Genomic DNA, 72,089 nt, shown 5'->3' with positions numbered 1-72,089 from the left:
TGGCAGTGTCTGAACTGACTTCACGTGTGGCAAGTTCAAAAGGTTGCAGAACCTTGCACAACGTTGAAATCATTCTCCACTGCGCTTGAGACAGGTGCATTCCACCTCCTATATCGTGGTCAGTTGTATAGGCTTGAATGGCCTTTTGCTGCTCCTCCAACCTCTGAAGCATATAGAGGGTTGAATTCCACCTCGTTACCACCTCCTGCTTCAGATGATGGCAGGGCAGGTTCAGGCGTTTTTGGTGGTGCTCCAGTCTTCTGTACGTGCTGCCTGTACGCCGAAAGTGTCCCGCAATTTTTCTGGCCACCGCCAGCATCTCTTGCACGCCCCTGTCGTTTTTTAAAAAATTCTGCACCACCAAATTCAAGGTATGTGCAAAACATGGGACGTGCTGGAATTTGCCCAGATGTAATGCACGCACAATATTGCTGGCGTTGTCCGATGCCACAAATCCACAGGAGAGTCCAATTGGGGTAAGCCATTCCGCAATGATCTTCCTCAGTTGCCGTAAGAGGTTTTCAGCTGTGTGCGTATTCTGGAAACCGGTGATACAAAGCGTAGCCTGCCTAGGAACGAGTTGGCGTTTGCGAGATGCTGCTACTGGTGCCGCCGCTGCTGTTCTTGCGGCGGGAGTCCATACATCTACCCAGTGGGCTGTCACAGTCATATAGTCCTGACCCTGCCCTGCTCCACTTGTCCACATGTCCGTGGTTAAGTGGACATTGGGTACAGCTGCATTTTTTAGGACACTGGTGACTCTTTTTCTGAGGTCTGTGTACATTTTCGGTATCGCAACCCTAGAGAAATGGAACCTAGATGGTATTTGGTACCGGGGACACAGTACCTCCAACAAGTCTCTAGTTGGCTCTGCAGTAATGATGGATACCGGAACCACGTTTCTCACCACCCAGGTTGTCAAGGCCTCAGTTATCCGCTTTGCAGTAGGATGACTGCTGTGATATTTAATCTTCCTCGCAAATGACTGTTGGACAGTCAATTGCTTGGTGGAAGTAGTAAAAGTGGTCTTACGACTTCCCCTCTGGGATGACCATCGACTCCCAGCAGCAACAACAGCAGCGCCAGCAGCAGTAGGCGTTACACGCAAGGATGCATCGGAGGAATCCCAGGCAGGAGAGGAATCGTCAGAATTGCCAGTGACATGGCCTGCAGGACTATTGGCATTCCTGGGGAAGGAGGAAATTGACACTGAGGGAGTTGGTGGGGTGGTTTGCGTGAGCTTGGTTACAAGAGGAAGGGATTTACTGGTCAGTGGAGTGCTTCCGCTGTCACCCAAAGTTTTTGAACTTGTCACTGACTTATTATGAATGCGCTGCAGGTGACGTATAAGGGAGGATGTTCCGAGGTGGTTAACGTCCTTACCCCTACTTATTACAGCTTGACAAAGGGAACACACGGCTTGACACCTGTTGTCCGCATTTCTGGTGAAATACCTCCACACCGAAGAGCTGATTTTTTTGGTATTTTCACCTGGCATGTCAACGGCCATATTCCTCCCACGGACAACAGGTGTCTCCCCGGGTGCCTGACTTAAACAAACCACCTCACCATCAGAATCCTCCTGGTCAATTTCCTCCCCAGCGCCAGCAACACCCATATCCTCCGCATCCTGGTGGACTTCAACACTGACATCTTCAATCTCACTATCAGGAACTGGACTGCGGGTGCTCCTTCCAGCACTTGCAGGGGGCGTGCAAATGGTGGAAGGCGCATGCTCTTCACATCCAGTGTTGGGAAGGTCAGGCATCGCAACCGACACAATTGGACTCTCCTTGTGGATTTGGGATTTCGAAGAACGCACAGTTCTTTGCTGTGCTTTTGCCAGCTTGAGTCGTTTCATTTTTCTAGCGAGAGGCTGAGTGCTTCCATCCTCATGTGAAGCTGAACCACTAGCCATGAACATAGGCCAGGGCCTCAGCCGTTCCTTGCCACTCCGTGTGGTAAATGGCATATTGGCAAGTTTACGCTTCTCCTCCGACAATTTTATTTTAGGTTTTGGAGTCCTTTTTTTTCTGATATTTGGTGTTTTGGATTTGACATGCTCTGTACTATGACATTGGGCATCGGCCTTGGCAGACGACGTTGCTGGCATTTCATCGTCTCGGCCATGACTAGTGGCAGCAGCTTCAGCACGAGGTGGAAGTGGATCTTGATCTTTCCCTAATTTTGGAACCTCAACTTTTTTGTTCTCCATATTTTATAGGCAGAACTAAAAGGCACCTCAGGTAAACAATGGAGATGGATGGATTGGATACTAGTATACAATTATGGACGGACTGCCACGGTTAGGTGGTATAAAAAAACCACGGTTAGGTGGTATATATTGTAATACAATTATGGATGGACGGACTGCCTGCCGAGTGCCGACACAGAGGTAGCCACAGCCGTGAACTACCGCACTGTACACTGGTTGATAAAGAGATAGTAGTATACTCGTAACAACTAGTATGACTGACTATGACGGTATAAAGAATGAAAAAAAAAAACACGGTTAGGTGGTATATATTATAATACAATTATGGATGGACGGACTGCCTGCCGAGTTCCGACACAGAGGTAGCCACAGCCGTGAACTACCGCACTGTACACTGGTTGATAAAGAGATAGTAGTATACTCGTAACAACTAGTATGACTGACTATGACGGTATAAAGAATGAAAAAAAAACCACGGTTAGGTGGTATATATTATAATACAATTATGGATGGACGGACTGCCTGCCGACTGCCGACACAGAGGTAGCCACAGCCGTGAACTACCGCACTGTACACTGGTTGATAAAGAGATAGTAGTATACTCGTAACAACTAGTATGACTGACTATGACGGTATAAAGAATGAAAAAAAAACCACGGTTAGGTGGTATATATTATAATACAATTATGGATGGACGGACTGCCTGCCGAGTGCCGACACAGAGGTAGCCACAGCCGTGAACTACCGCACTGTACACTGGTTGATAAAGAGATAGTAGTATACTCGTAACAACTAGTATGACTGACTATGACGGTATAAAGAATGAAAAAAAAACCACGGTTAGGTGGTATATATTATAATACAATTATGGATGGACGGACTGCCTGCCGACTGCCGACACAGAGGTAGCCACAGCCGTGAACTACCGCACTGTACACTGGTTGATAAAGAGATAGTAGGTTACTCGTAACAACTAGTATGACTGACTATGACGGTATAAAGAATGAAAAAAAAACCACGGTTAGGTGGTATATATTATAATACAATTATGGATGGACGGACTGCCTGCCGACTGCCGACACAGAGGTAGCCACAGCCGTGAACTACCGCACTGTACACTGGTTGATAAAGAGATAGTAGTATACTCGTAACAACTAGTATGACACTATGACGGTATAAAGAATGAAAAAAAAACCACGGTTAGGTGGTATATATTATAATACAATTATGGATGGACGGACTGCCTGCCGACTGCCGACACAGAGGTAGCCACAGCCGTGAACTACCGCACTGTACACTGGTTGATAAAGAGATAGTAGTATACTCGTAACAACTAGTATGACACTATGACGGTATAAAGAATGAAAAAAAAACCACGGTTAGGTGGTATATATTATAATACAATTATGGATGGACGGACTGCCTGCCGAGTGCCGACACAGAGGTAGCCACAGCCGTGAACTACCGCACTGTACACTGGTTGATAAAGAGATAGTAGTATACTCGTAACAACTAGTATGACTGACTATGACGGTATAAAGAATGAAAAAAAAACCACGGTTAGGTGGTATATATTATAATACAATTATGGATGGACGGACTGCCTGCCGACTGCCGACACAGAGGTAGCCACAGCCGTGAACTACCGCACTGTACACTGGTTGATAAAGAGATAGTAGTATACTCGTAACAACTAGTATGACACTATGACGGTATAAAGAATGAAAAAAAAACCACGGTTAGGTGGTATATATTATAATACAATTATGGATGGACGGACTGCCTGCCGAGTGCCGACACAGAGGTAGCCACAGCCGTGAACTACCGCACTGTACACTGGTTGATAAAGAGATAGTAGTATACTCGTAACAACTAGTATGACTGACTATGACGGTATAAAGAATGAAAAAAAAACCACGGTTAGGTGGTATATATTATAATAAAACAATTATGGATGGACGGACTGCCTGCCGACTGCCGACACAGAGGTAGCCACAGCCGTGAACTACCGCACTGTACACTGGTTGATAAAGAGATAGTAGTATACTCGTAACAACTAGTATGACACTATGACGGTATAAAGAATGAAAAAAAAACCACGGTTAGGTGGTATATATTATAATAATACAATTATGGATGGACGGACTGCCTGCCGAGTTCCGACACAGAGGTAGCCACAGCCGTGAACTACCGCACTGTACACTGGTTGATAAAGAGATAGTAGTATACTCGTAACAACTAGTATGACTATGACGACGGTATAAAGAAAGAAAAAAAAATACCACGGTTAGGTGGTATATAATTATACAATTATGGATGGACGGACTGCCTGCCGAGTGCCGACTGCCGACACAGAGGTAGCCACAGCCGTGAACTACCGCACTGTACTGTGTCTGCTGCTAATATAGACTGGTTGATAAAGAGATAGTATACAACAATATACTACTATACTGGTGGTCAGGCACTGGTCACCACTAGTCACACTGGCAGTGGCACTCCTGCAGCAAAAGTGTGCACTGTTTAATTTTAAATTAATATAATATAATTGTACTCCTGGCTCCTGCTATAACAACCTGCAGTGCTCCCCAGTCTCCCCCACAATTATTATAAGCTTTTATACATTGATGTGCAGCACACTGGGCTGAGCTGAGTGCACACAGACTGAGTCACACTGTGTGACTGCTGTGTATCGTTTTTTTCAGGCAGAGAACGGATATAGCAGAGAACGGATATATTAAATAAAAGTTAACTTAACAACAACTGCACTGGTCACTGTGGTAAACTCTGTCTGCACAATCTCTCTCTCTCTCTCTCTCTTCTAATCTATTCTAATGGAGAGGACGCCAGCCACGTCCTCTCCCTATCAATCTCAATGCACGTGTGAAAATGGCGGCGACGCGCGGCTCCTTATATAGAATCCGAGTCTCGCGAGAATCCGACAGCGTCATGATGACGTTCGGGCGCGCTCGGGTTAACCGAGCAAGGCGGGAAGATCCGAGTCGCTCGGACCCGTGAAAAAAAAAGTGAAGTTCGTGCGGGTTCGGATTCAAAGAAACCGAACCCGCTCATCTCTAATATAAACAACCCTAAAAGGTGTTGTTTCTGTTATATGCGCTTTATATATAAAAATATCGCCAAAATATGCCCCCCTTCTCTGTTTTACCCTGTTTCTGTAGTGCAGTGCAGGGGAGAGTCCTGGGAGCCTTCCTCACAGCGGAGCTGAGCAGGAAAATGGTGCTGTGTGCTGAGGAGAATAGGCCCCGCCCCCTAAAACGGCGGGCTCTTCTCCCGGAGTTTGCGATATCTGGCAGGGGTTAAATACATCCATATAGCCCCAAGGGCTATATGTGATGTATTTTAGCCATAGAAAAAGGTATTATACATTGCTGCCCAGGGCGCCCCCTCAGCGCCCTGCACCCTCAGTGACCGCTGGTGTGAAGTGTGCCGACAACAATGGCGCACAGCTGCAGTGCTGTGCGCTACCTTATGAAGACTGAAAGTCTTCTGCCGCCTGTTTCCGGACCTCTGGACCTCTTCAACTTCGGCATCTGCAAGGGGGGTCGGCGGCACGGCTCCGGGACCGGACTCCATGGCTGGGCCTGTGTTCGATCCCTCTGGAGCTAATGGTGTCCAGTAGCCTAAGAAGCAAATCCATCCTGCACGCAGGTGAGTTCACTTCTCTCCCCTAAGTCCCTCGTAGCAGTGAGCCTGTTGCCAGCAGGACTCACTGAAAATAAGAAACCTAAAAACTTTTTCTAAGCAGCTCTTTATGAGAGCCACCTAGATTGCACCCTGCTCGGACGGGCACAAAAACCTAACTGAGGCTTGGAGGAGGGTCATAGGGGGAGGAGCCAGTACACACCATGTGATCCTAAAAGCTTACTTTTTTGTGCCCTGTCTCCTGCGGAGCCGCTATTCCCCATGGTCCTGACGGAGTCCCCAGCATCCACTAGGACGTTAGAGAAAATACATAGTAATATTTTGAGAGGCGACCTGGGGTACAAACGTGGATATCCCAGCTGTTGCCGTGGCCCCCAGGTCTGAAAGACCGACCCCAAATGTCCCCTTTTTTAAGGCAATACTTCCAAATGCCGTTTGGAATCCGCATCACCTGACCGCTTTACTGGCAGAAATGGACAACGCACTTATACTTGATGCCAGTCGGCAAATATTCCGCTGTGCATCACGCATATATAGAAATGCATCTTTTAAATGCTCTATAGGCAATAATATACTGTCCTTATCTAGGATATCAATATTTCCAGTCAGGGAATCCGACCACGCCAACCCAGCACTGCACATCCAGGCTGAGGCGATTGCTGGTCGCAGTATAACACCAGTATGTGTGTAAATACATTTTAGGATACCCTCCTGCTTTCTATCAGCAGGATCCTTAAGGGCAGCCATCTCAGGAGAGGGTAGAGCCCTTGTTCTTACAAGCGTGTGAGCGCCTTATCCCCCCTAGGGGGTGTCTCCCAACGCACCCTAACCTCTGGCGGGAAAAGGTATACTGCCAATAACTTTTTAGAAATTATCAGTTGTTATCGGGGGAAACCCACGCATCATCACACACCTCATTTTATTTCTCAGATTCAGGAAAACTACAGGTAGTTTTTCCTCACCAAACATAATACCCATTTTTGGTGGTACTCGTATTATCAGAAATGTGTAAACATTTTCCATTGCCTCAATCATGCAACGTGTGGCCCTATTGGAAAACACGGTTGTCTCTTCACCGTCGACACAGGAGTCAGTATCCGTGTCGGCGTCTGTATCTGCCATCTGAGGTAACGGGCGCTTTAGAGCCCCTGACGGCCTATGAGACGTCTGGACATGCACAAGCTGAGTAGCCGGCTGTCTCATGTCAACCACTGTCTTTTATACAGAGCTGACACTGTCACGTAATTTTCAACAGTACATCCACTCAGGTGTCGACCCCCTAGGGGGTGACATCACTATTACAGACAATCTGCTCCGTCTCCACATCATTTTTCTCCTCATACATGTCGACACAAACGTACCGACACACAGCACACACACAGGGAATGCTCTGATAGAGGACAGGACCCCACTAGCCATTTGGGGAGACAGAGGGAGAGTTTGCCAGCACACACCAGAGCGCTATATATATATATATATATATATATATATATATATATACAGGGATAACCTTATATAAGTGTTTTTCCCTTTATAGCTGCTGTATGTTTTAATACTGCGCCTAATTAGTGCCCCCCTCTCTTTTTTTAACCCTTTCTGTAGTGTAGTGACTGCAGGGGAGAGCCAGGGAGCTTCCCTCCAACTGAGCTGTGAGGGAAAATGGCGCCAGTGTGCTGAGGAGATAGGCTCTGCCCCCTTTTCGGCGGCCTTATCTTCCGTTTTTCTGTATGTTCTGGCAGGGGTTAAATGCATCCATATAGCCCAGGAGCTATATGTGATGTATTTTTTGCCATGTAAGGTATTTGTTTTATTGCGTCTCAGGGCGCCCCCCCCCAGCGCCCTGCACCCTCAGTGACCGGAGTGTGAAGTGTGCTGAGAGCAATGGCGCACAGCTGCGGTGCTGTGCGCTACCTTATTGAAGACAGGAACGTCTTCTGCCGCCGATTTTTCCGGACCTCTTCGCTCTTCTGGCTCTGTAAGGGGGCCGGCGGCGCGGCTCCGGGACCCATCCAGGCTGGACCTGTGATCGTCCCTCTGGAGCTAATGTCCAGTAGCCAAGAAGCCCAATCCACTCTGCAAGCAGGTGAGTTCGCTTCTTCTCCCCTTAGTCCCTCGATGCAGTGAGCCTGTTGCCAGCAGGTCTCACTGAAAATAACAAACCTAATCTAAAACTTTCACCAAGAAGCTCAGGAGAGCCACCTAGTGTGCACCCTTCTCGTTCGCCCCCCCCCCCAGTGCCCTGCACCCGTCAGTGACCGCAGTGTGAGGTGTGCATGAGGAGCAATGGCGCACAGCTGCAGTGCTGTGCGCTACCTTGATGAAGACAGGATGTCTTCTGCCGCCGATTTCAGGAACAACTTCTTGCTTCTGGCTCTGTAAGGGGGAAGGCGGCGCGGCTCTGGGACCGGACTCCGAGGCTGGGCCTGTGTTCGGTCCCTCTGGAGCTAATGGTGTCCAGTAGCCTAAGAAGCCCAAGCTGGCTGCAAGCAGGTAGGTTCGCTTCATCTCCCCTCAGTCCCTCGTAGCAGTGAGCCTGTTGCCAGCAGGTCTCACTGAAAATAAAAAAACCTATTTAAAACTTTCTTTCTAGCAGGCTCAGTAGAGCCTCCTAGTGTGCATCCAGCTCGGCCGGGCACAAAGATCTAACTGAGGTCTGGAGGAGGGTCATAGGGGAGGTGCCAGTGCACACCAGGTAGTCCTAAAGCTTTCTTATTTGTGCCCAGTCTCCTGCGGAGCCGCTATTCCCCATGGTCCTTACGGCGTTCCCAGCATCCACTAGGACGTCAGAGAAATATGTACTAGTGGCCCCACATGGGCAGCACCAGAGGTGTAAGGTCTAGCCATGGGCCATGGCTGCAGCACCCTCCCCCCAAGACTTTCCAGATAGTGGGCATGTCCAGCATCAAGGGGGAAGTTAAAAATAAATAAAATTACATATTATGAGCACATTATATGATACACCTTCAGAATTTAGGAAACTATATAATTCTTTAGGTAGATATATTTTCTTGCTTATTACACCAACCGTATCCCAATCACTATTCACTCAATCTTATATGTCAGCCAAGCAGGCAGACAGAGCATACACTAGATCATCTGCAATCACAGGCTAAGTGGCAAAGTAATTTTCATATATGCAAATTATTTTGTATCTTATTCATTATGTCTATAAAAAGGATCACGTCCTCAAACAAAACAGGCCCCACAGGTGCGTCGGCCTACCGGGAATCTTCCTTGCAAGCCCTATGGCCAATCCGCCTCTGCCCACAGGTGCACCATGCTCCAAGCAGGGGCCAGGGAAGATTTCTTCCAGTTGATGAGCCACCCGTGGGCTTGCAGAAACTGGATAGTCAGATGCAGATGGCGTAGGAGAGTTTCTGGGGAATTTGCCAGAATCAACAAGTTGTCCAGGTATGGTAGGATCCTGACCCCTTGACGGCGGAGCACAGCCGTCATGACCACCATAACCTTGGTGAAGACTTGCGGAGCCATGGTCAAACCAAAGGGTAACGCCCAAAATTGGTAATGGAGGTTGCCAACCGCAAACCTCAGGTATTGCTGATGCGACATTGCAATGGGAATATGCAGGTAAGCATCCTGTATGTCCAGGGAGACCATATAATCCCCAGGTTCCAATGCCAGAACAATAGAGCGAAGAGTTTCCATACGAAACTTGGGAGACCTTCACAAATTTGTTCAAGGACTTGAGGTTGAGAATGGGCCGGGAAGACCCATTCGGTTTCGGGACTAGGAACAGCGGTGAATAGTACCCCTTGCCTCTCTGAGCCAGAGGCACCTGTACTACCACTCCTGTGTCCAGTAGGGACAGTACCACCGAATGAAGAGTTTTTGCCTTTACCTGATCCGAAGGGATGTCTGTCAGGCAAAATCTATGAGAGGGACGATTTTTGAAGGATACGGTGTAACCTCAAGTGACGACTTCCCGTACCCAGGCATCGGAAGTGGTCTTCAACCATTCCTGGGTATACCCTAGAAGTCGCCCCCCCCACCCTGGGATCCCCCATGCGGCAGGCAATTTAGTTTTGGAAGCAGGCTGACGGGTAGCCCAGGCCAGTTTGTGCTTATTTGGTTTGGAAGTGCGTACCTGTTTCGAGTACGCCTGACCCTTTGCTTACCCTGAAGGACAAAGGAGTACTCTTAGCCTTCAGCACCGATGGGGCAGTACTAGGTAGACACGTTGTTTTAGCAGAAGCTAAGTCAGCCACTATCTTATTGAGGTCTTCTCCAAAAAGAACGTCTCCCTTAAACGGGAGTACCTCCAGGGTTTTCTTAGAAGACAGATCCACGGACCAGAACTGCAACCACAGAATCCGGCGAGCCAGTATGGACGTAGTAGAAACCTTGGCCGCCAGAATACCTGTATCCGAAGCCGCCTCCTTAATGTAATGACACGCTGTGACAATATACGACAAGCATTGTCTAGCATGATCAGAAGCGCTGGATGGCAACTCCGCCTCCAGCTCCTGAGCCCACGCTTCCACAGCTTCTGCAGACCATGTCGCTGCAATGGTGGGTCTATGTGCAGCACCACTTAGAGTGTAAATTGCCTTTAAACAACCCTCCACACGCTTATCCGTCAGCTCTCAGGGACGTGACAATAGTTACGGGCAGAGCTGAGGATACCACCAGCTGCGCCACCTGCGAATCCACTGGCGGGTGTGATTCCCAATTTTTACTTAGCTCCGCAGCGAGGGGGTAGCGAGCCAGCATCTTCTTGTGAGGCGTGGATTTCTTTAAAAAGCTATTTCCTGGGGCTGCAGCCCCCCTGTTGTATGCCTGCTTACTGCATGGCACCAACTACAAAACTGAGCTCCTGTGCACAAAGGTGGGGTTATAGAGGAGGCGGCGCTATGCATTCTGGGAAGAAGGTCAAAGCTTTGAGCCTGTTGGTGCATCGGATCAAGAGCCTACTCTACATCCCAATGTCATTCCCTGTGGAGCCCAGTGTACCCCGCAGCAGAAATACATATTCCACATTAGTCTGTACTGACAGAGGAGGGTGTAGGATAAGAGATTGCTGTAGTGACTGAGGAAGGAGAATATGTGACTTCTGTAATAAGTGTTTATTACTCACCTGTGCTGATATCTGTAGGGATCTCCTCCTCCTTACACTGCTGATCACCCCTCACATACGTCTCTTCTTCTCCCTCTGTATCTTCTGCCTTTATATCAGTCACATACGTCTCTTCTTCTCCCTCTATATCTTCTGCCTTTATATCAGTCACATACGTCTCTTCTTCTCCCTCTATATCTTCTAACTTTATATCAGTCACATACGTCTCTTCTTCTCCCTCTATATCTTCTGCCTTCATATCAGTCACATACGTCTCTTCTTCTCCCTCTATATCTTCTGCCTTCATATCAGTCACATACGTCTCTTCTTCTCCCTCTATATCTTCTGCCTTCATATCAGTCACATATGTCTCTTCTTCTCCCTCTATATTTTCTGCCTTTATATCAGTCACATACGTCTCTTCTTCTCCCTCTGTATCTTCTGTTTTAATATTAGACAGACGTTCTACCTACAAATAAAAAAACAAAACCTATATTGACATTTGCATACAGTCAGGTTAAACTGAGGTGAAACAGTATAATATCAGTGTATAATACAAACACAGCTCCTCTACAGATCATATAGTGATGTTCACTTTGGTATATTGGATGAGACCCTAAATACCGCCTACCTGATCCTCCTGTGGGATCCTGTGATTCTCCTCTGTACAATCCTGGGAATACAGAGGACGGGGACATCTCTCTGGGGTATCTCTGTTACTGGGCCCATCTGTAGGAGACACACAGTGACTGAGTACAGTGTATATATGTGATTATCAGGTGATGTGTGTATATAGGGGGCCCCATACCTGCTCTCCCCTGTACAATACATGACAGTCTCCTCTTACCCAGTGATGTGAGGGGCCGGTGATTCTCCATCATCACGTCCATGTAAAGACCCCTGTGTTCCTCTATATACTCCACCTCCTGCATGGAGACATAGACAGTGACATCCTGACACCCTATAGGAACCTGACACACACAGTGATACAGTCATCACCCAGACACATCCCCTGGTGTTACTGTATAATGCCCCATGCCCAGCAGTCACCTCTCCAGTCATCACCAAGACACATCCCCTGGTGTTACTGTATAATGCCCCATGCCCAGCAGTCACCTCTCCAGTCATCACGCAGACACTTTCCCTGGTGTTACTGTATAATGTCCCATTCCCAGCAGTCACCTCTCCAGTCATCACCCAGACACATCCCCTGGTGTTACTGTATAATGTCCCATTCCCAGCAGTCACCTCTCCAGTCATCACCAAGACACATCCCCTGGTGTTACTGTATAATGTCCCATTCCCAGCAGTCACTTCTCCAGTCATCACCCAGACACATCCCCTGGTGTTACTGTATAATGTCCCATTCCCAGCAGTCACCTCTCCAGTCATCACCCAGACACGTCCACTGGTGTTACTGTATAATGCCCCATTCCCAGCAGTCACCTCTCCAGTCATCACCCAGACACATCCCCTGGTGTTACTGTATAATGCCCCATTCCCAGCAGTCACCACCCAGATACGTCCCCCAGTGTTACTGTATAATGCCCCATTCCCAGCAGTCACCTCTCCAGTCATCACGCAGACACTTTCCCTGGTGTTACTGTATAATGTCCCATTCCCAGCAGTCACCTCTCCAGTCATCACCCAGACACACACCCCGGTGTTACTGTATAATGTCCCATTCCCAGCAGTCACCTCTCCAGTCATCACCCAGACACATCCCCTGGTGTTACTGTATAATGTCCCATTCCCAGAAGTCACCTCTCCAGTCATCACCCAGACACATCCCCTGGTGTTACTGTATAATGCCCCATTCCCAGCAGTCACCTCTCCAGTCATCACCCAGACACGTCCACTGGTGTTACTGTATAATGCCCCATTCCCAGCAGTCACCTCTCCAGTCATCACCCAGACACATCCCCTGGTGTTACTGTATAATGTTCCATTCCCAGCAGTCACCTCTCCTTTCAGCAGCTGAATGATCTTGTTGGTGAGTTCCAGGATCTTCTGGTCACTGTGTCTCTCATGTATTAGTGAGTGAGGTGAAGGCACTGTGATGGGGCTGCGGGTGCTGCTTAGTCCGCATGACACACGAGGATGGCTGCTGGGTGTCTCACACTCACCAGATATCTTCTTCACTACTGTGTAACCCTGCAAAATGGGGAGACATCAATATCGCTGCAAATACTCCCAGATCCCCTCACTTCCCCAGTCACGTCCCTGTATTATTACTAGAGATATAAGTTATGTCACGGTGATGCTCACAGATCCCCTCACCTCCCCAGTGATATTTCTGTATTATAACTATAGATATAAGTGATGTCATAGTGACACTCCCAGATCCCTTCACCTCCCCAGTCATGTACCTGTACTACAACTATAGATATAAGTGACGTCACTGTGATGGTCCCAGATCCCATCACCTACCCAGTCATATTCCTGTATTATTACTATAGATATAAGTAATGTAAATGTGACGCTCCCAGATCCCCTCACCTCCCCAGTCATGTCCCTGTATTATTACTATAGATATAAGTGATGTCACTGTGACTTTCCCAGATGCCCTCACCTCCCCAGTCATGTTCCTGTATTATTATTATTAGTAGTATTATAGATATAAGTGATGTCACTGTGATATTCCCAGATGCCCTCACCTCCCCAGTCATGTCCCTGTATTATTACAATAGATATAAGTGACGTCACTGTGATACTCCCAGATCCCCCTCACCTCCCCAGTCATGTTCCTGTATTATTATTATTATAGATATGTTATGTCACTGTGACACTCCCAGGAGTCTGATATACATTTACTTCATACTGCTCCAATTATCAGCTGATACACATGCCAGGGATATTACGGTCTCTGCTTTAATACATCCTAGATTTTGAGCAATATTTCCAATCCCCACAGTATCCCTTATCCAAAATGCTTGGGACCAGAGGTATTTTGGATATTGGATTTTTCCGTATTTTGGAATAAATTGCATACCATAATGAGATATCATGGTGATGGGACCCAAGTCTAAGCACAGAATGCATTTATGTTACATATAGACCTTATACACACAGCCGGAAGGTAATTTTAGCCAATATTTTTTTATAACTTTGTGCATTGAACAAGGTTTGTGTACATTGAGCCATCAAAAAACAAAGGTTTCACTATCTCACTCTCACTCAAAAAAGTCTGTATTTCTGAATATTTGGATATGGGATACTCAACCTGTAGTAATAATAATAACGACACTAAAGGCTGCACACCAGTATAACAATAATAACAGATGTATTTAAAAGCAGGACACTTCAGACCATTCCTCCTGTATTGTAGGAGATCACCATCACTCCCAATGTATAATAATAATAATAATACCAGGACACCACAAGATGCTGTCCCTGTATAATAATAACCATACACAAAAACCTGCTCCCCCTGTATAACACTAATAACAACAGCACACCACATTCTGCTCTCCCTTTATATTAATAATAAAATCACACAATAGGCTGCTCCACCAGAAAAAATATAATAGGACACTACAAGTCGCTCCCCCTGTATAATAATAACAGGACACCACATGCTGCTCCTCTGTATAATAATAATAATAACAGGACACCACAGGCTGCTCCCCCTGTATAATAATAATAACAGGACACCACAGGCTGCTCCCCCTGAATAATAATAATAATAATAATAATAACAGGACACCACAGGCCGCTCCCCCTGTATAATAATAATATCAGGACACCACAGGCTGCTCCCCCTGTATAGTAAGACGCCATTACCTGATTTCCACGGACACTGGGAGGCTGCAGCAGCCGATGAAAACTCACTTCCTGTATGTGGAACGCACAGTCCGGAAGTAAGGTGGAACGCACAGTCAGGAAGTAGGGCATGATTGGCAAAGGCTGCTTTCTGGTTATTGGCCCCTCCCCTCTACACCACGCCCGCACCTCCGCCCCCAGTAATATTTAAACCATAAAAGTACTCAGTGCAGGAGGCCGGCGGCCATTTTCTTGTAGACCAGTCCGGCATCAGCTGCAGCAGCAATAGGTTCCCTGGCCGTGTAGTGACGTCAGGAGCGGCGGCCATTTTCCCCTGGTCTGAGCTCCTTCTATCATTCCCACAAGGCAACAGGAGCAGAGAGCAGCCATTGCTGTGTCTGGCAGCAGGTAATGATATTATTATTATTATTCTATAGGCTGAGCAGCTCTGGTGTCAGGTTCTGTACTACAGGGGGAGCAGCCTCTGGTGCCTTGTTATAGTGCAGCTGGAGCAGCCTCTGGTGCTGCATTATCCCTGTACATGTGGCTGACACTCTAGTGTCCTATTACTGTAATACAGGTGTCGCAGACCTCGCCGCTACCGTAATACAGGTGGCGCAGACCCCGCCGTTACCGTAATACAGGTGTCGCAGACCCCGCCGTTACCGTAATACAGGCGTCACAGACCCCGCCATTACCGTAATAAAGGTGGCGCAGCCCCTGCCGTTACCGTAATACAGGTGGCGCAGACCCCGCCGTTACCGTAATACAGTGGCGCAGACCCCGCCGTTATCGTAATACAGGCGGCGCAGACCCCGCCGTTACTTTAATACAGGTGACGCAGACCCCGGCGCTAACGTAATACAGGTGGTGCAGACCCCGACGTTACCGTAATACAGGTGGCGCAGACCCCGCCGTTACCGTATTACAGTGGCGCAGACCCCATAGTTACCGTAATACAGGTGGCGTAGACCCCGTAGTTACCATAATACAGGTGGCGCAGACCCCGTAGTTACCATAATACAGGTGGCGCAGACCCCGCCGTTACCGTATTACAGTGGCGCAGACCCTGCCGTTACCGTAATACAGGAGGTGCAGACCCCGCCGTTACCGTAATACAGGTGGTGCAGACCCCGGCGTTACCGTAATAAAAGCGGCTTAGACCCCGGAGTTAAAGACCCCGGCGTTACCGTAATACAGGTGGTGCAGACCCCGGCGTTACAGTAATACAAGCGGAGCAGACCCCGGAGTTTAAGACCCCGCGTTACCGTAATACAGGTGGCGCAGACCCCAGCTTTACCGTAATACAGGTGGCGCAGGCCCCACCGTTACTGTAATACAGGTGGCGCAGAGCCCGCCGTTACCGTAATACAGGTGACACAGACCCCGCCGTTACCGTAATACAGGTGGCGCAGACCACGCCGTTGCCGTAATACGGGTGGAGCAGACCCTGCCGTTACCGTAATACGGGTGGCGCAGACCCCACCGTTACTGTATTTCCATAAATGGAACATTACAGGTGTTGTGTGTTGTGTCCTTTGGCATTGTACTATACAGGGGGAGCGACCTGTGTTGTATTAATATTCAGGGGAGCAGCATGTGTTGTCATAATATACAGGGGTAGCGGCCTGTACTGTCATAATATACAGGTGGAGGGTCCTGTGGTGTCTTATTATTATTATATAGGGTGAGCGGCATGTATTGGCTTTCTATATTAGCATCCTGTGCTGTCCTAGTATACAGGGGAAGCGGCCTGTGTTGTCATAATATACAGGGGTAGCATCCTGTGCTGTCATCGTATACAGGGGGAGCGGCCTGTATTGTCATAATATACAGGGGTAGCATCCTGTGCTGTCATAGTATACAGGAGGAGCGGCCTGTGTTGTCATCCTGTGCTGTCATAGTATACAGGGGGAGTGGCCTGTATTGTCATAATATACAGGGATAGCATCCTGTGCCGTCATTGTATACAGGGGAGCGGCCTGTTCTGTCATAGTATACAGGGGCAGTGGCCTGTGTTGTCATAATATACAGGGATAGCATCCTGTGCTGTCATACTATACAGGGGGAGCGGCCTGTGTTGTCATAATATACAGGGGTAGCATCCTGTGCTGTCATCGTAAACGGGGGGAGCGGCCTGTATTGTCATAATATACAGGGGGAGCATCCTGTGCTGTCATAGTATACAGGAGGAGCGGCCTGTGTTGTCATCCTGTGCTGTCATATTATACAGGGGGAGTGGCCTGTGTTGCTATAATTTACAGGGGTAGCATCCTGTGCTGTCATGGTATACAGGGGGAGCGGCCTGTGTTTTCATTATATACAGGGGTAGCATCCTGTGCTGTCATAGTATACAGGGGGAGCGACCTGTGTTTTCATAATATACAAGGGTAGCATCCTGTGCTGTCATAGTATACAGGGGGAGCGACCTGTGTTGCTTAAATATACAGGGGTAGCAGCCTGTGTTGTCATAGTATACAGGAGGAGCGGCCTGTGTTTTCATAATATAGAAGGGTAGCATAATGTGCTGTCATAGTATACAGGGGGAGCGGCCTGTATTGTCATAATATACAGGGGTATCATTCTGTGCCGTCATTGAATACAGATGGAGCGGCCTGTGCTGTCATAGTATACAGGGGGAGGGGCCTGTGGTGTCTGGTTACTATTATTATATAGGGAGAGCAGCATGTATTGGCTTTCTATACAGAAGGAGTGGCCTGTGCTGTCATTGTATACAGGGGTAGCATCCTGTGCTGGCATAGTATAGAGGGGGAGCGACCTGTGTTGCTAAAATACACAGGGGTAGCAGTCTGTGTTGTCATAGTATACAGGAGGAGCGGCCTGTGTTTTCATAATATACAAGGGTAGCATCCTGTGCCATCATAGTATACAGGGGGAGCGGCCTGTGTTGTCATAGTATACAGGAGGAGCGGCCTGTGTTTTCATAATATTCAAGGGTAGCATCATCTGCTGTCATATTATACAGGTGGAGCGGCCTGTGTTGTCATAATATACAGGGGTAGCATCCTGTGCCGTCATTGTATACAGGGGTAGTAGCATAATATACAGGGGCAGCGTCCTGTACTGTCATAGTATACAGGAGGAGCGACCTGTGTTGTCATAATATGCAGGCGGAGAGGCCTGTGGTGTCTTGTTACTATTATTATATAGGGAAAGCAGCATGTATTGGCTTTCTATACACAAGGAGCAGCCTGTATTGTCATAATATACAGGGGTAGCATCCTGTGCCGTCATTGTATACAGTGGGAGCGGCCTGTGTTGTCATAGCATACAAGGGGAGCAGCCTGTGATGTCTTGTTACTATTATATAGGGTGAGCAGCATGTATTGGCTTTCTATACAGAAGTGGCCTGTGCTGTCATAGTATACAGGGGTAGAATCCTGTGCTGTCATAGTATACAGGAGGAGCGGCCTGTGTTGCTGTAATATACAGGGGTAGCATCCTGTGCTTTCATAGTGTACAGGGGGAGCGGCCTGTGTTTTCATAATATACAGGGGTAGCATCCTGTGCTGTCATAGTATACAGGGGTAGCATCCTGTGCTGTCATAGTATACAGGAGGAGCGGCCTGTGTTGCTGTAATATACAGGGGTAGCATCCTGTGCTTTCATAGTGTACAGGGGGAGCGGCGTGTGTTTTCATAATATAGAGGGATATCATCCTGTGCCATCATTGGATACAGGGGGAGCAGCCTGTGCTGTCATAGTATACAGGGGGAGGGGCCTGTGGCGTCTTGTTATTAATATTATATCGGGTGAGCAGCATGTATTGGCTTTCTATACAGAAGAAGTGGTCTGTGCTGTCATAGTATACAGGGGTTGCATCCTGTGCTGTCATAGTATACAGGGGGAGCAGTCTGTGTTGTCATAATATACATGGGTAGCATCCTGTGCTGTCAAAGTATACAGTGGGAGCGGCCTGTGTTGTCATAATATACAGGTCTAGCATCCTGTGTCGTCATTGTATACAGGGTTAGTGGCATAACTATAGTTTTTTCACTGGTATGCTACGCTGGGCTTTCTGGCTTATGCTGGTGTTTTGGGGTGCCACACCCTGCACCTAGATATAGCGCTAGGGACCCCAAATATACAGAGACGCCTTGATGCGGCTTTGGGGCTTATTCACACATTTGCGCAAATATGTGTAACGAAGATCTCTGAATTCTATTATCATGTGGGATTTAGATCTGGTTACGGTTATCATTCAGGGTACTGGGGGAAACCAATTGCCTTTCTTTCTTGCTCAGAAATACACCTCCCTTTCGAGCACCTAAATGATATCACTAAGCTAATTGAGCATCTACCATTATATATGTTTGTAGTGGCATAATATACAGGGGTATCGTCCGGTACTGTCATAGTATACAGGAGGAGCGACCTGTGTTGCCATAATATACAGGCGGAGGGGCCTGTGGTTTCTTGCTCCTATTATTATATAGGGTGAGCGGCATGTATTGTCTTTCTATACAGAAGGAGTGGCGTGTGTTGTCATAATATACAGGGGTAGCATCCTGTGCTGTCATAGTATACAAGGGGAGCGGCCTGTGTTGCTATAATATACAGGGGTAGCATCCTGTGCTGTCATAGTATACAAGGGGAGCGGCCTGTGTTGCTATAATATACAGGTGTAGCATCCTGTGCTGTCATAGTATATAGGGGAGCGGCCTGTGTTGTCATAATACACAGAAGGAGCGACCTGTGTTGTCATAATATACAGGGATAGCATCCTGTACTGTGATAGTATACAGGGGGAGCGGCCTGTGTTGCTATAATATACAGGGGTAGCATCCTGTGCTGTCATAGTATATAGGGGAGCGGCCTGTGTTGTCATAATATACAGAGGGAGCGGCCTGTGTTGTCGTAATATACAGGGATAGCATCCTGTACTGTCATAGTATACAGGGGGAGCGGCCTGTGTTGTCATAATATACAGGGCTAGCTTCCTGTGTTGTCATAGTATACAGGGGCAGCGGCCTGTGTTGTATTTATTTTAATATTTATTTATTAGCAGTTTCTTATATAGCGCAGCATATTCCGTTGCACTTTACAATTAAAACAACAGTAATAGAACAAAATTGGGTAAAAACAGACAGACATAGAGGTAGGAAGGCCCTGCTTGCATGCTTACAATCTATGGGGGAATAGGCATTGATACACAAGGATAGATGCTACCTGTTGCATAATGGTCCACCAGCTTGCCAGTTTCTTAATGGGTTGTATGATATGATCACCCAGCAATAAGATGAGGTATAGATTGAGAACAGCAGAGGACCCCAGTCTGAGCCTTGCGGTACTCCAGCTGATAGAGGTAGAGAAGAAGTAGAATCAGAGAAGTGAACACTGAAAGAGCGATTAGATAGGTAGGATGAGAACCAGGAGAGGGCCGTGTCCTGAAGACCTAGAGATTTTAGTATTTGTATGAGAAGAGAGTGGTCAGCAGTGTCATAAGCAGCAGAGAGATCTAGAAGAATGAGTAGTGAGTAATTGCCTTTAGATCTAGTGGTGACCAGATCATTCACTACTTTGGTCAGCGCCGTCTCTGTGGAGTGTTGGGCATGAAAGCCTGACTGAAGTGGGTCCAATAAGTAGTGGGAGTTAAGAATGTGTGTAAGGCGAGTGTAGGCAAGTCTCTCAAGTAGCTTGGAGGGACTGGGTAGCTGAGAAATGGACGGTAGTTAGAGAGTGTGTTTGGGTCAGAGTTGTGTTTGTTTAGTAATGGGAGTAATCACTGCATGCTTAAACAGAGAAGGAAAGATACCAGTAGAGAGAGAGATTACAGATTTTAGTTAAGGTTGGGATAAGCACAGGAGACAAAGTTTTACTGACCTGTGAGGGTATAGGATCAAGAGGAGAATGTTAATACTTCATCTTCACTTGTGGGATCAAATGAAGAGAAAGTGCCAGAGGGTTCAGGTAGGGAATTGAGCAGGTCACTGGCTGAGGAAGAGCGTACCATTGCATCTCAGATTTTATTACTCTTATCCTTGAAGTAGGAGGCAAGTTCTTGTGCACTGATAGTAGCTAGTGGGGGAGGTGAGGGAGGGTAAAGAAGTGATTTATATGTATTAGAAAGTCGCTTGGGGTTGGTGACATGAGAAGAGATGAAAGATTGGACATATGTTTGGCAGTGTCCAGAGCCTGATGATAGGAGTGGTAGGGTGGTCTTATATGTGAGGAAGTCACTTGGATTCTGAGATTTACGCCACTGACGTTCTACTTTACGTGACAGTTTTTGTAGGTGTCTTGATGATTTAGAGTGCCATGGTTGGCATCTAAGCCTACGTGGAGTGTGATGGGAAGCTGGAGCCACTTCATCAAGGGCACTCTCTAGGGTCTTGTGCAGGTGGGATACAGCAGTGTCAGGTGTGGTAAATGTAGAGATTGGTGAGCGCAGTTGTTGCAGAGAAGTTGAAAGTTGGTGAAAATGTATATTGTTAGTATTTCTGCGGGTTAGAGGAGGCTTGCTAGGTTTTAGTGTCATAGAATTTAGAGTAATAGAAGAGATTGTGAAGGTGATCAGGATGTGATCAGAGAGAGGGAAAGGAGTGTTAATGAATTCAGAAACTGAGCAGAGCCTGGTGAACACAAGATCAAGGCAGTGGCCTTCCTGGTGTGTAGAGGAGTCGGACCATTGGGTGAGGCCAAGAGAGGAGGTTAGAGAGAGGAGTTTGGGGGCATGAACAGTTTGTGGAGTGTCAAGAGCTATATTGATATTGACCCATAATGATGGTGGAGATGTCAGGGGATAAGATGTGTGGGAGCCAGGCAGAAAAATCTTCTAGAAATTATTGTTTAGGTTGCCCAGGAGGGCGATAGATAGCTGCAACACCCAGAGAGAAGGAAGTGAAAATCCTGATAGAGTGATCTTCAAATGATGTGAATGCGAGTGATGGAACCTGAGGTAGAACAGTGTATGTCAAAAGTTGGGACAGTAAGATTCCAACCCCACCACCTTTACAATTACCAGGCCTGGGGGGGTGAAGTGGAAACCACCGTGTGACAGTGCACGTGTCTGATTGTGTGAGCCAGGTTTCTGTTATAGCCAGCAGATTAAAGTTGTGAGATATGAAGAGGTCATGGATGGATGTTAATTTGTTACAAACAGAGCGTGCATTCCATAAGCCACATTTTAGTGACTTGGAGGGGGATGGAAGACGTGATATTTATGAGGTTAGATGGAGTTCTATGTTGTTTTGAGACAGCTGAGTGTGAGAGGGACAGGTGACTGGGGCCTGGATTTGGTGATATGGCACCAGCTAATAAAAGCAGAACACTGAGATAAATATTGGTGGATGTTTGCGAGCGTTTATTCTGGTGGCCAATTGTGGTTGTCAAAGTACTTGCAGAGAAGTAAGTATAAAGCTCATGAGTGGTTAGAAGAGGAGAGTGGAGAATAGAAGCTGTAATGTGCACAGAGGGGTGAGTTTTAGGGTGAGTGGAGAATGTGTTACATTTGGTGAGAATTTAATGAATTGAAATAAGAAACAGTAGTGTGATGAACATGCTGTGGTCGTTTGTGAGATCATTTTGGGTTAAGTGGTTTAAGTAAGTTACCTTTCCTTGTTGGTGCTCAATGTTTGTTCAGCTGTTTTTTTAACTGTTTGGATAACACACTTCTTAATTCCACACTTATTAAATTCCCCAGCAAGCTGACCCCTTGACACAGTGACATCGGGGGACGTGTCTGGGTGATGACTGGTGTTTCTGTATAATGTCCCTTTCCCAGCAGTCACCTCTCCAGTCATCACCCAGACACATCCCCTGGTGTTACTGTATAATGCCCCATTCACAGCAGTCACCTCTCCAGTCATCACCCAGACACATCCCCTGGTGCTACTGTATAATGTCCCATTCCCAGCAGTCACCTCTCCAGTCATCACCCAGACACCTCTCCTGGTGTTACTGTGTAATGTCCCATTCCCAGCAGTCACCTCTCCAGTCATCACCCAGACACATACCCCGGTGTTACTGTATAATGTCCCATTCCCAGCAGTCACCTCTCCAGTCATTACCCAGACACGTCCCCTGGTGTTACTGTATAATGTCCCATTCCCAGCGGTCACCTCTCCAATCATCACCCAGACACATCCCCCGGTGTTACTGTATAATGCCCTATTCCCAGCATTTACTTCCACAGTCATCACCCGGACACATCCCCTGATGTTTCTGTATAATGTCCCTTTCCCAGCAGTCACCTCTCCAGTCATCACCCAGACACATCCCCTGGTGTTACTGTATAATGCCCTATTCCCAGCAGTCACCTCTCCAGTCATCACCCAGACACATCCCCCGGAGTTACTGTATAATGTCCCATTCCCAGCCGTCACCTCTCCAGTCATCACCCAGACACATCCCCCGGTGTTACTGTATAATGTCCCATTCCCAGCAGTCACCTCTCCAGTCATCACCCAGACACGTCCCCTGGTGTTACTGTACAATGCCCCATTCCCAGCAGTCACCTCTCCAGTCATCACCCAGACATGTCCCCTGGTGCTACTGTATAATGTCCCATTCCCAGCCGTCACCTCTCCAGTCATCACCCAGACACATCCCCCGGTGTTACTGTATAATGTCCCATTCCCAGCAGTCACCTCTCCAGTCATCACCCAGACACATCCCCTGATGTTTCTGTATAATGTCCCTTTGCCAGCAGTCACCTCTCCAGTCATCACCCAGACACATCCCCTGGTGTTACTGTATAATGCCCCATTCCCAGCAGTCACCTCTCCAGTCATCACCCAGACACATCCCCTGGTGTTACTGTATAATGCCCCATTCCCAGCAGTCACTTCCACAGTCATCACCCGGACACATCCCCTGGTGTTACTGTATAATGCCCCATTCCCAATTCCCAGCAGTCACCTCTCCAGTCATCACCCAGACACATCCCCTGGTGTTACTGTATAATGTCCCATTCCCAGTAGTCACCTCTCCAGTCATCACCCAGACACGTCCCCTGGTGTTACTGTATAATGCCCCATTCCCAGCAGTCACCTCTCCAGTCATCACCCAGACATGCCCCCTGGTGTTACTGTATAATATCCCATTCCCACCAGGGGATGTGTCCGGGTGATGACTGGAGAGGTGACTGCTGGGAATGGGGCATTATACAGTAACACAAGGGGATGTGTCTGGGTGATGACTGGAGAGGTGACTGCTGGGAATGGGACATTATATAGAAACACCGGGGGAGGTGTCTGGGTGATGACTGGAGAGGTGACTGCTGGGAATGGGGCATTATACAGTAACACCGGGGGATGTGTCTGGGTGATGACTGGGGAGGTAACTGCCGTGAATGGGTCATTATACAGTAACACCGGGGAACGTGTCTGGGTGATGACTGGAGAGTAGACTGCCGGGAATGAGACATTATACAGTAACACCAGGGGATGTGTCCGGGTGATGACTGGAGAGGTGACTGCTGGGAATGGGGCATTATACAGTAACACCAGGGGATGTGTCTGGGTGATGACTGGAGAGGTGACTGCTGGGAAAGGGACATTATACAGAAACACCAGGGGATGTGTCCGGGTGATGACTGTGGAAGTGACTGCTGGGAATTGGGCATTATACAGTAACACCAGGTGATGTGTCTGGGTGATGACTGGAGAGGTGACTGCTGGGAAAGGGACATTATACAGAAACACCAGGGGATGTGTCCGGGTGATGACTGTGGAAGTAAATGCTGGTAATAGGGCATTATACAGTAACACCGGGGGATGTGTCTGGGTGATGACTGGATAGGTGACTGCTGGGAAAGGGACATTATACAGAAACACCAGGGGATGTGTCCGGATGATGACTGTGGAAGTGACTGCTGGGAATAGGGCATTATACAGTAACACCAGGGGATGTGTCTGGGTGATGACTTGAGAGGTGACTGCTGGGAAAGGGACATTATACAGAAACACCAGGGGATGTGTCCAGGTGATGACTGTGGAAGTAAATGCTGGGAATAGGGCATTATACAGTAACACCGGGGGATGTGTCTGGGTGATGACTGGAGAGGTGACTGCTGGGAATGGGACATTGTACAGTAACACCAGGGGACGTGTCTGGGTGATGACTGGAGAGGTGACTGCTGGGAATGGGACATTATACAGTAACACCGGGGTATGTGTCTGGGTGATGACTGGAGAGGTGACTGCTGGGAATGGGACATTATACAGTAACACAGAGGGACGTGTCTGGGTGATGATTGGAGAGGTGACTGCTGGGAATGGGGCATTATATAGAAACACCGGGGGAGGTGTCTGGGTGATGACTGGAGAGGTGACTGCTGGGAATGGGGCATTATACAGTAACACCGGGGGATGTGTCTGGGTGATGACTGGAGATGTGACTGCTGGGAATGGGTCATTATACAGTAACACCGGGGAACGTGTCTGGGTGATGACTGGAGAGTAGACTGCCGGGAATGAGACATTGGCCCTCATTCCGAGTTGTTCGCTCAGAGTTTTTCATCGCATCGCAGTGAGAATTCTCTTAGTGCGCATGCGCAATGTTCGCACTGCGACTGCGCCAAGTAACTGTACTATGAAGAAAGTAAGTTTACTCACGGCTTTTTCATCGCTCCGACGTTCGCATTGTGATTGACAGGAAATGGGTGTTACTGGGCGGAAACACGGCGTTTTAGGGGCGTGTGGCTGAAAACGCTACCGTTTCCGGAAAAAACGCAGGAGTGGCCGGAGAAACGGTGGGAGTGCCTGGGCGAACGCTGGGTGTGTTTGTGACGTCAGCCAGGAACGACAAGCACTGAACTGATCGCACAGGCAGAGTAAGTCTGAAGCTACTCTAAAACTGCTAAGTCGTTTGTGATCGCAATATTGCGCATACATCGGTCGCACATTTAAGAAGCTAAGATTCACTCCCAGTAGGCGGCGGCTTAGCGTGTGTAACTCTGCTACATTCGCCTTGCGAGCGATCAACTCGGAATGAGGGCCATTATACAGTAACACCAGGGGATGTGTCCGGGTGATGACTGGAGAGGTGACTGCTGGGAAAGGGACATTATACAGAAACACCAGGGGATGTGTCCGGGTGATGACTGTGGAAGTAAATGCTGGTAATAGGGCATTATACAGTAACACCGGGGGATGTGTCTGGGTGATGACTGGATAGGTGACTGCTGGGAAAGGGACATTATACAGAAACACCAGGGGATGTGTCCGGATGATGACTGTGGAAGTGACTGCTGGGAATAGGGCATTATACAGTAACACCAGGGGATGTGTCTGGGTGATGACTTGAGAGGTGACTGCTGGGAAAGGGACATTATACAGAAACACCAGGGGATGTGTCCAGGTGATGACTGTGGAAGTAAATGCTGGGAATAGGGCATTATACAGTAACACCGGGGGATGTGTCTGGGTGATGACTGGAGAGGTGACTGCTGGGAATGGGACATTGTACAGTAACACCAGGGGACGTGTCTGGGTGATGACTGGAGAGGTGACTGCTGGGAATGGGACATTATACAGTAACACCGGGGTATGTGTCTGGGTGATGACTGGAGAGGTGACTGCTGGGAATGGGACATTATACAGTAACACAGAGGGACGTGTCTGGGTGATGATTGGAGAGGTGACTGCTGGGAATGGGGCATTATATAGAAACACCGGGGGAGGTGTCTGGGTGATGACTGGAGAGGTGACTGCTGGGAATGGGGCATTATACAGTAACACCGGGGGATGTGTCTGGGTGATGACTGGAGATGTGACTGCTGGGAATGGGTCATTATACAGTAACACCGGGGAACGTGTCTGGGTGATGACTGGAGAGTAGACTGCCGGGAATGAGACATTGGCCCTCATTCCGAGTTGTTCGCTCAGAGTTTTTCATCGCATCGCAGTGAGAATTCTCTTAGTGCGCATGCGCAATGTTCGCACTGCGACTGCGCCAAGTAACTGTACTATGAAGAAAGTAAGTTTACTCACGGCTTTTTCATCGCTCCGACGTTCGCATTGTGATTGACAGGAAATGGGTGTTACTGGGCGGAAACACGGCGTTTTAGGGGCGTGTGGCTGAAAACGCTACCGTTTCCGGAAAAAACGCAGGAGTGGCCGGAGAAACGGTGGGAGTGCCTGGGCGAACGCTGGGTGTGTTTGTGACGTCAGCCAGGAACGACAAGCACTGAACTGATCGCACAGGCAGAGTAAGTCTGAAGCTACTCTAAAACTGCTAAGTCGTTTGTGATCGCAATATTGCGCATACATCGGTCGCACATTTAAGAAGCTAAGATTCACTCCCAGTAGGCGGCGGCTTAGCGTGTGTAACTCTGCTACATTCGCCTTGCGAGCGATCAACTCGGAATGAGGGCCATTATACAGTAACACCAGGGGATGTGTCCGGGTGATGACTGGAGAGGTGACTGCTGGGAATGGGACATTATACAGTAACACCAGGGGATGTGTCCGGGTGATGACTGGAGAGGTGACTGCTGGGAATGGGACATTATACAGTAACACCAGGAGACGTGTCTGGGTGATGACTGGAGAGGTGACTGCTGGGGATGGAACATTATACAGTAACACCAGGGGATGTGTCTGGGTGATGACTGGAGAGGTGACTGCTGTGAATGGGGCATTATACAGTAATACCAGGGGATGTGTCTGGGTGATGACTGGAGAGGTGACTGCTGGGAAAGGGGAATGGGGCATTATACAGTAACACAAGGGGATGTGTCTGGGTGATGACTGGAGAGGTGACTGCTGGGAATGGGACATTATATAGAAACACCGGGGGAGGTGTCTGGGTGATGACTGGAGAGGTGACTGCTGGGAATGGGGTCTTATACAGTAACACCGGGGGATGTGTCTGGGTGATGACTGGGGAGGTAACTGCAGTGAATGGGTCATTATACAGTAACACCGGGGAACGTGTCTGGGTGATGACTGGAGAGTAGACTGCCGGGAATGAGACATTATACAGTAACACCAGGGGATGTGTCCGGGTGATGACTGGAGAGGTGACTGCTGGGAATGGGGCATTATACAGTAACACCAGGGGATGTGTCTGGGTGATGACTGGAGAGGTGACTGCTGGGAATGGGGCCTTATACAGTAACACCGGGGGATGTGTCTGGGTGATGACTGGGGAGGTAACTGCAGTGAATGGGTCATTATACAGTAACACCGGGGAACGTGTCTGGGTGATGACTGGAGAGTAGACTGCCGGGAATGAGACATTATACAGTAACACCAGGGGATGTGTCCGGGTGATGACTGGAGAGGTGACTGCTGGGAATGGGGCATTATACAGTAACACCAGGGGATGTGTCTGGGTGATGACTGGAGAGGTGACTGCTGTGAATGGGGCATTATACAGTAACACGGGGGGATGTGTCTGGGTGATGACTGGAGAGGTGACTGCTGGGAATGGGACATTATACAGTAACACCAGGAGACGTGTCAGGGTGATGACTGGAGAGGTGACTGCTGGGAATGGGACATTATTCAGTAACACCAGGGGATTTGTCTGGGTGATGACTGGATAGGTGACTGCTGGGAAAGGGACATTATACAGAAACACCAGGGGATGTGTCCGGGTGATGACTGTGGAAGTGACTGCTGGGAATTGGGCATTATACAGTAACACCAGGTGATGTGTCTGGGTGATGACTGGAGAGGTGACTGCTGGGAAAGGGACATTATACAGAAACACCAGGGGATGTGTCCGGGTAATGACTGTGGAAGTAAATGCTGGTAATAGGGCATTATACAGTAACACCGGGGGATGTGTCTTGGTGATGACTGGATAGGTGACTGCTGGGAAAGGGACATTATACAGTAACACCGGGGGATGTGTCTGGGTGATGACTGGAGAGGTGACTGCTGGGAATGGGACATTGTACAGTAACACCAGGGGACGTGTCTGGGTGATGACTGGAGAGGTGACTGCTGGGAATGGGACATTATACAGTAACACCGGGGGATGTGTCTGGGTGACGACTGGAGAGTAGACTGCCGGGAATGAGACATTATACAGTAACACCAGGGAATGTGTCCGGGTGATGACTGGAGAGGTGACTGCTGGGAATGGGGCATTATACAGTAACACCGGGGGATGTGTCTGGGTGATGACTGGAGAGGTGACTGCTGGGAATGGGACATTATACAGTAACACAGAGGGACGTGTCTGGGTGATGATTGGAGAGGTGACTGCTGGGAATGGGACATTATACAGTAACACCGGGAGAGGTGTCTAGGTGATGACTGGAGAGGTGACTGCTGGGAATGGGGCATTATACAGTAACACCGTGGGATGTGTCTGGGTGATGACTGGGGAGTTAACTGCCGTGAATGGGTCATTATGCAGTAACACCGGGGAACGTGTCTGGGTGATGACTGGAGAGTAGACTGCCGGGAATGAGACATTATACAGTAACACCAGGGGATGTGTCCGGGTGATGACTGCAGAGGTGACTGCTGGGAAAGGGACATTATACAGTAACACGGGTGATGTGTCTGGGTGATGACTGGAGAGGTGAGTGCTGGGAATGGGGCATTATACAGTAACACCAGGGGACGTGTCTGGGTGATGACTGGAGAGGTGACTGCTGGGAAGGGGACATTATACAGTAACACCAGGGGATGTGTCTGGGTGATGAGTGGAGAGGTGACTGCTGGGAAGGGGACATTATACAGTAACACCAGGGGATGTGTCTGGGTGATGACTGGAGAGGTGACTGCTGGGAATGGAACATTATACAGTAACACCAGGGGACGTGTCTGAGTGATGACTGGAGAGGTGACTGCTAGGAATGGGACATTATACAGTAACACCAGGGTATGTGTCTGGGTGATGACTGGAGAGGTGACTGCTGGTAATGGGGCATTATACAGTAACACCAGGGTATGTGTCTGGGTGATGACTGGAGAGGTGACTGCTGGGAATGGGGCATTATACAGTAACACCAGGGGACGTGTCTGGGTGATGACTGGAGAGGTGACTGCTGGGAATGGGACATTATTCAGTTACACCAGGGGATGTGTCTGGGTGATGACTGTGTCACTGTTTGTGTCAGGTTCCTATAAGGTGTCAAGATGTCACTGTCTATGTCTCCATGCAGAAGGGGGAGCATATAGAGGAACACAGGGGTCTGTACAAGGACGTGATGATGGAGAATCACCGGCCCCTCACATCACTGGGTAAGAGGAGACTGTCATGTATTGTATAGGGGAGAGCAGGTATGGGGGCCCCCTATATACACACATCACCTGATAATCACATATATACACTGTACTCGGTCACTGTGTGTCTCCTACAGATGGGCCCAGTAACAGAGATACCCCAGAGAGATGTCCCCGTCCTCTGTATTCCGAGGATTGTACAGAGGAGAATCACAGGATCCCACAGGAGGATCAGGTAGGTGGGATTTAGGGTCTCCCCAATATACCAAAGTGACTGTCACTATATGATCTGTAGAGGAGCTGTGTGTATTATACACTGATATTATACTGTTTCACCTCAGTTTAATCTAACACTATGCAAATGCCATTTTATTTGTTTTTTGGGTTATTTAGGAAGAACGTCTGTCTGATATAAAGTCAGAAGATGTAGAGGGAGAAGAAGAGACGTATGTGACTGATATGAAGGGAGAAGAAGAGACGTATGTGGCTGATATAAAGGCAGAAGATACAGAGGGAGAAGAAGAAACGTATGTGACTGATATGAAGGCAGAAGATACAGAGGGAGAAGAAGAGACGTATGTGACTGATCTAAAGGCAGAAGATATAGAGGGAGAAGAAGAGACGTATGTGACTGATATGAAGGGAGAAGAAGAGACGTATGTGACTGATATAAAGGCAGAAGGTACAGAGGGAGAAGTAGAGACGTATGTGACTGATATAAAGGCAGAAGATACAGAGGGAGAAGAAGAGACGTATGTGACTGATATGAAGGCAGAAGATACAGAGGGAGAAGAAGAGACGTATGTGACTGATATAAAGGTAGAAGATATAGAGGGAGAAGAAGAGACGTATGTGGCTGATATAAAGGCAGAAGATACAGAGGGAGAAGAAGAAACGTATGTGACTGATATGAAGGCAGAAGATATAGAGGGAGAAGAAGAGACGTATGTGACTGATCTAAAGGCAGAAGATATAGAGGGAGAAGAAGAGACGTATGTGACTGATATGAAGGGAGAAGAAGAGACGTATGTGACTGATATAAAGGCAGAAGATACAGAGGGAGAAGAAGAGACGTATGTGACTGATATAAAGGCAGAAGATACAGAGGGAGAAGAAGAGACGTATGTGACTGATATGAAGGCAGAAGATATAGAGGGAGAAGAAGAGACGTATGTGACTGATATAAAGGCAGAAGATACAGAGGGAGAAGAAGAGACGTATGTGACTGATATAAAGTTAGAAGATATAGAGGGAGAAGAAGAGACGTATGTGACTGATATAAAGGCAGAAGATACAGAGGGAGAAGAAGAGACGTATGTGACTGATATAAAGGCAGAAGATACAGAGGGAGAAGAAGAGACGTATGTGACTGATATAAAGTTAGAAGATATAGAGGGAGAAGAAGAGACGTATGTGACTGATATAAAGGCAGAAGATACAGAGGGAGAAGAAGAGACGTATGTGACTGATATAAAGGCAGAAGATATGGAGGGAGAAGAAGAGACGTATGTGACTGATATAAAGGCAGAAGATACAGAGGGAGAAGAAGACACGTATGTGAGGGGTGATCAGCAGTGTAAGGAGGAGGAGATCCCTACAGATATCAGCACAGGTGAGTAATAAACACTTATTACAGAAGTCACATATTCTCATTGCTCAGTCACTACAGCAATCTCTTATCCTACACCTTCCTCCGCCATCAGCCCTGTTCTCAGTTGGGTGTTTATAACACAAGGCTATCCATGACAAATATCACATGTAGAGAGATATTACACACAACAGTATAATGTTATTAAAAATAACACGCAGAAGTTTATTGTTAGTGATTATATATAAATGTGTATATATGTATGTATGTATATAATATAATTAGTATTGTTTTTGTGGAGTTCCCAATTTATATGCATTTTGTTAGATGATACAGTTATGATATATTTCCTGCTATACAGTAGATCTGAGATCACCAAATACAATTCGTATAAGATTGAGAAATAAAAGGAAATTTGAATCTAGAACTTCAAGTAAAACAGATTAAAAGCTTAACACAAGTACACATCTGTATAAACATAAGACAAGCGTTTTGCACTTGTTGTTATCCTTGCATGGGCGTGCTTGTTCTTATTCACTCCAATTCACTCTAAATCCAAATTGCGTGTCTACCAACGCGTTTCGTCAATAGTGACTTCTTCAGGGGTGTTTTCTGTTAAAGGCTTTATTCTCAAATATCAGTTGTGTAGACTTGAAATAATTGTGTAACCTTCAGACAGTAATTGTGGACTTGTTCATGATGAACACATTCCTAATTACTTGTGAATAATAGTTCCTGCTCTGTGCAGTTCTGAGGTTATGACTTTAGGGAATGTAATGGCCAGATCCAATATTGCTCAATCTAAGGTCTCGCAGTAGCCTTACTACATACATTAATGTGTCTTGCATTACTATTTTAACTAACAATAATAAACAGTGGAGTTTTAGTTCATGTATTGCTCAGTGCATTTAAGTCTGCAGCCCCTGACAAGGGACCCCACTATACTGCAGGTCCTACTCTATGGCTCAAAATAATTACCATAAAAACAGCTATCGCATTAGTGTTAACCTTTATGTATGCTCTCAGCGGCGGAACAGTGGCCGAAAGGCTTGGATTGGTTTTCAGAGCACCAGTCTGATGTGCCACATCTCACGTGGCCCTCCAATTCACCAGATCTGGGACTGTGGGACTGTTTGGCTGGGTCCGGCATTGTACTGTTGGAGCAGTTCCTGATGGGTTTGTAACGATTGGTGGTTGCTAGATGCCCTAAATGCCTGTGGTCCCGATTTGTCATGATCTGCTTTCGCCCACTGTTCCGCCGCTGAGATTCTTGGGGGTATATGCAATTGCTGTCAAATTCCCGAAATTGGTGAAAAACTGGACTTTTTCGCCAAAAAAAATAATTAGTCAATGCAGTTCAGTACTTTCCGTCAAAAAAACGGACTTTCAAAATTCAACTTTTTGAAATTCGACTTTTGACAAATTCGACTTTTTTGCATTGATACAAATGCTGCAATTCGACCAAAGTATATTCAATTGAAGTTTGCAAATTCGACAACAGTGCTTTTAGACAGTAAATTCGTCATTTTCAATCCGCCACACTTTGGTGGGTGAAACTAATAAAAAAAAATTGAAACTTTTTTTTTTGTGTTTATTTTTTGGGTAATAGCGTATTTATTTATATTAGAAAGGATTAGGTACTTGGTTTGTCTCTTTTGGAGGCACAAGTATTTTTTATATATTTAAAAAAAAAAATTTTTTAAGATGGGATGGCAAAATCCCGGAAAAAATTGGCGTGGGGTCCCCCCTCCAAAGCATAACCAGCCTCGGGCTCTTCGAGCCGGTCCTGGTTCTAAAAATCCGGGGGGAAAATTGACAGGGGAACCCCCGTATTTTTAAAACCAGCACCGGGCTCTGCGCCTGGTGCTGGTGCAAAAAATACGGGGGACAAAAAGAGTAAGGGTCCCCCGTATTTTTTACACCAGCATCGGGCTCCACTAGCTGGACAGATAATGCCACAGCCGGGGGTCACTTTTATACGGTGCCCTGCGGCCGTGGCATTAAATATCCAACTAGTCACCCCTGGCCGGGGTACCCTGGGGGAGTGGGGACCCCTTCAATCAAGGGGTCAGCCACCCAAGGGCCAGGGGTGAAGCCCGAGGCTGCCCCCCCCCCCCATCCGCGGGACTGTCGAATCCGTTTTCCATTGAATATGGTGAATTTCTGCAACCACTTGCCGAAATTGGACAGTCGAATTGTGTCGAATTTAAAAACGGCGATAATTTGCCGCGATTCACCGCTAATTGCATATTACCCCTTGGTGTCCATGCTTCTTCCACTGTAGCTGGATACTACTCACTGTCTACAAGGGATCATCAACAAACAAATTCCGGTCTCGGCCAAAACCAATGGCTCCCTTTTGCCAGTTGCATCACGTGCACGACCCATGGTTTCATCTGAAAAAGAAACAATATCTCAACAAATTTGCATTGTATCAATACCTCAGACATTCACAATGATCATCCAGTAGTTGTAGTGTCACCATCTACACGCATGTGCACGTCAGTTTTTGTTTGGTGCGGCAGGAGCCAGACCACGGTCAGAGGGCTGCTGTTTTTTAGCAGCCATAAGTTTTCTTATTTCTCTTACGTCCTAGAGTATGCTGGGGTCACTTCAGAACCATGGGGTATAGACGGATTTTCAGGAGACATGGGCACTTTAAGACTTTTCCAGAGTGAGTGTGAACTGGCTCCTCCCTCTATGCCTCTCCTCCAGACCTCAGTTTAGAATCTGTGCCCAGGCAGACTGGATGCACTCCAGGGGAGCTCTACTGAGTTTCTCGGGAAAAGACTTATGTTAGGTTTTTTATTTTCAGGGAGCACTGCTGGCAACAGTCTCCCTGCTTCGTGGGACCTAGGGGAGGAAGTAGAAACCAACTTCTGTGAGTTTCATGGCTCTGCTTCTAAGCTGACAGGACACCATTAGCTCCTGAGGATTACAGAACGCTAGCTGCGGCTATGTGCTCACTCCCACAGCCTGCTGTCACCCCCCTTACAGCGCCAGAAGTCAGAAGACAGGTGAGTGTAAGAGGAAAAAGACTCTTCAACATCGGGATGGCTAGAAAGGTACTGCGCAGCGGGGGGGGGGGGGGGGGGGGGACGCTGCGCGCCATGCTCCCACACACACAGGCACTGCAGGGTGCAGGGGGGGAGGGGGCGCCCTGGGCAGCATGAACCCTTATAGGACTGGCAGATTAGGGGCATAAGTTGCTGCGGCACAGTTCTACCTCCGCCAGTATAAACATGAGTCTCTCTAAGTCTGAGTGAAAGCGCGCCATTACGGGGGCGGGGCTTCTTCCTCAGACAGACAGCACACTGCTCAGCGCCATTTTCTCTCCCTCCAAGCTGCAGAGAAGACCGCTGGTCCTCTTCCACTGCTGAAACAAGTATCAGGGTGCAAAATGGGGGGGGGGGGGCGCAGTGAAATTTGGTGCTATGTACATTGTGTAATTATAAAAGCGCTGCAGCTCTGTTGGCATTTTGTGTTTCACAGACAATTTATTACTGTCGCTGAGTTGTGAGCTGGCAATTCCTTCTGTATCCCTCTGACAGATTTTACTGTGGGTCTGTCCCCTATAAGCCCCGGAGTGTCTGTGGTGTGGTTGTACACGTGTGTGACATGTCTGAGGCAGGGAGCTCTTCCCCTGAGGAAGCCATTATGGGGACACAGAGTGGTAATGTGGTGGCGCTACCGGCACACCATGAGCCTGAATGGGTGAAAGAATTACGTGATAGTGTGAGTCATATCAGTAAGAGATTGGATAAGTCTGAGTCTCATGCAGAAACTTGGAGAAAGTCTGTGGAAGATGTGATTTGTCAAAACTCTGTGTTTTCATCCACAGGGGATCCCTCTGGGTCCCATAAGAGGTCATTTGCTCAGGTTATACAGACTGACACCGACACAGACGCTGATTCCTATGTGGACACTGGTGATTCCAGGGCAATAGATCCAAAATTAGCTAAAAACATTCAGTACATGATTGTGGCTATAAAGGAGGTGTTAGAGGTTACGGAGATCCCTTCTTTCAAAGATAGAAAAGTAGATCCAAAGTGCGCAATAAATGTTACAGTGGGCAGCCGTCACACAAAAAAAGGGAACACCATATCCCTATGGTACAATGCAAACAAAAAAAGATTTTTTGTGTGTGCATAGGCGCCTTTGTAACAAAGATGAGAGTAGTGTAAAATAACAGTTTTATTGACACAATATTGACATAAAAACATAGACAGGATCACAGAATGAACATATATATTGCACTAGTCCCAAATAAGATTTCTCACCCTCTATATGAATTTGCGGTGGGCAGATGGCTTTCTCAGCAAAAAAGCAATCAGTTCCCAGTGTGGTTCAGATGGCACCACCGCAAAAAGCTTTTGTCTTTAGAAGGCTGAGTAGGGAATCCAATCAGTGCATTCACAATAGGGTATCCATATCGTCCAACCGACGCGTTTTGGAGCATACAACTCCTTTTTCAAGCTTGGATGATATGGATCACAACAAAATGGATATTTATACCCTTACTAATTGATACAATCTTTCAATTATTCTCATTTCTCATTTCCGGATTCGCCGACCGGAAGTGACGCATGCGCTTCATCCATCACTTCCGTTTGCGTCCCAATATCGCTATATCTTTATAGTGTATATAAAATATATAAAATATAATGTCCTCAGCATTTCTGAATAACACATCCACCTGATACTTATTTCATAGCAAAATTCACGGTTGCGGGAGCGAAAACAAAACCTTCTTCCGTTTTCGCTGACCGGAAGTGACGCATGCGTTCCACCGCTGCGTTCCATATGGCGGCCATTTTAGAATTTCTTTGTATATCCGTGCTGGAGACATCTAAACTTCTATCTCAAAAGTTCTTAATAAAACATCCCCTATATTCAATATATTAACATATATCTACCAAAAGTGTCCCAAAAGGAAACTCAGCAATTAAAAAGGGAAAGGCTTCCAACTTCTCTTGCCGGATGTGACGTATGCGTTCCACCGCTGCGTTCCACATGACGGCCATTTGTAAATTCCACTTTTGATTCATTTAAAAGGTGTTATACAGGAAAAAGGTTGAATCCACTGCCATATCTCCTCACCAAAACTTAGCCGTACTATATATTCCGGACCAGTCCATCCCTAATACCGGGAGATAGACATCCCAACATTCCAAATAAATCTTCATTCTAATGTAAGACTCAGAAAGAGAGAGAGAAAAAAAAAAACATTAAAAAGAGTCCCACATAAAATAGTTAAAATTACTCTAAAAACCATTTTAACTCAAAATCAAAATTATGTCCTTCAGGTTGTAAAGTATTTAAATTGTAAATCCACTTCATTTCACTCTGCGCAAGTTTTCTTTCTGTATTTTTATACTTCCTATTTCCCTTAATTAGTTGAATCCCAAGGAATCTTTTTATTCCCTTTTCACATTTGTTATGAACCACTGAAAAGTGTTCAGACAACGGATGGGTGCTAAGACCCTTCTTAATATTATAAATGTGTTCTGCTGTTCTTGTTTTAAGGCTTCTAGTAGTTTTGCCTATATATAATTTGCCGCAGTTACATTCTATAAGATAAATTACATTGCGTGAGTGGCAAGTAATAAATTCTCTTATTTTATACTTCTTGCCTTTTATTTCAAATTCAGTAATTTTTCTTTCTATTCCCTTTTTTGTAGTGGATTTACACATCAGACATGTTCCGCATCGATGAAATCCAACATTACGTTCACTCGCTCCTTTCTCGTTTTTTAGGGCACTTTGTACTAAAATATTTTTAAGAGAGGGTGCTTTTTTATATATGAATCTAGGTTGCTCGGGTAGGATATCACACAAGATAGGGTCATCCTTTAGGATTTTCCAATTTTTTCTGATGATACCTTCCACTTTCTTATGATGGGCTCCATATTTCGTAATATAGGCCCATTCATACCTAGTGTTCTTTGTTATAGGTTTAGTTTTTTCTTTTAACAACTCCTTTCTATCAATAATTTGTACTTTTTGCTGTGCAGTATCCAAAAGATTTTTTGGATATCCTTTTTGTTGGAATCGTGCAGTCATTTAGTTTGTTTGGTCAAGTAAAGTGCTTTCATTAGTGCAATTTCTTTTCAGTCTTTTAAACTGCCCCAATGGAATATTCTCCAACCTCCTCTTATGATGTTCACTCGATATTTCAATATAGGAGTTGGAATCCGTTGGTTTTCTATGAGTTTTAGTACATATTAATCCATCCTCTATATAAATAATCAAATCTAAAAAAACTAGAAAATCTGCACTTTTATTGAAAGTCAATTCAATATTAAAATGGTTTTGATTTAAAACTTCACAAAATTAATTAAGAGAGTCTCCCCCCCCCCTTGCCAGATAAAAAACACATCATCAATGAACCGCCATCAGCATACCAGGCCTGCCCCCATGATGGATGTATCAATAGTAGTTAATTCCCAATAAGACATAAATAAATTAGCATAACTGGGGGCAAACCTGGTGCCCATGGCGGTTCCCCTTATTTGAAGATAATAAGACCCATTAAAATAAAAATAATTGTTCTTAAGAATAAAATCAATGGACTCTAAAATAAAATCTTTAAGATCCTCTGAGTACTCACTAGTATTTAAAAAATGGGTAACAGCTTCTTTCCCCTTCTCCTATTCAATGATTGTGTACAGACTAGTGACATCAGCACTAATTAAAGTGCAGTTTTCATTCCAGGGGATAGCTTCTAATTTTCTTAAAACATCCCCTGTATCCTTTAGGAAAGAAGTGGTTTTACAAACTAAAGGCTGTAGGAAGAAATCTACCATTGCGGAAAGATTAGAGGTAATGCTATTCACCCCCGCAATAATAGGTCTCCCTGGTGGTTTAGTGGGATGCTTATGCACTTTTGGGAGAACATAAATAGGAGGAATAGCAGGGTCCTGTATACACACAAAATCCATTACGTTCTTAGTCAAAATACCTTTTTCATGAGCTTTATTTGTTAATTCAAGGAGTTTCTTAGTAATATTTTGGGTGGGGTCGCTCCTTAATTTTTTATATGTTTGTTGGTCTCCCAGTTGTCTATTGATCTCTTGTAGATAATCCTCTTTATTCAAAATTACAACCCCACCCCCCTTATCTGCCGGTTTTATGATGATATCCTCATTATTCCTTAGAGACTCAAGGGCAGAAAATTCCTTCCTAGTAAGGTTCCTCTTTTTAACATTAGTAAGTTTTTTGAGATCCTTAGTAACCATGGAATTAAAACAGTCTATGTTACCATTTTTGACGTGTTTAGGGTAGAATTTGGATTTTGGTTTAAAAGGGGTAAGAGCGTTTGTGGTAGAGGTTTCCTGATTCATATCACCTTTTTGTTTAAAAAACTTTTTTATACTGACCTTCCGAACAAACTTCTGGAGGTCTAGATACATCTCAAAAGAATTAATCTGAGATGTGGGAGCGAATTTTAATCCCTTTTCTAAAACTAATTGTTCATCTTCTGTCAGAGAATGGTCACTTAGGTTGAAGACTTTACCCTTTCCTTCTACCTCTCCTCCCAATTCGACTTGGATTTTCTTTTTCTTCTTTTGATGGATTTTTTAATAGTTTTTTTTACCTCCTCTTTTCCCCCTACGGGTCTTATTGACCACATCAGGGGCAACTATTTCCTTCTTGGTGTCCAAGGACCCCAGTTTAAAAAAGAAGGGGAGTTTATTCCTTGTTCTGTATGTTGGGGATCTCTCCTTAGTGGATTGAACCTGTTTCTAATAGGTACATTAAAATCCCTTTCTCTGTCTTCAAATCTTGGGTTTCTCCTCCATGTAGATTGATTCCTTTCTCTATACACATAAAAATTACCTCTTTACCTCAGCAGAAGGTTTACCTCTTTAAAGAAAAGAAAACTAATGTAACGTTTCCTCCTCATGAACTGAACACTCTCTTTGAGGGTGTCTGGGCAAACCCTGAAAAGAAGTGACAGATCCCCAAAATAATTCAGGCTTCTTATCCTTTCCCGGTAGAGGACAGGACAAAGTGGGAGTCACCCCCCGTTTTAGACAGGGCCCTGTCACGGTTAACAAAAAAGGTGATTCTCCCTGCACCTGGGATGGCTGCTCTCAAGGAGCCGGCAGAACGCAAGTTGGAGACTACATTAAAGTCTATTTATGTGGCCAGTGGGACACTACTCATGGCCTTCCATTGCCTGTGTGTGGGTGAGTAGTGCTATTGAAAAGTGGTCAGATAACTTGTCTTCTGAAATTGACAAAATAGATAGAGACAAGGTTCTCTTTACGTTGAGTCATATAAAAGACGCTGCAGCATACATGCGTGAAGCTATGAGAGATATTGGGCTCTTGGGATCAAGAGCATCTACCATGGCAGTCTCGGCACGGAGGGCGTTGTGGATTCGCCAGTGGAATGCTGACGCAGATTCCAAAAGAAATATGGAGTCTCTCCCGTATAATGGAGAAGCCTTGTTTGGTGATGGGCTAGATGCTTTAGTTTCTGCAGTTACCGCAGGTAAATCAACTTTTTTGCCTTATGCTCCTACGCTGGCAATGAAACCTCATCACTTTCAGATGCAGTCCTTTCGGCCCAATAGATACAAAAAGGCTAAAGGTTCCCCTTTCTTGGCAGGTAGAGGAAGGGGACGAGGAAAAAGGTCCTCAGCACGCCCAGGATCATAGGAGCAGAAATCACCTGCTTCTGCCAAGTCTACAACATGACGCTGGGGCTCCCTTGTGGGAGTCCGCTCGGGTGGGGGCACGTCTTCAGATTTTCAGTCAGTTCTGGGTTCATTCTGGCCTAGACCCGTGGGTCTTACAAATTGTGTCCCACAGGTACAAATTGGAGTTTCAAGACGTTCACCTGCGCCGCTTTTTCAAATCAATCTTACCAGTTTCTCTCCCCAACAGGGAGGTGGTAACTGCAGCAATACAAAAATTGTGCCAGGATCAAGTCATTGTCCTGGTTCCCCTCTCACAACAGGGAGAAGGTTTTTATTCAAGCCTCTTCGTAGTTCCGAAGCCGTACTGCTCGGTCAGACCAATCCTGAACCTAACATCTCTGAATCTATACCTGAAAAGGTTCAAATTCAAGATAGAATCTCTGAGAGCAGTGATCTCCAGTCTGGAGGAAGGGAATTTCATGGTATCCGTAGACATAAAAGATGCCTACTTACATGTTCCCATTTATCCTCCGCATCAAGCTTATCTGAGATTTGCGGTACAGGATTGTCATTACCAATTTCAGACGTTGCCGTTTGGACTCTCCACGGCACCGAGGGTCTTCACCAAGGTGATGGCGGAGATGAAGGTCCTCCTTCGTCAGAAAGGAGTCCTTCTAATTCCTTACCTGGACAATCTCCTAATAAAAGGGAGGTCCAGGGAACGGTTGGTGCAGAACATTGCACTCTCCCCGATAGTGCTTCAACAATACAGTTGGATCATAAACATTCCAAAATCACAATTGGAACCTACAACAAAGTTATCCTTTCTGGGAATGATTCTGGACACAGAAGTACAGAAGGTATTTCTTCCAGTGGAAAAGGCTCTGGAAATCCAGAAAATGGTCAAACAAATTTTGAAACCGACAAGAGTGTCAATTCATCAATGCATTTGGTTGTTGGGAAAGATGGTAGCGGCCTTCGAGGCCTTGCAGTTTGGCCGATTCCATACCAGGGTATTCCAGTGGGATCTGTTGGACAAGTGGTCCGGATCCCATCAACACATGCACCAGAGGATAATCCTGTCATCAAAAGCCAGAATTTTGCTCCTGTGGTGGCTATACAGTGCTCACCTACTGCAGGGTCACAGGTTCGGGATTCAGGACTGGGTCCTGGTAACCACGGATGCAAGTCTCCGAGGCTGGGGGGGCAGTCACATGGAGTAAGCTTCCAAGGAAGATGGTCAAGTCAGGAATCTTGTCTTCACATAAACGTTCTGTAGTTGAGAGCCATTTACAACGGCCTTCTACAAGCGGAGCATCTTCTTCAAGATCTACCCATACAGATCCAGTCCGACAATGTCACAGCAGTGGTGTACATAAACCGTCAGGGCAGAATGAAAAGCAGAGCGGCGATGGCAGAGGCGACAAGAATCCTCCTCTGGGCGGAAAAACATGCAAGCGCTCTGTCTGCAATTTTTCATTCCGGGAGTGGACAACTGGGAAGCAGACTTCCTCAGCAGACATTATCTCCATCCAGGAGAATGGGGCCTCCACCAACACATCTTCGCAGAGGTGGCAGATCTTTGGTGAGTCCCTCAAGTAGACATGATGGCATCTCGTCTCAACAAGAAGCTTCAGAGATATTATTCCAGGTCGAGAGACCCTCAAGCAATAGCAGTGGATGCACTGGTGACACAGTGGGTGTTTCAGTCGGTGTATGTCTTCCCTCCACTTCCACTGATTCCAAAAGTTCTCAAGATTGTAAGAAGAACAAGGGTTCGGGCGATCCTCATTGTCCCAAACTGGCCAAGGAGAGCTTGGTATCCAGAGCTTCAAGAGTTACTCACAAAAGATCCTCGACCTCTTCCTCTTCGCGAGGACCTGCTGCAGCAGGGGCCGTGCGTGTATCAAGACTTACCGTGGCTACGTTTGACGGCATGGCTGTTGAACGCCAGATCCTAGCCCGAAAGGGGATTCCAGAAGAAGTCATTCCCACTTTCATTCGGGCCAGGAAAAGAGTAACGTCTAAACATTACCACCGTATTTGAAGAAAATATGTATCTTGGAGTCAATCCAAGAAGGCTCCAACGGAAGAGTTTCACTTGGGACGTTTTTCTCCATTTTCTACAGGCAGTTGTGGATGCGGGTTACAAGTCATGAACCTTTTGTCTTTCAGAATTCACTCAGACTTCTCTCCTAGTCGTTTGTGTATGATTGAGGTCTCATTAAAACTGAATTCCTCTTTCTTCAGTGTATCGTTCTCGGTCATTGACCTCATTGCCTACCCCTCTACATCTTCGAGCCTAAGTCTTCAATCCATGAGTAAGAACTACATTCAGCCACCTTGTTTCCTTCCTTTGCCGATAGCTGCTCCCTCAGTCAATTATCAGTCATCAGATCCCCAACTCAAGCCAAGCGTGACATGGAAGAAGGGGAATTCCTGGTTTCTCTGGCTATTAAGGATGCGTATCTTCACATCCCAATATGGCCGCCTCTTCAGGCTTACCTCTTGTTTGCACTGCAGGACAGTCACTACCAGGTCCAGGCCTTGCCTTTTGGTCTATCAACTGCACTGAGGGTGTTATCAGGGGTGATGGCAGAGATGTTGCTACAACTCCGCAAGCAGGAAGTGAACATTGGGGGTAATTCTGAGTTGATCGCAGCAAGATTTTTTGTAGCAGTTGGGCAAAACCATGTGCACTGCAGGGTAGGCAGATATAACATGTGCAGAGAGAGTTAGATTTTGGTGTGGTGTGTTCAATCTGCAATCTAATTTGCAGTGTAAAAATTAAGCAGCCAGTATTTACCCTGCACAGAAACAAAATAACCCACCCAAATCTAACTCTCTCTGCACATGTTATATCTGCCTCCCCTGCAGTACAAATGGTTTTGCTTAACTGCTAAAAAATGTCCTGCTGCGATCAACTTGGAATTACCCCCCATTGTTCCATAGTTGGACAATCTCATAATAGCTATATTCAGAGCACAGTTGATGGAAAAGATCAGCCTTCAAACACGACTACTCACGGATCATGGGTGGATTCTCAATCTGCAGAAATCCCACCTAGAACCTACGCAGAGGCTTCAGTTCCTGGTAATGATACTGGAAACGGTGTCTCAGAAGGTGTTCCTTCCTATGGACAAGTCAAAGATAATTCAGACGATGGTATGTTCCATTTTGAAGCTGAACAAAATCTCGGTACATCTCTGCATACGCTTACTGGGAAAGATAATGGCCGCCTACGACGTATTTCGGTAAGGAAGATTCCATGCATGACCATTCCAGCTGGATCTGCTGGACAAATGGTCTGGGTCACCTCTGCACATACGCCAGATGATATGCCTTTCACCAAAGGCCAGGATTTCCCTCTTATGGTGGTTGCTGATCTCCCTCCTGGAGGGTCGACACTTCAAAATTCAGGATTGGATTCTGTTGACAACGGATGCAAGCCTCCATGGTTGGGGTGCAGTGACACTAGGGGGCTCGGTTCCAATGAAGGTGGTCTGACCAAGAGGCTTCCCTTCCGATAAAAGTTTTGGAACTCAGGGTGATTTACAATGCCTTTCTGGTGACCTCTTTTATATCCTTCAGTATCAGGCCATACAGGTATGGTCGGAAAATGCACCAACTGTGGCTTACATAAACCAACAAGGAGGTCCAAACAGCAGAACTGCAATGAGGGAGGTGTCACATATACTCCTCTGGGTGGCGTGGAATCCCAAGGCCATTTCCGCCATATTAATTCTGGGAGTAGACAATTGGGGAGCAGGCTTCCTCAGTAGACACGATCTGCACCTGGGGGAATGGGGCCTCTACCCGTAAGTGTTTCAGCAGATATTTCATCGGTGTGGCTACCCGCAAATCGACTTGTTGGTTTCTCAGCTTACCAAGAAGCTTCTGCGTTACTGTTCTGGGACGAGGGATCCACAGGCCGCAGCAGTGGACGCTCTGGCGACACCGTGGATTTACCGGTTGGTGTACTTGTTTCCTCCAGTTCCTGTAATTCCAAGAGTTCTTAAAGGACTTAAAGGGACAGGGTTCAGGCAATTCTGATTGCCCCAGACTGGCCCGGCAGGGCCTGGTATGTAGACATTCTAGCCTTATTACTCGTAGGCCCCTGGTCTCTGCCAATTGAGGATGATCGTCTTACACCAGGGACGTTCATCTATCCAGACTTACCACGGCTACGTTGGATGCAATGGAAGTATATTGGGAGGATTTTTGCCAGGAAAGAGATACCGGGCAAGGTTATCTCGACTATGCTCCAAGCCGGCCAGATGGTCGCATCGAAACATTACCATTGCATATGGAAGAAATGTGTCTCTTGGTGTGAGGGTCAACAGTATTCTGCTGTGGATTTTCATCTGGGACATTTCTTGCACTTCCTGCAGGCTGTTGTCTATGTGGGCCTACATTTAGGCCTTCACTTTTTTTCTTCCAGGGAAGTAGATTATAGTGGTACCATATAAATAGAAGGTAGTTTCACCTCCAGGCAAATGCTTCAATTTAGTGTAGTGACCCTGGTCCAGCGGTCAGGCCACTTATTTATATTAAACCTTATTGAAGGCAGAAGGCAAATCATGCGATGGCCACGCACCAGGATGCAAACTGGCAGTCATCTCCCTCCCCAATATCACCACTGGGCTCCAGTGACTGTGGGCAGCCCGTTCTGTCCCCAGCAATAGCGAGAGCTACGCACCTGTGTTACCTGGAGAGCAAGTACTCCTGTCTGAGCCAAAAGCGCCTTCAAGTCAGGTATCCGGAGCGTGCAGGAAAGTCTGGGCGCACATAGCCCCAGAATACAGCCCATGGCTTCATAGGCGTCACTAGGCTGCGGCAGTGAACGGTGCCCAGTTTGAGCGGAGCGAGCAGCTTTAGGGCAGTAGGAGTGGGGGGCTTAATAGATTAGGTCTTGGTCCCAGCGGCGGCTGAGAGCTATCAGGTAGGGTAGATAAGAAGCCACTTAGTGAGAAGAGCTCCAGAAAGCACGTCTGGATGGACTCGGGCCCCTCTTATTTATTATTTTATATACTAACAGGGGTGACAGGTGTGGTACATCCCTGCAAAGGCAGATCCAATCTCTTTCTCATCAGACTCTGCTGTCTTCCCTGCACTCTCACTCAGATGTTCACTGCTGCCAGTAGCACACGTATGAGAAGCAGAAGTATGGTGGCTGCTGTATAGATTCTGATACGTAATTCTCTGTATCATACTTACCGTACACACATCATCCTTATTACTATTGAGAGAATAGAGGTAAGACACTGATGATGGGGATGTAAAAATAGGATTTGAATTACCTACCAGTATATCCTTTTCTCGTAGTCTGTTGGGGATGCTGGGGTCCATTTAGTACCATGGGGTCTAGACGGGTTCTTTGGGACCCACTGGCACTTTAAGAGTTTAATAGTGTAGGCTGGCCCCTACCTCTATGCCCCTCCTACCAGACTCAGTCTAGAAACTGTGCCCGAGGAGACGGACATACTTCGAGAGAAGGAATTACACAGATAGTGGTGAGATACACACCAGCTCACGCATAACAAAAAGCCAAACTAACCAACGGCTGAACCAACAATACTGAACCAATTAACACTGCAGTAATACGAAGCACATGGCGGGCACCCAACATCCTCTACGGACTACGAGAATAGGATTTATCGGTAGGTAATTAAAATCCTATTTTCTCTTACGTCCTAGAGGATGCTGGGATCTATTTAGTATCATGGGGATGTACAAAAGCTCCCAGTACAGGAGTGAGAGTGCTGAGGTTCCTGCAGAACTGATTGACCAAACTTGAGGTCCTCAGAGGCCAACGTATAGAACTTGTAAAACTTAGCAAACGTGTTCGACCCTGACCAAGTAGCTGCTCGGCAAAGCTGAATAGCCGAGACACCCTGGGCAGCTGACCTGGAAGAACCCACTTTACGGGTAGAGTGGGCCTGAACAGATTTTGGAATTGGCAATCCTGCCGTGGATTAAGCATGCTGGATAGTAAGCCTGATCCAGCGTGAAATTGCCTGCTTAGAAGCAGGACACCCAATCTTGTTGGGATGATAAAGTACAAATAGTGCGTCCGACTTCCTGTGACGAGTTGTTCTCTTCACATAGATTTTCAAAGCCCGCACGACATCCAAGGACTTTGAGGTAATTGAGGTGTCAGTAGCCACTGGCACCACAATAGGTTGGTTGATATGAAAAGCCGACACAACCTTAGGGAGAAATTGCTGAAGCATTCTGAACTCAGCCCTATCCTCGTGGAAAATCGAGTAGGGGCTCTTGTGCGACAATGCCCCCAATTCTGACACACGTCTGGCAGAAGGCCAACAACGTGACCGCCTTCCAAGTAAGAAACTTTACGTCTACCTCCTGTAAAGGTTCGAACCAATCTGATTGCAGGAACTGCAGCACCACATTAAAATCCCAAGGTGCCATAGGAGGCACAAAGGGTGGTTGGATGTGCAGAACTCCTTTCAAGAAAGCCTGAACCTCAGGGATAGCCAATGTCACTCCTATTCATAGTATCTAAGTCCTCTTTTTTTTTTAAACCATTTTTTTTTTATTTACACCAAGAAAGACTGAAGAATCCACAATACATGATACAAAAAAGGTGGCATAATAAAATATGAATAACAGTCTTCATGGCGTCAGTTTTCCAATTATTTTGTATATAGTTAAACAGATAAGCAGAATTTCTCCCCAGATGGGGAGCATATATATGGAGAAAATAGGAGCATCAGTGGGTAGTGAGAAGGGGGGAGGGGGGGGGAACAAAGAAAAAGGGAGAGAAAAGGGACAACAGAACCGTTCTATGCTACAGTGGGAGCTGAACAGCTGACATAAAAATTGTATACGCTAATCATAAAATAAGCATACCTGCGGGTTGCGTAACAGTGCAGAAACAAACAGGAACTGGAAGTACGGGGCGGCGCCCGGAGGGAGGGCCCGAGTGCATCCCGTTCGGAGGTCGATGAGGTGGGGTCAGAGGCAAGGTTTGAATCTCAAATTGGGGTAGACATCGCGGATAACCAAGGGCCCCAAACTAGTTCAAATTTGTGGGGACAGTCATGCAGGTAATAAGTGATTTTTTCCATATTAGCTACGAACCAGATGTAGTTGTTCAGGGCAGGTATCGTGGGAGGGGCGGTGGTTTTCCAATTTTTGGCTATTAAAGATTTAGCCGCTACTAATATATGGGAAAATAATTTATTCAGTAGGGGGTCAAGGTCTGGGTGTGGACGGGCCAGTAGAAACATCCACGGGTCCAATGTGAGCTTAAGCCCCGCTAACGAGTTCAGTATGTCAAGTACTTTTTTCCAGTAGTTAACGATGCGCAGACAGGTCCACCAAATATGGAGGAGAGTACCACGTTGACCGCATCTCCGCCAGCAGACCGGGGTGGCAGAGGGGAACATCCGAGATAGTTTGTCTGGGGTATAATACCACCGATTATACAATTTATAGGATGTCTCCTTGAGTCGGGTAGAGATAGAACTTTTAGCGATGCCCTCCCGTACTTCCTCCCAACAGGTTTCGTCAGGGGGGGGGGGCCCAGGTCCCTCTCCCACTCCCGTTCGTGGCGGGTCTGCGGTCCAGAGGAGGTCTCAACCAACAAGATATATATTTGCGAGATTAGGCCTCTGCTTGTGGGTTTTGCAAGGCATAAAGACTCAAAGGGGGTAAGGTCCCGCTGGGCGTCGGCCTGAGGCAGGGAGAGGAGGAAATGACGAAGTTGGAAATATTCAAAGAAGGGAGGGGACAGTGAGGGGAATTTGGATTTAATACCGTCTATTGACATCCAATGGCCGTGTAGGGATAAGTCATGGACCACAAGGATCCGGGCATTAAACCAGGATGTGAACTTACGAGGAGGGACCCCAGCGGGCAAATCTGGGTTGTCCCAGAGGGGTGTAAGAGGGGAGTGTGAGGAGGATAAATGATATTTCGCAAGAGACTTGTGCCAGTTAGATAGGTGAAACTTAAGGGAGGGAGAGATGTCCCTGAGAGCCAGCAGGTGTGATTTGCCCAGGCCCCACAGCGAAGCCAGTGAACGGATTCCCATAGAAAATGCAGTAAGATCAACCCAGGCGATACAGCCGCGGGGTGCAAATGAGGCCACCATTTGGCTTAGATGGCTAGCCAGATAATAGAGTTTGACATCGGGAAATCCTCGACCTCCCGTGGAGCGGGGGAGCCGAAGCACGGTAAAGGCAATCCGTGGGGGTTTGTCGTTCCATACAAACTTCACAAATGAGGCCTGGGCATCTCTGAGGACCTTCTCTGGCACCTTCACAGGTAGGGTTTGGAAGAGATATAGAAGTTGTGGCATAACTGTCATTTTGAGGGCAATAATCCTACCCAGCCAGGATATGATTGTCAAATCCGATTTGATCTTGGTCAGTATCCGCTGAAAATTTTCAGAGTATAGGGAATTATAATGAGAGGTAATATAGATACCTAGGTACTTGATCTTATTGGTCTGCCATCGTAGGTCATAGGAAGACTGCAGGGAGCATTTGAGGTCTCCAGGCACATGGAGTAGCATGGCTTCAGATTTAGGGGTAAATTTACTAAGGTGGGAGATTTTTAGAACTGGTGATGTTGCCCATAGCAACCAATCAGATTATATCTATTATCTGCTAGAAGCAGCTAGATAAATGGCAAGTAGAATCTGATTGGTTGCCATGGGCAACATCACTAGTTCTAAAAATCTCCCACCTTAGTAAATTTCCCCCTTAGTATAATTTCTTTTATATCCTGACAGGGAACCATATTCCTCTATAATCCTATATAGGGCGGGTAGGGAAGACTGCGGCTGAGTGAGAGATAGTAGTACATCGTCGGCGAAGAGCGAGATCTTAGACTCCTGTGAGCCCATCCGCACTCCCCGAACACTACCGGACCTCCTTATCATGGCTGCCAATGGCTCAATGACCATGGCAAACACCAGGGGGGAGAGAGGACACCCCTGTCTAGTTCCATTAGCTAATGGGAAGGAGGGGGACAGTATCCCGTTGGGAAGGACCTTTGCTATTGGAGAGGAGTAGAGGGCAGAGACCCCGGTCAGAAATTCCGCCGATATCCCGAACGCCTGTAGAGTCTGAAATAAGAACGGCCAAGAGATACGATCGAACGCCTTCTCAGCGTCGAGGGAGAGGATAATAGATGGGGTTTGCCTGCTATTCAACAAATGAATGTCAATCGCTTTTCTAGTGTTGTCTCTGGCCTGGCGTCCTGGGATAAATCCCACCTGATCATAGTGTATCAGTTCAGAGAGCACACCATTAAGGCGGGTAGCCAAGATCTTTGCATATATTTTAATGTCTAGATTCAATAAGGATATCGGGCGATAATTAGCACAATTTCGTGGGTCTCTGCCTTCTTTATGGATGACTATTACTCTGGCCTCCAGCATAGTACTTGGGAATGGAGTGCCATGTAGGACTGCGTTAAATAATACCCGTAGATGGGGGACCAACAAGGGGGCAAATTTTTTATAATATGAGGCCGAGAAGCCATCAGGACCTGGGGCTTTAGAAGATTTGAGGTTTCTCAGGACGGCCGATATTTCTTCCTCTGTGATATCTCTATTCAGTTCCACAGAGTCGGTGACAGATAGTTGAGGGAGATCGGCTCGGCGTAGGAATTCTGAAATTAACGCGTCAGGAGGGCCGGGGTTTGGGGCCGTGGGGTTTAAATTATATAGCTTGGTGTAATAATCCCGGAACACCCTGTTTATACCCCCTGGGTCATATGTGATTTCGCCAGATTCAGTGTTTACCGCTAGGATATTATTACGGGATCGTTGTGCTCTAAGACGAGAAGCCAGAATTCTATCGGCTTTGTCGCCTTTCTCGTAGAAGGTCTGGTTAAGCCTCTGAAGAGTCTTTGCCGTACGTTCCGACTGAGAGAGTGACATTGCATTTCTAGCTTCTAGTAGGGGCTCTAGATTAGACGGGGTAGGAGAGAGTTTATGCTGACGCTCAAGGGCCTGGAGTTTAGTAGAGAGGGAAAGGAAGCTAAGCTCCCGGGTTTTTTTAAGCCTAGCTGCCTGGCTAATCAAATGGCCACGTAGGACAGTTTTATGTGCCTCCCACAGAGTGGTTGGGGAAGTCTCCGGGAGATCATTAAGAAGGAAGTAATCGGCAAGGCAGTCTTTGATTTGAGTGGTAACTTCCTGGCTGTGTAATATGGAGTCGTTCAGACGCCAGGAAATGGGGGGAGGGCGTGGGGTGATGGATTGGAGTTCGGCAGTGATTGGGCAGTGGTCAGACCAAGTCATAGGGAGAATACAGGCAGATTTCAATTTGGAGGATAGATCCCGGCTGAGTAGGATCATGTCAATTCTAGAGTAGGACTTGTGTACAGAGGAAAAGAAGGTGTAGTCTCTGGTCAGTGGTTCAGATAGCCTAAAAGAGTCGAATAGTAAGTGGATTTTCAGAAGGTCTAGCAAAGCAAGAGACGCCAAGGTCGGACGGGGACGGTTAAGAGACCGAGGATGAGGAGGGAAGGACCTATCTAGGGAGGCATCCAGTACCTCATTAAAATCTCCGGCCATTATGACCTCTCCCCTACCGAGTCTAGTCAAATGTGCACTCAGCCTCCCGAAGAATGTAGCTTGATTTTGATTTGGGGCGTAGATATTAACTAGGGTACATAGGCTATCATTTAGTTTCCCCACAAGAATAAGCCATCTACCTGCTTTATCTGCATGACTGTCCAGCAATTCAAACGTAAGGTGGGCAGCTATCAGAATGGAGACCCCCTTCTTCTTGTGTGTGGCATCGCATGCGTGAAATGTAAGGGGGTAAGCTTTGGATTTTAAATCAGGGTGTAGGGATTTCTTAAAGTGGGTTTCCTGTAGGAAAACTAAGTCACCCTTGGCCTGCTTAAGGGAGAGGAATAGCTTGGTGCGTTTGTTAGGGCTGTTCAAACCTTTGACGTTGTGCGAATAGACTTTAAGAGCCACGGCCGACCGGGTCTCGAAACGCTTCACCACCTCCCTCCGGACACCGCAACCCTATGAAAAACCAGGACAAAAACAGTGTAAATGTATGCGATACATGGCAGATATTTATGCATAGACGGACAAAAAAAGGATACGAATACAAAAACAGAGACAGAAACAGGGGAGACAAAACATGGGAGAGACAGGGAAAAGAGGAAGGTTGGAGACCAGAAGAAACGGCATCTGGCCAAACGTGCCGTTCAGGGGGAAACCAAAGGGGGTCACTAAGTGACAACGACCGGACTAGGGTATAAGACCCAATTATGGGGACGCGGCCTGGCCGAGCCAGATGCATCAAGGGTAACGGGCACTCATCCTGGTGCCCCGAGTCCGGGAACCTACATTTAAAAGGTATATGAGTAATCAGCTGTTCCCTATCCCCACCATCCCCTAAGGTATCTGGTGAAATAATAGTGGCTAACCCAGGTTAACGCACCTGGATGGCTGTGCCATGTGCACGGGGAGGCGGGACGGTGTTGGGACGAAAGCAGAGGGAAGCCACATCTTAACAAGATAGACACACAATATAAGATAAAAATAAAATAATATTTAAGCAGGAACGGCCTCAGGTGTTAGGGCCAGCAGAGGCGGATTTCCGTGTTGAGGGCACTCGTGACCAGTCTCGGTTCAGGGAGCGTCTCGGAGTGTCGTTCGACTCTACAGAAGGAGCCTCATTCATCCGCTGCGGAGACTCAGACATGGTTGGAGACGGGGTAACGCCTAGGTTGCGTAAGAGATCTTAGCTTCAGCTAGGTCCCTAGCCGAGTGGAGGCGGTTATGGTGCCATACAAGTATGCGGAAGGGGAATCCCCATATATATCGAATGCCATTGTCTCGGAGAGCCAGAGTAATGGGTCGGAATTCCTTTCTTTTAAGTAGTGTACTAGGAGCAATGTCCTGAAATATTTGAAAGGAATGTCCTAGGAAATCCAACTTAGGAAGCTTTCTGGCCTCCCTAAGCAAGTCCTCTTTTGCCGAATAATAGTGGCAGCGGAGAATAACATCTCTGGGTTGGGCTTGATCTTGAGAACGGGGGCGGAGAGCCCTGTGGGCCCTATCCAACAGAAACTGATCTTCCGGAGTTGAGGGCGAGAGGTGTACAAACAGTTTCTTGAGGTAGACGGAGAGGGATGCCATATCAACGTCCTCGGGGACCCCCCTGATGCGAAGATTATTCCGGCGCGCCCGATTATCCTGGTCCTCCTGATGTTCCAGGATTAGGAGCATTTCTTGCTTTAGGGTATGAACATCATCCTCCACCCCCTGTTGAAAAGCGACCACTTCGTCCATTTTAGACTCCAAGTGGTCCGTCCTGTCACCCAGATCCGTAATGTCGGCTTTAAGAGAGGCAATAGCTGTATGAACCTCTGCCTGTACCGTCTGTACAGATTTCCTTGTCTCCTTGATTTCGCGGAAAAGCAGATGGAGATCCTTTCGGGTCAGAGAAGAATGGTCTGAGTCCTCCGAGTCTGAGACGTCAGGTTGTGACGTAGCCCCCTGTCCTGGCGATTTGGTATTTGAGTAGGCAAATTTTTTCAGGCTCGGGGTCACCGCTGCCCCCTGTTGCTTTTTGTTGCCTCTAGTCATGGTGAACATGTGTGCGTATATGGTGGTTAGAGAGAATCACTGCATCAGTGTGTTTGAAAAAGTCCCGGTGGCGGGGATAGGACAGCTTCAATAATATGACATAAGCGATCCAGAGACTCAGGGCTGGTTCCAATGAATCACATTATGAGAGAAAGAGTACCCGGCCTGCAGCCGAAATCAAATATGAGGGCTGCCAGTAGATGGAGCTCCAGGTTCATATATCATAGGTGAAACAAAGCAAAAGATATTTGTGGTGGAAGCCTTTGCAGTGTTTAAGGAACAGGTCCAAGGGGTCCCCCCTGGACTTAATTACTGTAGTCCTGGATGGGCTGGTCTGCTCTAGTGATCAAGTGGTGGGGGGTAGTGAGACAATGCCCGGGCGAGGAAGTTCCGAGCTATACTATCACCCCGCACTATTCCTGCAGGTTATGGATGTATATTTGGGGCAATATATAGGGACCAACAGAGAGGGCCTCCCAGCTGCGGTCCAGCCGACACACAGGGTCCCCCAGTCTCACCTTCGGCCGCCGAGGGCCACGCCCGTGTCCCGAGCTCCTGAGCCAAGATGGCCGCCAGCAGCCAAGCGGTCCCCTGCAGGCCTTCGTGATGGACTCCGTGGATTACAGGGTTATAGAGTATAGGCGGCTCTAGTGCGGCGGGGGAGAGCCGCTTCCGACGTCAGTCACACAATGAAGAGGCCGGCTGCCAGCCTCCGGCGGATCACGGCGGTCGTCCCGGCAACCCTAGAGCTCCGTGCAGGCAGCCGCCTGCACCTGGTTTCTCTCCCCGCCGGGTGAGCACGGAGCACCTCCCTGCGCATACGGAGCCTGCTGACGGGATTGTAGTGTGGAGAGCAGGTCACGGTGAGTCGCGGTTCGTCCAGCCAGGTCCCGCAGCCCCAGTCCACCACGATCGGGTTCTCCACCGGAATCTAGCCCCCCGGCTTACGCACGACACCTAGGCCCCAACCCGCAAGGAGGCAGGAGGCCTCCCCCGGCTCCGGGACTCGTCGTGTCTGGTGCAGGGGGGATTATTAGTGCAGCAGATGTCAGATTGGTCGAGAAATGGGCCAGATAGAGGGCTATATCTAATAATTTCGGCCCAGGTACCAGGAGCTAGTCACAGGCACGTCTTTCTAGCTTGCCTGCCAGGCCACGCCCCCCTAAGTCCTCTTTTAAGGTACCTGACCACTTTACTATGGCTTTAGAAATCCACGCACAAGCAATAGTGGGCCTTAAAGCCACGCTTGTAGCAGTGTATAGTGATTTGAGCGTAGTCTCAATTTTGCAGTCAGCCGGCTCCTTTAAGGCGGTTGAACCAGGGACAGGTAAAACCACCTTTTCAGACAGCCTAGATACAGAAGCGTCTACTGTAGGTGAGTTTTCCCACTTCTTCCTATCCTCTTCAGGGAAAGAGAAAGCAATGAGAATTTTTTTAGGGATCTGGAATTTTTTCTCTGTGTTTTCCTAGGATTTTTCAAACAAAGAGTTTAACTCCTTAGAAGCAGGGTAGGTAGGCGAGGATTTCTTATTTACTGTAATATAAGATTCCTCTACTTGTTCCGGAACTTTCTCAGAAATATGTAAAACATCCCTAATGGCTTCAATCATTAGCTGCACCCCTTTAGCAATAGATGCATCCCCCCCTGCATATCCCCATCACCGTCCCCTATATCAGAGTCGGTATCAGTGTCAGCTTGCATTATCTGGGAAAGTATATGTTTTTGGGGGTATGTAGGTGGGGTTTTAGATGAAGTAGTGGGAGCTGAATACTTCAAACCCACTACAGATTGTCTCAAAAACTGCGTCTCTTTCTCAGTATGTGACATCCTTGTTGAAATCTGGGATATCATTCCCCTTAAAGAATCCACCCATGGGGGTTTGGATTCAGATGGTTGAGACAGCACATTGCAGTCCCGAGTACATGGAATAGACTCCTCAGGAGAAGATACACACTCTGCAGCACAGGACACAGAGTCCTTAGACATGGTAATGTGGATATACACACTTACACACACACACAGGAAAATGTCAGACACAGTTTCCCCCAGAGTACCTTCAGAGAGTCACAGAGTATAAGGAGCCAGCCACACAGCGCCCCTGTAGGCAGTTATTATGATAAAAGCCCGGCGCTAACTAACCTTAATAGGGAGGGCAGCGCTCCCTGTCAGTGTCCTAGTTCCTATAATCTGCAGGGAGAAAATGGCGCTGGTGAGTGCTTGATCCGCTCTGAGAGGAAGCCCCGCCCCTTGTAATGTCGAGCGGCTTCCCGTACTAATTGTTTATACTGGCCCGTGGATTTTAGTGCTAACAGGGGTATTAGCCCCTGTTAGCTGTGTGACCAGTGTAGGGTTTATCCGTGCTGGCTCAGGACGTCCCTCAAAGCGCCTACACTGTGTGTTGCTGAGCCTTCCTGGAGCGCAGCCTGTCAGAGCTGCGCTCCCACCCTTGTGCCGCCATACCCTGCTGCTAACCGGGACGCCGGCACTGTACTCACTTTTCTTTCTTCTGGCCCTGTTAGGTAGTGGCGGCTGTGCTGCAGGAGTGAGCAGTTGCCTCGTGGTCTTGCGATCAGCACCCTCAGGAGCTCAGTGTCCTGTCAGCGGAGTAGAGAACCATTAACTCTTCAGGATATTGGTTCCTATTCCCGACCCCCCCTAAGTCCCATGAAGCAGTGAGGCTGTTGCCAGCAGCCTTCCTGTAACCTAACGAACTCTAGAAAATAAAAAATTACGAAAACTCTTAGGAGCTCCCATAGCTGTGACCGGCTCCTCCGGGCACATTTTCTAAACTGAGTCTGGTAGGAGGGGCATAGAGGGAGGGGCCAGCCCACAATATTAAACTCTTAAGGTGCCAGTGGCTCCCAAAGGACCCATCTATACCCCATGGTACTAAATGGACCCCAGCATCCTCCAGGACGCAAAAGAAAGTAGATTAGAACCTAGCAGATGATGATGATTGCAGGGTATTATATGGTGTATTGCATGTAAAGTACCTTGTTACACACCTACTCTGCTGTAGCAATATACCTTATATAAGGGTGAGTAACACATGTACAAGCTTACCAGCGTATGAGCACACATAAAGGAATGCTACCTTACCAATGATTCCAGGAGTAACGTTAGGAGACATTTCTCTGATCCATCAGCTCATATGACTGATGTTATTGTTCATCTAGAATCTCCAATTCATACGATATGTTCCCCATCCATTGTTTTACATTGGTGCTGACATAGGACTTGGCGAGTGACTACATCTCCATTTATACTTCATGGTTAGTTACGAGTACAAGAGAGAGATATATCTAAGTCTTATTATAATATTACATTTGTTATTGTGAGTGTTCTCAGTAGGGTGGACACAATGATCGTCTGAGACACAATATTATAAAGCCTTCATTAAAAGTTATGTTTTATTATACACACACATTTACAATTAAGTGTCCCAGAGAGTCGTCTTCTCCTATTGTTTACAAGATTAATATTGTTACAGAAAATGTCACATTTCCATAATGTATTTTATTTCCAGCAGATGGACACACAAGCAGGAATATCACAGAAGGACAACTAATGTTAACCGCGGATTGCGAAATAAGAGATAATGACAGTAGACCGGATTCTCCAGGAGATAACCTCATTACCCCAATTATACATCCAGCTCTATCGACTGGTCCCCCTGATCCTGGGAAATGTTCTCCTGATCACTCTGATATTGGTGCATCTGTTACAGCTCAGAGAGTAGATCCAGAGTTTCCATGTGCTATAGATACCAAATGTTTTACACAGAACACAAAGCCTATTAACCCGCAGATAAGTAAGGCAGGTGAGAGGCCATTTCTATGTTCTGAGTGTGGGAAATGTTTTCCATACAAATCAGATCTTGTTAGACATCAGAGAAGTCACACAGGTGAGAGGCCATTTCCATGTTCTGAGTGTGGGAAATGGTTTGCACACAAATCAGATCTTGTTAAACATCAGAGACATCACACAGGTGAGAAGCCATTTCCATGTTCTGTGTGTGGGAAATGTTTTGCACACAAATCAGATCTTGTTATACATCAGCGAAGTCACACAGGTGAGAAGCCGTTTCCATGTTCTGAGTGTGGGAAATGTTTTGCAAACAAATTACATCTTGTTAGACATAACAGAAATCACACAGGTGAGAGGCCATTTTCTTGCTCTAAGTGTGGGAAATGTTTTATCCAGAAATCATATCTTGTTATACATCAAAGAAGTCACACAGCTGAGAATCTATTTCCATGTTCTGAGTGTGGGAAATGTTTTGCACATAAATCAAGTTTTGTTACACATCAGAGATATCACACAGGTGAGAAGCCATTTCCTTGTTCTGAGTGTGGGAAATGTTTTATCCTTAAATCAGATCTTGTTATACATCAAAGAAGTCACACAGGTGAAAATCCATTTCCATGTTCTGAATGTGGGAAATGTTTTGTACACAAATCAGATCTTGTTATACATCAAAGAAGTCACACAGGTGAGAGGCCATTTTTTTGCTCTGAGTGCGGGAAATGTTTTATCCAGAAATCACATCTTGTTATACATCAAAGAAGTCACACAGGTGAAAATCTATTTCCATGTTCTGAGTGTGGGAAATGTTTTGCACACAAATCAAGTCTTGTTACACATCAGAGAAGTCACACAGGTGAGAAGCCGTTTCTATGTTCTGAGTGTGGAAAATGTTTTATCCTTAAATCACGTCTTGTTATACATCACAGAAGTCACACAGGTGAGAAGCCATTTCCATGTTCTGAGTGTGGGAAATGTTTTGGACACAAATCAGATCTTGTTAAACATCAGAGAAGTCACACAGGTGAGAGGCCATTTCCATGTTCTGAGTGTGTGGAAATGTTTTGCACACAAATCAGATCTTGTTAAACATCAGCAAAGTCACACAGGTGAGAAACCATTTCCATGTTCTGTGTGTGGGAAAGGTTTTAGAAACAAATCGCATCTTGTTAGACATCAGAGAAGTCACACAGGTGAGAAGCCATTTCCATGTTCTGAGTGTGGGATATGTTTTGCACAGAAATCAGATCTTGTTATACATCAGAGAAGTCACACAGGTGAGAGGCCATTTCCATACTCTGAGAAATAAATCATCTCATATTGCACACAATAGACATCACTCAGGTGAGGAACCATTTTAATCTTCTGGAGTATACTTATCATTGCCATGCGTTGTTCTTCAAGGTTCTTATCCTATCCTATGCTTTTTGCAATATACATGTTACCACAGGGTGAAATAATCAGGTGTCATGTCCTCATCTATTACTGCTATGCAGATGACCTGTCTTTTGCTCCGGGTACTGAGAACCCAGTACCAATCCTAAATGGTTATCTAGCTGAGCTCCAGGTGTGGGTTATGCCAGTTGGCTGTGAATCAGTCCTGGTGAAACAGGTCTTTATTATAGAAGCTCACCAACAAAAGGCAGGGCTACAGCTCAGCTTTGCCTACCAACCAGACTTATGCTTGTGGGTTCAGAGTTACAAAATGCTGATCCTGTGCGGAATATTGGTGTCCTTGATGGTGGAGTGACAAAGACATCAGGTATCAGCCACAATCGGATCCTCATCTGAGGAACAGAGCCAGACTCCAGCACTTATTTCTCTCAGAAGATCTACCTACAGTCATACATACACTTGTATCATCACACATAGACTATTGCAATGTCCTCTACCTGGGTCTCCCACCAAAAGAATTTGCAGTGCTTGTAGCTTGTACAGAATGCAGAAAACCAGGCTGTTACCTAACCAGCCCATTCCTGCCACATAACATCCATTCTCTGCTCCCTTCACCGGCTGCCTGGAAGATGGTGACTCTGTTACATAATCTTACTGACTCTCCCAGCCCTACATGACCAGGGCCCATGGTACCAGAAGCAGCTTCTGCCTCCTTACTGCCTTGGTTACTTCCATCTACAGATGAAGGACTGTTACCAACAGTACCAAGAATCCCCAAGCAGTGCTGAGATGTCAGAGGGGGAGACAGGGTGGTGGCACTAGTGCTGTAGCGGAGGCTGCCGGAGGCACTGTCTGTGGTTAATATTGTCCCCAAGCAGTGCTGAGGCAGAAGAGGAGGGGGACACAGGGTGGTGTGCAGTAGGGGGGGAGACAGGGTGGGTGGCAGTAGTGGGGGGAGACAGCGCGATTGGCAGTAGGGGGGAAAGGTTTTAGGGAGATAGGGCTGGTGGCGGTAGTGGGAGTCATGGCGGATGGCCACAGTGCAGTACCAGGGGCTGCTGGAGGCAGTAAAGAGGTGTATGGGTCCCGCACAGAACCAGTTGATAATTAGACTTAATGATGATTATGCTTCCTTATTTCTAATTTATCCTTTGTATGTGTTACTGTTATTTGCTGTGTCAGCCTTTATGTGTGTTCTGTGTAATAATAATTATAATGTGGGCGCTCAAGGGGATTTTTAAAAATACAACGGCTGCTGGTTTTGTATAAAATCAATTACATTTATTGGTAAAAATAAAAATTATCTTAAAAAGAGCAAATCAACATCTATATAACTTTGTTGCCGTAGACGACAACTGATCACGAATTAATAAAACAAATTACAACAATAGTATAATGGTATTAGAAAGTTGTTAGTAATAACTGTGTCCTGGGTCCCGGGACTTTAAGGAATATTAGAGCACTCTCCCAGATTTATGTTGTTAGTTTTCTTGCATGCATGCATGTAGCTGTTATTAATTATTAAGAGTTTAGTGCTGATACAGGCTCAAATGCACTTTGCGGGAAAAAAGAAGAAAAAGGCTGAGGATTAACAACGCCTGATTATACTTCACCAATTAGTGTGGCTGGATTGGTGGTGTGCCAGTCCCGCAGCTGTCTCTCTCCGTATGGCTGGCCGCACTGCGGCGGTTTCTCTTAGGGCCGTGCCTGATATGTATGGCACAGTGTCCTGCAGGCTTGTGCTTGGCTGAGTCTGGAGCGGAGACAGAGAGCCGTGTGTGGAAGTCCTGGGTAGCAGGGGACGCGGCGATGCCGCGATTCGCGACTTCCGGTTACGGTGCTTCCGGCTTCCGGTTGCGGTCCACCTGCGTTCCACGGTTGTACAAGTCACCTGACGCGTTTCTCCGCCTCCACAATGGGCGGTTTCTTCAGAGGTATAACTTAGAGGTGATTACGATCTCTTTTTATACCCGCTTATCAGTCCTTATTGGTTACCAGAACAAGAGGATTATTTTTAACCCTTTCTATATGCTTAGAGTTTTAAATAAAAAACCAGCAGTGTGTCAGCAGAAACTGACCTTATCCGTATTAACAATCACATTTAGATAAAGATACTTTAAAATACTTCGTTATGTGAACATATTCAGTGAATACATATTGGACCACACTGAGATGCTAATAAAGGATATATAAAAATTCATACAAAAAGTATAATTCAAAAGTGAAGACAGAGACAATGATCCTTATTAAATACAAAGATCGAGGGACTATAATTAGGTTCTTATAAATTTATACAAAAGCAAAACTAATTACTATACATACATACATAAAATAAATATATAATGTATAATAATCACTCTGTTAGATGGAACTGTAGGGGAATGTTTCCTTTAGGAGACTTCTATAGGGGCCAGCCTTTCCAAAGATGACAACCGTTTAATGTCATTAAAAACATTAATTTTTTATATTTCATATATTTTTTATTTTTTATATATTATTATTTTATTATATTATTATCCTCACCGATACCCACCAAATTAATGGAAAAGGGAAGGGAACAAGTGTATTGTAAATTTGGGTGAACAGAGAGAGGAGGTATGTGGGAAGAGAGCACATAAAGAATCCACCCAAAAAGATTTGGTCGACACGTTTGAAAAAGGGATGCTTTATTATAGATGGTATACTAGATGTTATTCAACTCTATATTTTCGTTGAGGCCTAATGGTTCTAACGTCCTTAGACGGAAGATCCAGAAGGCTTCTCTCCTGCATAACAATGTGAAGCGATCTCCGCCTCTGTCAGTAATTCTAACTTGTTCTAAAGCCGTAATACGAATGTTGGCTATGACACCACGTTCACACATTCTCGTATGTCTGGAGAGACTGTGGAGGGGACATTTTTTAAGAATGTTTCTTCTGTGTTCCAGAAACCGCACTTTGAGCTTCCTTATGGTGCGTCCAATATACTGGGTGCCACAACCACATTCAACCAAATAAACAACATAAGTGGAATTACAATTCAAGAATTGTGTTATGTTGAATTCTTCACCTGTGGTTCTAGACCTATAGGACTTTTTTCTATGATCTATGTTTTTACAAGTTAGACATCTGGAAGCGGCACATTTAAAAAATCCATTGGGTTCAATCCCTAACCATTTGGAGGAGGGAACTTTAGTTAAATTAGCATTTATATTCGACTCCTTGGTAGATGTATTTTCAATATAACTAAACTTTTTGTCTCTGTTTGAATTCTTATTAGTCCTCAACATACTGGGTGCTAGTTTGGATTTGAGTGTATCTGATCTTTTGTATACCACTTTAATCCGATTACCTATTTCCGATTCCAATAAGGGATCAATTTTCAGTAGTTGAGTGTTCTTAGAAATTATTTTTCTTATTTGTGTAGCATGTGTATTATATTGTGTAACACATACACAGTTATCGCCTAAGTTGTTTCTCTTTGAACATTTTACAGCTTTTTTGTCTTCTAATAGGGTGGTTCTATTTCTACAATCTACCTCATGTAGAGCTTTCCGCAAGATATGGTCAGGATAACCCTGCTCCTGGAATGCCGAGTACAATTTACATGCTTGTTCCTTGTAAATGTGTTCTCTGGAGCAGTTCCTTTTTAATCTTAGGAACTGACTTTTGGGTATGTTATTACGCCATGCTTGAAGATGGCTACTGCTGTACATGAGAAAGTTATTTGTGTCGACAGATTTAAAGTAGGTCTCGGTATGTATGCAATTATCCATAGACAGGAGCGCAACATCCAAAAAGTTAATAGAGTGAGGGTGAGAGTATGGGTGAATTTGAGTCCATATTCGTTACCATTTAAATGAGTGATGAAAGTGCTAATGGTGCTATCATCCCCATCCCAAATGAAAAATAAATCATCTATATAACGGCCATAGAGGACCAGGTGCGCCCCAAGGTCCGCCTCCCAAATGAGCTCCTGTTCAAGTGCACCCATATAGAGATTTGCGTAACTCGGGTCGAACCTGGTCCCCATGGCCGTACCCTGTGACTGTATAAAATATTGTGCAAACGTGAAATAATTGTGCTCTAAAATGAACTTGATAGATGCAACCAGAAAGGTTTTCAGATGTTCGGAGATGGTTAGATCTCTGTCGAGTACGTTAGAGATGGTTTCAATCCCTTTCTGATGCGGGATATTTGAGTACAAAGACTCCACATCACATGTAAGAAATTGATATGTGCTCTTCCATCTAATATTTTTTAACATATTCAAAAATTGTGTGGTGTCTTTTATGTAGGATTTTAATTGTGTTACATGACCTTGTAGGTGTGCATCCACAAAATGTGACAGGTTAGAAGTAATAGACCCAATCCCTGAAATAATAGGTCGCCCGGGAGGTGAAGTGAGAGTTTTATGGATTTTGGGTAAATGGTAATATATTGGTGTAATGGGGTGAGTTGGAAAAAGAAATTGATATGTGTCCTTGGATATTGCGCCCCTGTCTAAAGCTCCGTCCAACAGCACTTCAAGTTCTTTTTGGAAGTGTGCTGTGGGATTACTTGGTAACACTGCATAAAAGCATGTGTTTGTTAACTGTCTATTGGCTTCTTTCTTATAATCTATTGTATCCTGCAACACCACACCACCTCCTTTATCTGCCATTTTGTCTGTGGGATTATACCCATTGACTCCCTCCTTCTTTTCCTTTTCCTCTATTTGAGGTCTGGTAGTGAGGCTGCTTGTTTTGTAAAATGACTACACTGAGATGCTTGGCAGAGAGGCTAGAAAGGAGACAAAAGTACTCCCATGAGCCAGTGAAGGAACAAACTAATGTCCCAATCAGTGGAAGTAATGACATGCATAAATTGTTTAATAAATTAGAAACATTGTGCATGGCAGAAACACGCCATTGGTGGGACCAATTAACGTTACAAAGGTACATAAATAATAAATATATTCCGAGGGGACTTCGTTTATTTAAATCGGCATCATTTAAGGATGATGCAGAATTTCTGTCTAGTTGGAACTCTATACTTGATGACTGTTCGTTCAAACTTATGGAGCATCTCATCAAATATAGGAGTGCAAAGGTCAAAACTATTCAGACTGAAATAGAACATATACAAGAACAACTAAAACCCTATGAGACAAGTGTAGAGTTCTCAGAAAGAGATCAGAAAGTAAATAAAAAAATTGAGGAGTATGAGCAATCAGTAATATTGACTAAAACAAAAAAGCTAGAAAGAGACAGAGGGGACTATGAGACGGATACAGTTAGATCCTACAATAGGAGACGTGACTACTCGAGATCAGTCACAAGGAATCCCAATAGGGACAACAGTGGACAAAACTACAGTTATGGGAGGGAGAGGTCCAGGAGTGCAGTGGGGAGGTGGAAAACCCATAGGAATAGGACTCGCTCCAATAGAAATAGTCCCCGAAGGGACCCACGGGGAATAGTAACAGAGAACAAATATGAATGTCTAAGTAGAGACCAATACTCCCCTGCCTCTATAGCCAGAGGAGGAGCCAAACCCAAAAAACCCCTACAAGGTCAGGAGAACACTCGAGAAAAAGAACAGACACGTTTTTTAGATCAAAGTTCAAACGAACTAAATCTACCCAACAGACCCAATATGAATTATTCCAAAAGAGGAAGAGAAAGAGACATAGAGGATGTAGGGGAGGAGCACAGAAAAGGAAAAAACCCAAAGCAATATTAAATACTAAAAGCATCTTTAATCTGTCCTCTAGGGAACTAACCGACTCAGAAAAAACCTTACTTAGCAAGGGCCTGAAATACGCACCTGCAAAAAAACCTAATCTTTTTAATTTATTTGTGGATCTGAACAGATTCACAAGAAATCTTAGCAGAAAACGGTATTTTGCAACCAAGAAATTAAAAGCCAAAAAGGATGTTGAAAATGTGTTGCCTATTATTCTGGATGAATCTGATAGGAGATCTTCAAGGGTCTCAATAGTTTCCCTATCAGAAAGTTCTCGGGAGGTATACACTCCGGTTAAGATCTATTCCCTAGATGAATCTCAAAAAGAGAAGGACAGCAGACTATTCAAAAAGAAGTCTGAATTCTACCCCCTTCAGTATAGGGGCCCATCCATAGTGGGGTTTTATAACACCACAATGGAAGACTTCAGAAAAATGTGTATTTCCGCTGAGAGAGATCAATTAAAAGATAACTTGAAAGCAGATGAGAGAAGGGCTCTGAAAACTCTTATGTCAGATAATAATTTAACCATTAAAATGGCAGATAAAGGAGGTGGTGTGGTGTTGCAGGATACAATAGATTATAAGAAAGAAGCCAATAGACAGTTAACAAACACATGCTTTTATGCGGTGTTACCAAGTAATCCCACAGCACACTTCCAAAAAGAACTTGAAGTGCTGTTGGACGGAGCTTTAGACAGGGGCGCAATATCCAAGGACACATATCAATTTCTTTTTCCAACTCACCCCATTACACCAATATAATACCATTTACCCAAAATCCATAAAACTCTCACTTCACCTCCCGGGCGACCTATTATTTCAGGGATTGGGTCTATTACTTCTAACCTGTCACATTTTGTGGATGCACACCTACAAGGTCATGTAACACAATTAAAATCCTACATAAAAGACACCACACAATTTTTGAATATGTTAAAAAATATTAGATGGAAGAGCACATATCAATTTCTTACATGTGATGTGGAGTCTTTGTACTCAAATATCCCGCATCAGAAAGGGATTGAAACCATCTCTAACGTACTCGACAGAGATCTAACCATCTCCGAACATCTGAAAACCTTTCTGGTTGCATCTATCAAGTTCATTTTAGAGCACAATTATTTCATGTTTGCACAACAATATTTTTTACAGTCACGGGGTACGGCCATGGGGACCAGGTTCGCCCCGAGTTACGCAAATCTCTATATGGGTGCACTTGAACAGGAGCTCATTTGGGAGGCGGACCTTGGGGCGCACCTGGTCCTCTATGGCCGTTATATAGATGATTTATTTTTCATTTGGGATGGGGATGATAGCACCATTAGCACTTTCATCACTCATTTAAATGGTAACGAATATGGACTCAAATTCACCCATACCTCTCACCCTCACTCTATTAACTTTTTGGATGTTGCGCTCCTGTCTATGGATAATTGCATACATACCGAGACCTACTTTAAATCTGTCGACACAAATAACTTTCTCATGTACAGCAGTAGCCATCTTCAAGCATGGCGTAATAACATACCCAAAAGTCAGTTCCTAAGATTAAAAAGGAACTGCTCCAGAGAACACATTTACAAGGAACAAGCATGTAAATTGTACTCGGCATTCCAGGAGCAGGGTTATCCTGACCATATCTTGCGGAAAGCTCTACATGAGGTAGATTGTAGAAATAGAACCACCCTATTAGAAGACAAAAAAGCTGTAAAATGTTCAAAGAGAAACAACTTAGGCGATAACTGTGTATTTGTTACACAATATAATACACATGCTACGCAAATAAGAAAAATAATTTCTAAGAACACTCAACTACTGAAAATTGATCCCTTATTGGAATCGGAAATAGGTAATCGGATTAAAGTGGTATACAAAAGATCAGATACACTCAAATCCAAACTAGCACCCAGTATGTTGAGGACTAATAAGAATTCAAACAGAGACAAAAAGTTTAGTTATATTGAAAATACATCTACCAAGGAGTCGAATATAAATGCTAATTTAACTAAAGTTCCCTCCTCCAAATGGTTAGGGATTGAACCCAATGGATTTTTTAAATGTGCCGCTTCCAGATGTCTAACTTGTAAAAACATAGATCATAGAAAAAAGTCCTATAGGTCTAGAACCACAGGTGAAGAATTCAACATAACACAATTCTTGAATTGTAATTCCACTTATGTTGTTTATTTGGTTGAATGTGGTTGTGGCACCCAGTATAAGGAAGCTCAAAGTGCGGTTTCTGGAACACAGAAGAAACATTCTTAAAAAATGTCCCCTCCACAGTCTCTCCAGACATACGAGAATGTGTGAACGTGGTGCCATAGCCAACATTCGTATTACGGCTTTAGAACAAGTTAGAATTACTGACAGAGGCGGAGATCGCTTCACATTGTTATGCAGGAGAGAAGCCTTCTGGATCTTCCGTCTAAGGACGTTAGAACCATTAGGCCTCAACGAAAATATAGAGTTGAATAACATCTAGTATACCATCTATAATAAAGCATCCCTTTTTCAAACGTGTCCACCAAATCTTTTTGGGTGGATTCTTTATGTGCTCTCTTCCCACATACCTCCTCTCTCTGTTCACCCAAATTTACAATACACTTGTTCCCTTCCCTTTTCCATTAATTTGGTGGGTATCGGTGAGGATAATAATATAATAAAATAATAATATATAAAAAATAAAAAATATATGAAATATAAAAAATTTATGTTTTTAATGACATTAAATGGTTGTCATCTTTGGAAAGGCTGGCCCCTATAGAAGTCTCCTAAAGGAAACATTCCCCTACAGTTCCATCTAACAGTGATTATTATACATTATATATTTATTTTATGTATGTATGTATAGTAATTAGTTTTGCTTTTGTATAAATTTATAAGAACCTAATTATAGTCCCTCGATCTTTGTATTTAATAAGGATCATTGTCTCTGTCTTCACTTTTGAATTATACTTTTTGTATGAATTTTTATATATCCTTTATTAGCATCTCAGTGTGGTCTAATATGTATTCACTGAATATGTTTACATAACAAAGTATTTTAAAGTATCTTTATCTAAATGTGATTGTTAATACGGATAAGGTCAGTTTCTGCTGACACACTGCTGGTTTTTTATTTAAAACTCTAAGCATATAGAAAGGGTTAAAAATAATCCTCTTGTTCTGGTAACCAATAAGGACTGATAAGCGGGTATAAAAAGAGATCGTAATCACCTCTAAGTTATACCTCTGAAGAAACCGCCCATTGTGGAGGCGGAGAAACGCATCAGGTGACTTGTACAACCGTGGAACGCAGGTGGACCGCAACCGGAAGCCGGAAGCACCGTAACCGGAAATCGCGGCATCGCAGCGTCCCCTGCTACCCAGGACTTCCACACACGGCTCTCTGTCTCCGCTCCAGACTCAGCCAAGCACAAGCCTGCAGGACACTGTGCCATACATATCAGGCACGGCCCTAAGAGAAACCGCCGCAGTGCGGCCAGCCATACGGAGAGAGACAGCTGCGGGACTGGCACACCACCAATCCAGCCACACTAATTGGTGAAGTATAATCAGGCGTTGTTAATCCTCAGCCTTTTTCTTCTTTTTTCCCGCAAAGTGCATTTGAGCCTGTATCAGCACTAAACTCTTAATAATTAATAACAGCTACATGCATGCATGCAAGAAAACTAACAACATAAATCTGGGAGAGTGCTCTAATATTCCTTAAAGTCCCGGGACCCAGGACACAGTTATTACTAACAACTTTCTAATACCATTATACTATTGTTGTAATTTGTTTTATTAATTCGTGATCAGTTTTCGTCTACGGCAACAAAGTTATATAGATGTTGATTTGCTCTTTTTAAGATAATTTTTATTTTTACCAATAAATGTAATTGATTTTATACAAAACCAGCAGCCGTTGTATTTTTAAAAATCCCCTTGAGCGCCCACATTATCATTATTATTTTTCTCTTTGTACTAGTCAGGTGGATACCCAGGTCCACCATTGTGGGCAGCTAATAGGGTGATTCCCATACCACAGGTATTTTACCCATATAATTAATTATTTTTATTTATTATTATTTTTTATATAATTAATTAGTTCGAGTAATCAGCGCCCACTTTTTGTCTGTGGGATTATACCCATTGACTCCCTCCTTCTTTTCCTTTTCCTCTATTTGAGGTCTGGTAGTGAGGCTGCTTGTTTTGTAAAATGACTACACTGAGATGCTTGGCAGAGAGGCTAGAAAGGAGACAAAAGTACTCCCATGAGCCAGTGAAGGAACAAACTAATGTCCCAATCAGTGGAAGTAATGACATGCATAAATTGTTTAATAAATTAGAAACATTGTGCATGGCAGAAACACGCCATTGGTGGGACCAATTAACGTTACAAAGGTACATAAATAATAAATATATTCCGAGGGGACTTCGTTTATTTAAATCGGCATCATTTAAGGATGATGCAGAATTTCTGTCTAGTTGGAACTCTATACTTGATGACTGTTCGTTCAAACTTATGGAGCATCTCATCAAATATAGGAGTGCAAAGGTCAAAACTATTCAGACTGAAATAGAACATATACAAGAACAACTAAAACCCTATGAGACAAGTGTAGAGTTCTCAGAAAGAGATCAGAAAGTAAATAAAAAAATTGAGGAGTATGAGCAATCAGTAATATTGACTAAAACAAAAAAGCTAGAAAGAGACAGAGGGGACTATGAGACGGATACAGTTAGATCCTACAATAGGAGACGTGACTACTCGAGATCAGTCACAAGGAATCCCAATAGGGACAACAGTGGACAAAACTACAGTTATGGGAGGGAGAGGTCCAGGAGTGCAGTGGGGAGGTGGAAAACCCATAGGAATAGGACTCGCTCCAATAGAAATAGTCCCCGAAGGGACCCACGGGGAATAGTAACAGAGAACAAATATGAATGTCTAAGTAGAGACCAATACTCCCCTGCCTCTATAGCCAGAGGAGGAGCCAAACCCAAAAAAACCCTACAAGGTCAGGAGAACACTCGAGAAAAAGAACAGACACGTTTTTTAGATCAAAGTTCAAACGAACTAAATCTACCCAACAGACCCAATATGAATTATTCCAAAAGAGGAAGAGAAAGAGACATAGAGGATGTAGGGGAGGAGCACAGAAAAGGAAAAAACCCAAAGCAATATTAAATACTAAAAGCATCTTTAATCTGTCCTCTAGGGAACTAACCGACTCAGAAAAAACCTTACTTAGCAAGGGCCTGAAATACGCACCTGCAAAAAAACCTAATCTTTTTAATTTATTTGTGGATCTGAACAGATTCACAAGAAATCTTAGCAGAAAACGGTATTTTGCAACCAAGAAATTAAAAGCCAAAAAGGATGTTGAAAATGTGTTGCCTATTATTCTGGATGAATCTGATAGGGAAACTATTGAGACCCTTGAAGATCTCCTATCAGAAAGTTCTCGGGAGGTATACACTCCGGTTAAGATCTATTCCCTAGATGAATCTCAAAAAGAGAAGGACAGCAGACTATTCAAAAAGAAGTCTGAATTCTACCCCCTTCAGTATAGGGGCCCATCCATAGTGGGGTTTTATAACACCACAATGGAAGACTTCAGAAAAATGTGTATTTCCGCTGAGAGAGATCAATTAAAAGATAACTTGAAAGCAGATGAGAGAAGGGCTCTGAAAACTCTTATGTCAGATAATAATTTAACCATTAAAATGGCAGATAAAGGAGGTGGTGTGGTGTTGCAGGATACAATAGATTATAAGAAAGAAGCCAATAGACAGTTAACAAACACATGCTTTTATGCGGTGTTACCAAGTAATCCCACAGCACACTTCCAAAAAGAACTTGAAGTGCTGTTGGACGGAGCTTTAGACAGGGGCGCAATATCCAAGGACACATATCAATTTCTTTTTCCAACTCACCCCATTACACCAATATAATACCATTTACCCAAAATCCATAAAACTCTCACTTCACCTCCCGGGCGACCTATTATTTCAGGGATTGGGTCTATTACTTCTAACCTGTCACATTTTGTGGATGCACACCTACAAGGTCATGTAACACAATTAAAATCCTACATAAAAGACACCACACAATTTTTGAATATGTTAAAAAATATTAGATGGAAGAGCACATATCAATTTCTTACATGTGATGTGGAGTCTTTGTACTCAAATATCCCGCATCAGAAAGGGATTGAAACCATCTCTAACGTACTCGACAGAGATCTAACCATCTCCGAACATCTGAAAACCTTTCTGGTTGCATCTATCAAGTTCATTTTAGAGCACAATTATTTCATGTTTGCACAACAATATTTTTTACAGTCACGGGGTACGGCCATGGGGACCAGGTTCGCCCCGAGTTACGCAAATCTCTATATGGGTGCACTTGAACAGGAGCTCATTTGGGAGGCGGACCTTGGGGCGCACCTGGTCCTCTATGGCCGTTATATAGATGATTTATTTTTCATTTGGGATGGGGATGATAGCACCATTAGCACTTTCATCACTCATTTAAATGGTAACGAATATGGACTCAAATTCACCCATACCTCTCACCCTCACTCTATTAACTTTTTGGATGTTGCGCTCCTGTCTATGGATAATTGCATACATACCGAGACCTACTTTAAATCTGTCGACACAAATAACTTTCTCATGTACAGCAGTAGCCATCTTCAAGCATGGCGTAATAACATACCCAAAAGTCAGTTCCTAAGATTAAAAAGGAACTGCTCCAGAGAACACATTTACAAGGAACAAGCATGTAAATTGTACTCGGCATTCCAGGAGCAGGGTTATCCTGACCATATCTTGCGGAAAGCTCTACATGAGGTAGATTGTAGAAATAGAACCACCCTATTAGAAGACAAAAAAGCTGTAAAATGTTCAAAGAGAAACAACTTAGGCGATAACTGTGTATTTGTTACACAATATAATACACATGCTACGCAAATAAGAAAAATAATTTCTAAGAACACTCAACTACTGAAAATTGATCCCTTATTGGAATCGGAAATAGGTAATCGGATTAAAGTGGTATACAAAAGATCAGATACACTCAAATCCAAACTAGCACCCAGTATGTTGAGGACTAATAAGAATTCAAACAGAGACAAAAAGTTTAGTTATATTGAAAATACATCTACCAAGGAGTCGAATATAAATGCTAATTTAACTAAAGTTCCCTCCTCCAAATGGTTAGGGATTGAACCCAATGGATTTTTTAAATGTGCCGCTTCCAGATGTCTAACTTGTAAAAACATAGATCATAGAAAAAAGTCCTATAGGTCTAGAACCACAGGTGAAGAATTCAACATAACACAATTCTTGAATTGTAATTCCACTTATGTTGTTTATTTGGTTGAATGTGGTTGTGGCACCCAGTATAAGGAAGCTCAAAGTGCGGTTTCTGGAACACAGAAGAAACATTCTTAAAAAATGTCCCCTCCACAGTCTCTCCAGACATACGAGAATGTGTGAACGTGGTGCCATAGCCAACATTCGTATTACGGCTTTAGAACAAGTTAGAATTACTGACAGAGGCGGAGATCGCTTCACATTGTTATGCAGGAGAGAAGCCTTCTGGATCTTCCGTCTAAGGACGTTAGAACCATTAGGCCTCAACGAAAATATAGAGTTGAATAACATCTAGTATACCATCTATAATAAAGCATCCCTTTTTCAAACGTGTCCACCAAATCTTTTTGGGTGGATTCTTTATGTGCTCTCTTCCCACATACCTCCTCTCTCTGTTCACCCAAATTTACAATACACTTGTTCCCTTCCCTTTTCCATTAATTTGGTGGGTATCGGTGAGGATAATAATATAATAAAATAATAATATATAAAAAATAAAAAATATATGAAATATAAAAAATTTATGTTTTTAATGACATTAAATGGTTGTCATCTTTGGAAAGGCTGGCCCCTATAGAAGTCTCCTAAAGGAAACATTCCCCTACAGTTCCATCTAACAGTGATTATTATACATTATATATTTATTTTATGTATGTATGTATAGTAATTAGTTTTGCTTTTGTATAAATTTATAAGAACCTAATTATAGTCCCTCGATCTTTGTATTTAATAAGGATCATTGTCTCTGTCTTCACTTTTGAATTATACTTTTTGTATGAATTTTTATATATCCTTTATTAGCATCTCAGTGTGGTCTAATATGTATTCACTGAATATGTTTACATAACGAAGTATTTTAAAGTATCTTTATCTAAATGTGATTGTTAATACGGATAAGGTCAGTTTCTGCTGACACACTGCTGGTTTTTTATTTAAAACTCTAAGCATATAGAAAGGGTTAAAAATAATCCTCTTGTTCTGGTAACCAATAAGGACTGATAAGCGGGTATAAAAAGAGATCGTAATCACCTCTAAGTTATACCTCTGAAGAAACCGCCCATTGTGGAGGCGGAGAAACGCATCAGGTGACTTGTACAACCGTGGAACGCAGGTGGACCGCAACCGGAAGC

At 45.3% G+C, this 72,089-nt stretch overlaps 1 protein-coding gene across 1 annotated transcript; it reads left to right on the top strand.

The window, feature by feature from the left end:
• The first annotated feature begins 15,047 nt into the window (after positions 1-15,047).
• Positions 15,048-57,952, top strand: LOC134988562 (zinc finger protein 3 homolog). The gene is made up of 5 exons (XM_063950559.1): positions 15,048-15,119; positions 29,800-29,878; positions 29,998-30,095; positions 30,254-31,472; positions 56,218-57,952. The coding sequence occupies exons 2-5, from the start codon at positions 29,845-29,847 to the stop codon at positions 57,579-57,581; spliced, it is 2,715 nt and encodes a 904-aa protein (XP_063806629.1). The 5' UTR covers positions 15,048-15,119; positions 29,800-29,844; the 3' UTR covers positions 57,582-57,952.
• The last annotated feature ends 14,137 nt before the right edge of the window (positions 57,953-72,089 follow it).

Source organism: Pseudophryne corroboree, unplaced genomic scaffold (genome assembly GCF_028390025.1).
Source record: "Pseudophryne corroboree isolate aPseCor3 unplaced genomic scaffold, aPseCor3.hap2 scaffold_1081, whole genome shotgun sequence".
Classification (NCBI taxonomy): domain Eukaryota; kingdom Metazoa; phylum Chordata; class Amphibia; order Anura; family Myobatrachidae; genus Pseudophryne; species Pseudophryne corroboree.
Note: the sequence above shows the minus strand (reverse complement) of the source record. Positions and strands in the feature narration are given on the sequence as shown.

Bases quoted from the DNA above. Each gene is read 5' to 3' on its own strand.
- LOC134988562 (XM_063950559.1), top strand. From the start codon at position 29,845: ATGATGGAGAATCACCGGCCCCTCACATCACTGG. The intron at 30,096-30,253 runs GTAGGTGGGATT...TGGGTTATTTAG, and splicing joins GGATCCCACAGGAGGATCAG to GAAGAACGTCTGTCTGATAT. The intron at 31,473-56,217 runs GTGAGTAATAAA...TATTTCCAGCAG, and splicing joins CCCTACAGATATCAGCACAG to ATGGACACACAAGCAGGAAT.